The following is a 72,089-nucleotide window of genomic DNA, read 5'->3' on the forward strand; positions in this document are numbered from 1 at the left end:
TCAGGCCGGGCCTACCAAAGCCCGATGAAAAAATCCAGGCCCAAGCCCAGCCCATCAAGCCAAAAGCCCGCTGGACCTCAGGCCGGGCCTCTTTCTTAAATGATGAATACGACGGGCCCGGACCTGGCATGGCCCGGCCATCAGGCTCAAAATCTAGGCCCAGGCTCGGCCCATGGGCAAGGTCGGGCCGGGCTTTTTCGGGCCCATGGCCGAGACTACTTGTAGGTGAGGCAGCGGTGTGACTCGCAGTAAGCGGCATATAGGAATCACGCCTCCACCGCCCAGACTTGTGCGACAGTCTGGTGCAGTGACCGTTAAACAGGAGTCACGCCTCCACCACCTAGGCTAGGCAATGCAAACTAATAAAACCAAAGCTAATCCACGCGAATGTCAGCAAGGGGGACCCAATGGCTATAGATTTTGAGAATGAGCACATATGCTGTTTTTTTTTACAAACAAAGTAAAAACATATATGCTCACATACACGCACATATTCATTTCTATAAATGCACCTACACCCTATCTCTATGAACGCGACCGAGCTGATCGATTTTGGGATTGGCGAAGTCATTACACATGCCTCGTAGCATACCATATCACTTAAAGAGTAGCTCCAAAATTTCTGAAATAAATACAAGACAATCCGACCGCTTGTGCTAAATCTAGAAGTTAAACCCAGATGAACATATTTCACAAGGACTCTAGTCATCTGAGTAGTTTGCAGCACATATGCTATTTGAAACCTCATGCTCGGAATTCAACCGAGCAGGCTGCGCACAAAAAACATGTGGTTCTTAATCACGTGGTTCTTTTTTTTTACAAATAAAAAACACATGTGGTTCCTTTCTCACTTTGTGTCTCTTCTCTCTTCAGATAGCTCCTGTGTGGAGGTGGATTAACGACTAAAGATACTAGAATCATTCAACAAGCGGTGACACTAGCTGTTACCTGAAAGCAATGTCATTCCGATGGACACTTTCTAGTCAAACGTTACGTGAAGTAAAAGAAACAAAAATCAGATATTACGCAGGGTCACTTTCACAAGTCACAGCCTCATCGAAAGCGATGAACGAGCAGAATCTGTGGAAATCTCCCCCGCTAAATCTTTGGAGACGTGATATTTTTTATTTTTAAATAGTTGAATTACTTTCCGTATGTGTTTTGAAGACGTGATTGGCACCGAGACTCAACGTCTCGAGGCGTGATTGGGATCGAGGGTTCATAGCTCATCGCCTCATCCTGGTTGGAAGATCTCGCCGAGCTTTCCTTCAAGCCTGGTAAAAGACACTCGCTCCGTGTGTGAAAAAAGGATTTATACATTTTGTCTCGAGTCAAATCGTAAAAGTTTTTACTTCTATTTTTGCGGGGGTAAAAGTTCTTATTTTTATTCTGGCGAGGAGGTCCAGATCCATCGCCGGAGGAGGGGACGGGTGGCGGCAGCCAGAGATCGAGCGGCTGGAGGCGAGGGAAGCGAGCGTGTTCTAACAGGGTGAGGGAGGAGCAAGAACACCAACAAAGCATTGCATGGCAATTTTATTGTATTATGGAAATTGGTGGGAGGGTAAAACTGTAAAAGGTCAATTTGGATCTGGCTGCGGCTGCGAGAAGCCCGAATTGGCAGCTCCCAGCCCGGCGTGCAATTATTTGGAGCTCTCCTGTGAAGCCGCTGCGTGGAGCCGGTCTAAAATCAGGTGTTTGTTTTAGCTCCAGCTTCTACGGGGCAGAAGCCGGTGAAGCCATTTTTTAGAGCTGAAACAAACACACCCTTATTTCATAGATGCAGAGTTATAGCCAGCTGGCAAAAGCTCAGCGATACAAGGTGGGCAATTCTGTAGACAAAAGCCGTGCTACACTCTACTCTCCCATGGTTCGCCAGGTGATCTGCTACTCTATTTTGATCTCTAGAAACTTTTGTAGGAAAAAACTCTCTACTAGCTAAGAGGTGCTTAATCTCCGTGACTAAATGACCATAAGCTGACTGATCAAGAATATTTGAGGGCAATGAAGAAAGTGTCGTCGAAGAGTTAGATTGGATTACCACGGGAAGGTCTGATCACTCCAAAGCTAGCACTAGACCCTCCCTAATTACATGTAGTTTCGCTTCGAGGGCATTGTTGTAGAAAAAGAGGTGTCGATAAGAAGCGAAGATCAAGTTTCCATCCGGATTCCTGAGGACCATCCCTAAACCCGCAGTCCCGTCTGAGGAGAACGAACTGTCAACCGAAAGGGTGACCCATCCCGCAGCAGGAGCGGGCCATGGTCTGGCCAACACAGTTTCCTTGTTCTTGGGTTCTGACCACCCCTCTCCCTCTACCATTTTACCTTTGATCATCTTCTCCGTGTTGTACTTTTTTGCATGCCATAAAGAGTTCAGATAGCTATTCAAAAGTTCGACTGAGATTTTTACCGGAACTTGGTCATTTCCATGCAACAAATCGGTCCGCAAATTCCATACTCTCCATATTAAAATCAGCACCATGTCACGTACCCTCTTAGTGCAGTTTGCTAGCACATTGAGCAGCCATTCCTCCCCAATATTTACTAGACATTCATTGCTTGGGATTGGTCATATCCTCATTCCTTCCCAGAGCTGCACTACTTCCTTACATGCCTCCAAAGTGTGGAAGGAGCTCTCATCTTAGACACCACACAACGGGCAAGTTGCACACGTTCGAAGGTGTCTATATTGCATGCACTTAAATGTAGCAAGGGCCAAATTGATGGGGTAGTAAGTCATCTAGTTGATGATGGTCTCTCTATACTTCAATATGCCAATGATACAATTCTCTTCATGGATCATGACCTCGAGAAAGCGAGAAATCTGAAATTAATTTTATCATCTTCGAGCAACTCTCGGGTCTTAAGATCAACTTTCATAAAAGTGAATTGTTTTTTTTGGCGAGGCTCAAGATGAGGCCCACTTGTATGCTAAACAGTTCGGATGCGGATTGGACCAGTTTTCAATCACATATTTGGGGATACCGATACATTATCTGAGACTCACAAATGCTGAATGAAAACACGTCGAGGAGAGACTGCAAAAAGGACTTAGCGGTTGGAAAGGTAAACTGTTGTCTCTGGGTGGAAGATTGGTCCTCATGAATTCAGTACTAAGTAACATGGTACTATATTTGATGTCCTTCTTCCAGTTGCTGAAAGGAGTTTTACATAGATTGGATTATTTCCGATTAAGATTCTTTTGGCAAGAAGATAATGAGAGAAATAAATATTGATTGGCTAAATAGAGTGTGGTTTTCCGTCCCAAAGACCAAGGCGGGTTGGGCATTCATGACCTTGAGGTTAAGAATAGGGCCCTCCTCGGCAAATGGTTGTTTAAATTACTGACAGAAGATGGTGTATGGCAAACCCTTTTGAGGAGGAAATATGTGGGTTCCAAGGCGGTATCCCAAGTATACTGGAAGCCTTGGGATTCTCACTTTTGGGCGGATCTAATGGCTATGAAGAAATATGTCTTCTCCTATGGATCCTTCTTGATTAAGGACGACTCGAAAATTAGATTCTGGGAGGACAAGTAGCTAGGAAATGCCACACTCCGGGAACAATATCTGGCTCTATACAACATTGTGTGTCACAAGGGTGATACTATCACCATGGTAATGGAATCATTTCCACCAAATGTGACATTCAGAAGAGATTTAATTGGACCCAGACTCCAATCGTGGTACATCCTGCTCTAGCGGTTGTCCACGGTGCAGTTGTCACATGGGTCTGACGTATTCTGATGGAACCTACTTGAGAATGAACAACTCTCAGTGGAGTCTATGTATAGAGCTTAATCTAGTCTGAGGTGCGAGTTGATAATAACACGAAGATCTGGAAGATGAAGATACCTCTTAAGAATAAAATCTTTGCATGGTATCTTCGTTGCATAGTCATTCTTACTAAAGATAACCTTATTAAGAGGAATTGGCATGGAAGCCCACAATGTGTTTTTGTCACCATGATGAGATAATAAAACATTTATTCTTCCAATGCAAGTTGGCTCATTCTATATGGTCAGTCATCCAGATAGCTTCTGGCTTGTATCCTCCTTGTAGTGTTGCTAATGTATTTGGCAACTGGTTATATGGGACAGATCACAGGTTCATAACTCTTCTTAGGGTGGGAGCGTTTGCCGTTATTTGGCCGCTTTTGCTACGTAGAAATGATAAGATTTTTAACGGTAAAAGTACTTCTCTGATGTAGGTTATCTACAGATGTACCAGAACTCTTCGTTTATAGTCCTCTCTACAACGCGTAAAGAATCAAGACCTGTTTACGGAGGTGTGTACATGACTGGAGGATATGGGAGGGATACTTTTACCCAACATGGGTGGATGCATGATCTTAGGATTGGCCCACCTTCGCTTTAGGCATTATACGGACTCTACGTGTTTCTTTGTATTTCGCTTTTTTAGTTTTTTGTTTGTGCGAGAGGACTTTGTTTAGCCGTGTGCATCTTAATTATGTAGAGGGCAGGTGTAATTCCTAAACCTTTTAATTAATAAAGCACCCCTTTTCAAAGTAAAAAAATGTAGCAAGGGCACCAGTCGCTGCCTCCCATGCCATCGCTTTCATCTTTTCCGGGACAGTGGCTTGCCAGATAAGGTTCCAAATCAGTCGTGTACCGTCAGGTTGAGCACTAGAAGCGCCATTAGAATAGGTTTCATCATAGTTTTCATAGCTAGATGATAGGCACTCCTAACTGCAAAGCATCCACTTCTCTCCGGATGCCAAGCGAGAAAATCATCTTGCTATCTTGGAGACATACGAATCTTATGAATTTGCATCACATCCATAGGCGAGAAGTGATCATTAAGGAGCTAATTATTCCAAATACCATTCTCATCCACGATGTCAGAAACTCGGTTCAAACGATTATTCCTCTTTGGAGTGATCGGTTTGAAGGAAGGACCACAAGGGATCCATGGGTCTCGCCAAGTATGAATCTGAGTACCATGACCCACCCTCCAAATAATCCCTTTTTAAAGCAATTCAAGACCATGCTCGATACCACGCCACACCGCAGAGATGTTGACAACAAAAATCGTGTCCATCAAATTCCCATTGGGATAGTATTTTGCACGTAGAAGTCATGCACACAAACTGTCCGGCGACTCCAGAAGGCGCCAAGCCTGCTTGGCTAGAAAAGCTTTATTAAACGCATGCGTATCACGAAAGCCCATGCCTCCTTTATATTTTGGCATGATCATTTTATCCCAACTTAGCCATGACATTTTCCTTTTACCTCTTTCAACACCCCATCAATATTGCCTCATTAAGCGAGTCATCTCATGACAAACAGAGGCCGGTAACCGAAATACACTCATAACATATGTCGGAATTGCTTGGGCAACAGACTTAATTAGAATCTCTTTGCTTCCAGATGACATATATTGTTCACATCAATCCACCAGTGTTCTACTAAGTCTCTCCAGAATAGATTCAAAATGACCCTTGTGCATTCTTCCATTCGAAATGGGAGGCCCTAGATACTTTGGATCAAACACTTCCTCAGAAACTTGCAAAATTGTTTTCACCTCATTAATAACCGCCATCGAGCATTTCTGAGGGAAACGGATGGAACACTTAGAAGGGTTAATAAGTTGCCCCATCGATGTCGCATATGTTTCAGTCGACTCAATTCCATGCTTCTGAGGCATTCTAACGGAGTCTGGTAATCATGCTGAGGCTTCAACCTTGTTTTAGTCGCCTTGATCAATTCATAGGTCGTCGAGTGAATTATGCTGATAATCTTCGAGTGTTGTTCTGGCACGAAATCTTTGGCGTGATTGGTTGCTCTGCGGTTCCCGGAACTCATGGGATTCGAAATTTTGGAGAAGCACGCGAGACGGAGCTTGCCGCATTAATCAAAGCGGGTGGACAAGGGTGCCTCGATCCCCGCGCCGCCTTTTTCGCCACGTATCGGGTGAGCGACTGTTGTGGATACGACATGATTTCTTGGGCCCACGGGTCAGCCACTCGGAAGCAGGCCCATAAAAGGCGTCGAGGCCGATGTGATGCACAGTGCGCCTCCTTCAATCTTCTTCTGCTGCTTCTCTACCGCGTCCTCTCCTCTCTCTACACCTTCGCTCAGCCTATCCGGATTCCGCCTCCATGGGGAAGGACAAGACGGCGACCTTGGAACGCACAAAGAAGGCGACAGCGATGGCGAAAGGCAAGAAGACGGCTCGGGGGACAACGTCGCGGTCCGGTCTGCCGCCGGGTTGGATCCAGGGGGACTGGATCTGCTCCACAATTGAGCGGAATGACCCAGAGGGGCTCGTTGAGGACGGCATGATCGACGTTGGATCTTGGAGGCTGCCGGGGGAGAAAACTAAGCCCCAGCCGCGCGAGGGTGAGCGTGTCCTCCACACCACTCATGTCGACTGAGGTCTTTCTCTTCCTTCGCATTCGTTCCTTAGGGGTTTCCTGAACTTTTTCGGTGCTCAGATTCATCATTTACCTCTAAACACAATTATGTATCTTGCTGCTTTAATCTCGTTGTGTGAAAATTTCTTGGGCTGTCAACCACACTGGGGTCTGTTCAAACACATATTCAGTTGCCGCTCTTAGTCGGTGAAGAAGGCACATTCGACTGATGGGAAGACGCATGTGATCCAGATGTGTGGGGGTTTAGGAATCCAAACTAGGGGTAGGAGCACTTTTCCTTCCATGACCCTTCCCGAGTCAGTTCGGGGATGGCAGTCAACCTGGTTCTACTACAAAGATGTCCCGACTCCTGGTCAGTCGATCGGTCTCCCCCCTTTCACTATGGAGAGACTCCGTCAACCTTCTTCATTGACTGTGACCCCAGAGGAGAAAGGCGAGGTGTCTCTTTTAGTCTACCGGGTTGTTAACTTAGTCCGGGAGGGTGTGACTGGCATGGACCCGTTGAAGGTGTTCCTCAGTCGACGCATCCAGCCTCTCCAAGCCCGAGACCACCCGATGTGGATGTACTCAGGCCCTGGAGACACCGCTGGGGTCCACCTAGAGGAGGTCGCCAAGGATACGGTGGCTCAGTGGCTGCGAAGCATCACCGGAAACAAGGATAACCCCAGGGGGTCCAGGAGAGTTCGGCCATTCGATACCAACCACGAGCTGGAAGAGGTCAGGCTCAAAATGCCGAGTATTTTCTTATTTCAATCTGCAATTGCTCTTGAATCTGATTAACTCTTGTTGACTTGTGCCTTGCAGATTTACACCAAGATGTACTCGATGCCGCACGAGGAACAACTCCAAGAGGGAGAGTGAAGGAAATATGCCCTAGAGGCAATAATAAAGTTGTTATTTATATTTCCTTATATCAAGATACATGTTTATTATTCATGCTAGAATTGTGTTAATCGAAACATAGTACATGTGTGAATACATAGACAAAACTGAGTGTCCCTAGTATGCCTCTACTTGACTAGCTCGTTAATCAAAGATGGTTAAGTTTCCTAACCATAGACATGTGTTGTCATTTGATGAACGGGATCACATCATTAGAGAATGATGTGATGGACAAGACCCATCTGTTAGCTTAGCATAATGATCATTCAGTTTTATTGCTATTGCTTTCTTCATGACTTATACATGTTCCTATGACTATGAGATTATGCAAGTCCTGAATACCAGAGGAACACCTTGTGTGCTATCAAATGTCACAACGTAACTGGGTGATTATAAAGATGCTCTACAGGTGTCTCCGATGGTGTTTGTTGAGTTGGCATAAATTGGGATTAGGATTTGTCACTCCGTATATCGGAGAGGTATCTCTGGGCCCTCTCGGTAATACACATCACTATGAGCCTTGCAAGCAATGTGACCAATGAATTAGTCACGGGATGATGTATTATGGAATGAGTAAAGAGACTTGCTGGTAATGAGATTGAGCTAGGTATGATGATACCGATGATCGAATCTCGGGCAAGTAACATACCGATGATAAAGGGAACACCGTATGTTGTTATGCGGTTTGACCGATAAAAGATCTTCGAAGAATATGTAGGAGGCAATATGAGCATCCAGTTTCCACTATTGGTTATTGACCGGAGATGTGCCTCGGTCATGTCTACATAGTTCTCAAACCCGTAGGGTCCGCACGCTTAACGCTCGATGATGATTTGTATTATGAGTTATGTGATTTGATGACCGAAGTTTGTTTGGAGTCCCGGATGAGATCAAGGATATGACGAGGAGTCTCAAAATGGTCGAGAGGTAAAGATTCATATATTAGAAGGTTACATTCGGACACCGGAATGGTTCGGGTTGATTCAGATGAGTTTCGGAGTACTGAGGGTTGCCGAACCCCCTGGGAGGTTAATGGGCCACCATGGGCCTTAGTGGAGAAGAGAGAGGGCCGGCCAGGAGGTGGCACGCGCCCCCTTGCCAATCCGAATTGGGCAAGGGGTGGGGGCGGTGCCCCCCTTTCCCTCTCCTCCTCCTCCTCTCCCCCCCTTTTTGCTACTCCAGAAAAGGAAAAAGGAGAGGGGAATCCTACTAGGACTAGGAAGTCCTAGTAGGACTCCCCACACTTGGCGCGCCCCAAGGGGGCCGGCCTCCTCCCCTCCCACCTTTATATACGGAGGTGGGGGGCACCCCAAAGACACACCAAGTCTTCTCTTAGCCATGTGCAGTGCCCCCCTCCACAGTTACACAGCTCGGTCATATCGTCGTAGTGCTTAGGCGAAGCCCTGTGCTGGTAACTTCATCATCACCATCGCCACACCGTCGTGCTGACGAAACTCTCCCTCGTCCTCAACTAGATCAAGAGCTCGAGGGACATCATTGTGCTAAAGGTGTGCTGAACACGGAGGTGCCGTACGTTCGGTGCTTGGATAGATTGGATCGCGAAGACGTTTGACTACATCAACCGCGTTACTAAACGCTTCCGCTTTTGGTCTACGAGGGTACGTAGACACATTATCGCCTCTCGTTGTTATGCATCTCCTAGATAGATCTTGCGTGATCGTAGGAATTTTTTTGAAATACTGCGTTCCCCTACAGTGGCATCCGAGCCAGCTCTATGCGTAGATGTTATATGCACGAGTAGAACACAAAGTGTTGTGGGCGATAATAGTCATACTGCTTACCAGAAACGTCTTACTTTGATTCGGCGGTATTGTTGGATGAAGCGGCCCGGACCGACATTACGTGATCGCATTCATGAGACTGGTTCTACTGCACACATGTGGCTGGCGGGTGTCTGTTTCTCCAACTTTAGTTGAATCGAGTTTGACTACGCCCGGTCCTTGTTGAAGGGTAAAACAACACACTTGACGAAAAATCGTTGTGGTTTTGATGCGTAGGTAAGAACGGTTCTTGCTAGAAGCCCGTAGGAGCCACGTAAAACTTGCAACAACAAAGTAGAGGCCGTCTAACTTGTTTTGGCATGGCATGTTGTGATGTGATATGGTCAAGACGTGATGAGATATAAATTGTTGTATGAGATGATCATGTTTTGTAAAATTTATCGGCAACTGGCAGGAGCTGTATGGTTGTCGCTTTATTGTATGAAATGCAATCGCCATGCAATTGCTTTACTTTATCACTAAGCGGTAGCAATAGTGGTAGAAGCAATAGTTGGCGAGACGACAACGATGCTACGATGGAGATCAAGGTGTCAAGGCGGTCACGATGGTGATCATGATGGTGCTTTGAAGATGGAGATCAAAGGCATAAGATGATGATGGCCATATCGTATCACTTATTTTGATTGCATGTGATGTTTATACCTTATGCATCTTATTTTGCTTAGTACGGCGGTAGCATTATAAGATGATCCCTCACTAAATTTCAAGGTATAAGTGTTCTCCCTGAGTATGCACCGTTGCTATAGTTCGTCGTGCCGAGAAAAGACGTGATGAACGGGTGTGATAAGCTCTACGTTCACATACAACGGGTGCAAGCCAGTTTTGCACATGCAGAATACTCAGGTTAAACTTGACGAGCCTAGCATATGCAGATATGGCCTCGGAACACTGAGACCAAAAGGTCGAACATGAATCATATAGTAGATATGATCAACATAGTGATGTTTACCATTGAAAGCTACTCCATCTCACGTGATGATCGGACATGGTTTAGTTGATATGGATCACGTGATCATTTAGATGACTAGAGGGATGTCTATCTAAGTGGGAGTTCTTAAGTAATTTGATTAATTGAACTTTAATGTATCATGAACTTAGTACCAGATAGTATTTTGCATGTCTATGTTGTTGTAGATCAATGGTCCATGCTACCGTTCCCTTGAATTTTAATGCGTTCCTAGAGAAAGCTAAGTTGAAAGATGATGGTAGCAACTACACGGACTGGGTCCGTAACTTGAGGATTATCCTCATTGCTGCACACAAGAATTACGTGTTGGAAGCACCGCTAGGTGCAAAACCGCTGGAGGAGCAACTCCAAACATTATGAACGTCTGGCAGAGCAAAGCCGATGACTACTCGATAGTTCAGTGTGCCATGCTTTACGGCTTAGAATCGGGACTTCAAAGACGTTTTGAACATCAAGGAGCATATGAGATGTTCCAAGAGTTGAAGTTAATATTTCAAGGAAATGCCCGAATTGAGAGATATGAAGTCTCCAATCAGTTCTTTAGCTGCAAGACGGAGGAGAATAGTTCTGTCAGTGAACATATACTAAGAATGTCTGGGTACCACAACTACTTGACTCAATTGGTAGTTAATCTTCCTGATGGTAGTGTCATTTATAGAGTTCTTCAATCACTGCCACCAAGCTACAAAAGATTCGTGATGAACTATAGTATGCAAGGGATGGATAAGACAATTTCTGAGCTCTTCGCGATGCGAAAGGCTATGGAGGTAGAAATCAAGAAGGAGCATCAAGTGTTGATGGTTAACAAGACCACTAGTTTCAAGAAAAAGGGCAAAGGGAAGAAGGGGAACTTCAAGAAGAACGTCAAGCAAGTTTCTGCTCAAGTGAATTGTATTAATCAGAAACTTAGTACATGTGTGAATACATACATAGACAAAATGAGTGTCCCTAGTATGCCTCTACTTGACTAGCTCGTTAATCAAAGATGGTTAAGTTTTCTAACCATAGACATGTGTTGTCATTTGATGAACATGATCACATCATTAGAGAATGATGTGCTGGACAAGACCCATCTGTTAGCTTAGCATAATGATCGTTTAGTTTTATTGCTATTGCTTTCTTCATGACTTATACATGTTCCTATGACTATGAGATTATGCAACCCCCGAATACCGGAGGAACACCTTGTGTGCTATCAAACGTCACAACGTAATTGGGTGATTACAAAGATGCTCTACAGATGTCTCTGATGTTGTTTGTTGAGTTGGCATAAATCAAGATTAGGATTTGTTACTCCGTATATCGGAGAGGTATCTCTGGGCCCTCTCGGTAATATACATCACTATGAGCCTTGCAAGCAATGTGACTAATGAGTTAGTCACAGGATGATATATTACATAACGAGTAAAGAGACTTGCCGGCAACGAGATTGAGCTAGGTATCATGATATCGACGATCGAATCTCGGGCAAGTAACATACCGATGACAAAGGGAACAACGTATGTTGTTATGCGGTTTGACCGATAAAAGATCTACGAAGAATATGTAGGAGCCAATATGAGCATCCAGGTTCCGCTATTGGTTATTGACTGGAGATGTGTCTCGTTCATGTCTACATAGTTCTCGAACCCGCAGGGTCAGCACACTGAACGTTCGATGACGATTTGTATTATGAGTTATGTGATTTGATGATCGAAGTTTGTTCGGAGTCCCGGATGAGATCACAGACATGACGAGGAGTCTAGAAATGGTCGAGATGTAAAGATTAATATATTGGAAGGTTATATTCATACACCAGAATGGTTCAGGTTGATTCAGATGAGTTTCGGAGTACCGGGGGTTACCGGACCCCCGGGAGGTTAATGGGCCACCATGGGCCTTAGTGGAGAAGAGAGAGGGCCGTCCGAATTGGACAAGGGGTGGGGGCGGCGCCCCCCCTTTCCCTCTCCTACCCCTCCTCTCTCTCCCCCTTTTTTCTATTCCGGAAAAGGAAAAAGGAGAGGGGAATCCTACTAGGACTTGGGAGTCCTAGTATGACTCCCCACACTTGGCGCGCCCCAAGGGGGCCGGCCTCCTCTCCTCCCCTCTTTATACACAGGGGCGGGGGGCACCCCAAAGACACACCAAGTCTTCTCTTAGCCGTGTGCGGTGCCCCCATCCACAGTTACACACCTCGGTCATATCGTCGTAGTGCTTAGGCGAAGCCCTGCGTCGGCAACTTCATCATCATTGTCACCATGCCGTCATGCTGACGGAACTCTCCCTCGTCCTCAACTGGATCAAGAGCTCGAGGGACGTCATCGTGCTGAACGTGTGCTAAACACGGAGGTACCGTACGTTCGGTGCTTGAATCGGTTGGATCGCGAATACGTTCGACTACATCAACCGCGTTACTAAATGCTTCCGCTTTCGGTCTACGAGGGTACGTAGACACACTCTCCTCTCTCGTTGCTATGCATCTCCTAGATAGATCTTGCATGATAGTAGGAATTTTTTTGAAATACTGCGTTCCCCTACAGAGAGAAGAGCGCAGACAAAAGCACCAACTGGCAATCCAGAGATGATAGTGAAGATGCCAATGACGACTCGGGCAGTAGCTAGGAGGTCGACTCACCGCCCCGTTCAGAGCATCGTTCCAAACAATCCCAAGACCCTGCGGGTGGACGTAGCAAAGCAGCTCCACCAAGCATGCAAGTGTCAAAGCGCACTCAGACTTCGACTCCAGATCCATCGAAGAAGGCTGCTAAGCAGCCCAAGGTTGTCCAAACAAAGCCTCGGAAGGCCCTGCCCAAGATCAAGGTGGATGTCCCTGTTGCTTCCGCGTAAGTGTTTGTTTCTTCTCTTTGTCTTCTATGTTATTGTCGACTCATCAGCGTGCTTGACCGAGTGAGTTTTGGAACTTTCAGTGTTGCTACTTTTGGGATGTCCATGGATATCGACAAGGAGCAAGATGACGAGGAGACTGCAGATGCGGCCACTTCTCGAGTAGGTACAACTCCACAGCCATGCTCTTACTTTGCCAATTGTCCTGTCGGTCGACTGGATTCTTATGGTCGAATGTTTTGTAGAGCCACCAAATGTTATTGAACTTCCATATGACGATGACCATGAAGACGTGCCACGAAAGAACACAGGGAGAAGGGGTAGGACTTCGAGCAAGAAGGTGTCTGCCAGCAAAGTGTCTCACTCAACCTCAGCGCTAGAACCAGTAGTTCAGCAATCCAGAGATCCAATTCAGACTTCTGTTTCTTTTGCTGATCCCGTGTCGACTGATCAACCTTCGGCGTCGACTGCTCAAGCCCTTGCTTCGACTGTGCAACTCGATGCTTCAGATCCCCTGGCTGCCTCGTCTGTTCCACCAACTCCACTCTTTGTTACCCATCATGTCCTGGAGGACCAGGTAGACGCTGCTAAGGAAGCCATCGCATGCCTCACCCACCGAATGAAGGTGGTGTACGAGGCCAGCAAGGATGCCTATGATGCTAGCTCTGCCCTTCAAACTAACGTCCAGGTAAGTGGGATTGTAAGTTGATTTCCGACTAGCTTTCAGTTTGATCTTTGCTCTGTTAGGATATGGTACTTGAAAGCTGTTGTTTTACTATTTGTAAGATATTCGTGGATGAGCGTTTTCAAACCTTATATGCATCTATCATGAATTTGCACTTTGCATTTGTTCACCCGCTGGGTGCCTTCTTTTGCTTCATAGATTTTTCAGTTGAATCGACCAGGTTGTGTCGAGTGAACTCTTGAACCGGCGGGGGCATGCTAAGTGCACCCAGTGGGTGTAGTCCCCGAGACCGCTGTCGAATGTTTGATTTGGCGGGGGTCTTTTCCAAAGTGTTATTTCACCACGGGAGCCTTAGAACTTGTTTGTTTGTAGTACATTCACTCGGTCTTAGACGGATCGTGTCGAGTGAACTTTGAGCCAGTGGGGGCATGCTAAGTGCACCCACTGGGTGTAGTCCCCGAGACAGTGGTCGACTGCGGGCAGTCGGCGATGGTCTTAGAACAAATGTTGCTGTTGTTTTACTCCTTCCACTCGGGCTGGACGGGCCATGGCGAGTGGGAAATCAAACCAGTGGGGGCACGGAAAGTGCACCCACTAGGTGTAGTCCCTGAGACTGATGTTGAATGTTTGATTCGGCAGTAGTCTTAGAACTCTTTTTGTCGTAATAACTTGAACTTGTATCTTATCACTCGGAAGCAACCGATCTTTGTTTCTGTCGACTGACGTGTCTTGTTCATTGGCTGTAGAAATTTTGTGAGCTTGGGGCCCAGTTTGTTGAATTGTAGAGGAAACAAATTCAACTCAACCTCGATCTGGAGCTGGCCAAGGAGAACTTAAAGAAGGCCGAAGACGAAGCAGCCATTATGGGAGCTCATATTGGCTCTCACACATTCTACGAAGATCTTTATCGGTCAGACCGCATAACAACATGCGTTGTTCCCTTTGTCATCGGTATGTTACTTGCCCGAGATTCGATCGTCGGTATCTCAATACCTAGTTCAATCTCATTACCTGCAAGTCTCTTTACTCGTTTCGTAATACATCATCCTGCAACTAACTCATTAGTTGCAATGCTTGCAAGGCTTAAGTGATGTGCATTACCGAGAGGGCCCAGAGATACCTCTCCGACAATCGGAGTGACAAATCCTAATCTCGAAATACGCCAACCCAACAAGTACCTTCGGAGATGCCTGTAGAGCACCTTTATAATCACCCAGTTACGTTGTGACGTTTTGTAGCACATAAAGTGTTCCTCCGGTAAACGGGAGTTGTGTAATCTCATAGTCATAGGAACATGTATAAGTCATGAAGAAAGCAATAGCAACAAACTAAACGATCAAGTGCTATGCTAACGGAATGGGTCAAGTCAATCACATCATTCTCCTAATGATGTGATCCCGTTAATCAAATGACAACTCATGTCTATGGTTAGGAAACATAACCATCTTTGATCAACGAGCTAGTCAAGTAGAGGTACTAGTGACACTGTTTGTTTATGTATTCACACATGTATTATGTTTCCGGTAAATACAATTCTAGCATGAATAATAAACATTTATCATGATATAAGGAAATAAATAATAACTTTATTATTGCCTCTAGGGCATATTTCCTTCAGTCTCCCACTTGCACTAGAGTCAATAATCTAGTTCACATCGCCATGTAATTTAATATCAATAGTTCACATCACCATGTGATTAACACCCATAGTTCACATCGACATGTGACCAACACCCAAAGGGTTTACTAGAGTCAATAATCTAGTTCACATCGCTATGTGATTAACACCCAAAGAGTACTAAGGTGTGATCATGTTTTGCTTGTGAGAGAAGTTTAGTCAACGGGTCTGCCACATTCAGATCCATACGTATTTTGCAAATTTCTATGTCAACAATGCTCTGCACGGAGCTACTCTAGCTAATTGCTCCCACTTTCAATATGTATCTAGATTGAGACTTAGAGTCATCTGGATCAGTGTCAAAACTTGTATCGACGTAACCCTTTACGACGAACCTTTTGTCACCTCCATAATCTAGAAACATATCCTTATTCCATTAAGGATAATTTTGACCAATGTCCAGTGATCTACTCCTAGATCACTATTGTACTCCCTTGCCAAACTCAGGGCAGGGTATACAATAGGTCTGGTACACAGCATGGCATACTTTATAGAACCTATGGCTAAGGCATAGGGAATGACTTTCATTCTCTCTCCATCTTCTGTCGTGGTCGGATTTCGAGTCTTACTCAACTTCACACCTTGTAACACAGGCACGAACTCCTTCTTTGACTGTTCCATTTTGAACTACTTCAAAATCTTGTCAAGGTATGTACTCATTGAAAAACTTATCAAGCATCTTGATCTATCTCTATAGATCTTGATGCTCAATATGTAAGCAACTTCACCGAGATCTTTCTTTGAAAAACTCCTTTCAAACATTCCTTTATGCTTTGCAGAATAATTCTACATTATCCCCGATCAACAATATGTCATTCGCATATACTTATCAGAAATGCTGTAGTGCTCCCACTCACTTTCTTGTAAATACAGGCTTCACCGCAAGTCTGTATAAAACTATATGCTTTGATCAACTTATCAAAGCGTATATTCCAACTCAGAGATGCTTGCACCAGTCCATAGATGGATCGCTGGAGCTTGCATATTTTGTTAGTACCTTTAGGATCGACAAAACCTTCTGGTTGCATCATATACAACTCTTCTTTAATAAATCATATTAAGGAATGCAGTTTTGTTTATCCATTTGCCAGATTTCATAAAATGCGGCAATAGCCAACATGATTCGGACAGATTTAAGCATAGATACAAGTGAGAAATTCTCATCATGGTCAACACCTTGAACTTGTCAAAAACCTTTTTGCGACAATTCTAGATTTGTAGATAGTAACACTACTATCAGCGTCCGTCTTCCTCTTGAAGATCCATATAATCTCAATGGCTCTCCGATCTTTGGGAAAGTCAATCAAAGTTCATACTTTGTTCTTATACATGGATCTCATCTCAGATTTCATGGCCTCAAGCCATTTCGCGGAATTTGGGCTCATCATCACTTCCTCATAGTTTGTAGGTTCGTCATGGTCAAGTAACATGACCTCCAAAATAGGATTACCGTACCACTCTGGTGCGGATCTCACTCTGGTTTACCTACGAGGTTCGGTAGCAACTTGATCTGAAGATACATGATCATCATCATTAGCTTCCTCACTAATTGGTGTAGTAGTCACAGGAACATATTTCTGTGATGAACTACTTCCCAATAAGGGAGCAGGTACAGTTACCTCATCAAGTTCTACTTTCCTCCCACTAACTTCTTTCGAGAGAAACTCCTTCTCTAGAAAGGATCCATTCTCAGCAACGAATATCTTGCCTTCGGATTTGTGATAGAAGGTGTACCCAAAATTTTCTTTTGGGTATTCTATGAAGATTTACTTCTCCGATTTGGGTTCGAGTTTATCATGTTGAAACTTTTTCACATAAGCATCGCAGTCCCAAACTTTAAGAAACGACAGCTTAGGTTTCTCGCCAAACCACAGTTCACACGGTGTCGTCTCAACGGATTTAGATGGTGCCCTATTTAACGTGAATGTAGTTGTCTCTAATGCATAACCCCAAAACGATAGCGGTAAATCGGTAAGAGACGTCATAGATCGCACCATATCTAATAAAGCACGGTTACAACATTCGGACACACCATTACACTGTGGTGTTCCAGGTGGCGTGAGTAGTGAAACTATTTCACATTGTTTTAACTGAAGGCCAAACTCGTAACTCAAATATTTTACTTTTGCGATCATATCGTAGAAACTTTTAATTTTGTTACGATGATTCTCCACTTTACTCTGAAATTCTTTGAACTTTTCAAAAATGTTTCAGACTTGTGTTTCATCAAGTAGATATACTCATATCTGCTTAAATCATCTATGAAGATCAGAAAAATAATGATACCTGCCGCGAGCCTCAATATTCATCAGACCACATACATCAGTATGTATGATTTCCAACAAATCTGTTGCTCGCTCCATTGTTCCAGAGAACGGAGTCTTAGTCATCTTGCCCATGAGGCATGGTTCGCAAGCATCAACTAATTCATAATCAAATGATTCCAAAAGCCCATCAGCATGGATTTTCTTCATGCGCTTTACACCAATATGACCTAAACGGCAGTGCCACAAATAAGTTGCACTATCATTATTAACTTTGCATCTTTTGGTTTCAATATTATGAATATGTGTATCACTATGATCGAGATCCAACGAACCATTTTCATTGGGTGTGTAACCATATAAGGTTTTATTCATGTAATCAGAACATCAATTTATTCTCTTACTTAAATGAATAACCGTATTGCAATAAACATGATCAAATCATATTCATGCTCAACGCAAACACCAAATAACACTTATTTAGGTTCAACACTAATCCCGAAAGTATAGGGAGTGTGCGATGATGATCATATCAATCTTGGAACCACTTCCAACACACATCGTCACTTCACCCTTAACTAGTCTCTCTTCATTCTGCAACTCCCGTTTCGAGTTACTACTCTTAGCAACTGAACCAGTATCAAATACTGAGGGGTTGCTACAAACACTAGTAAAATACACATCAATAATCTGTATATCAAATATACCTTTGTTCACTTTGCCATCCTTCTTATCTGCCAAATACTTGGGGCAGTTCCGCTTCCAATGACCAGTCCCTTTGCAGTAGAAGCACTTAGTCTCAGACTTAGGACCAGACTTAGGCTTCTTCACTTGAGCAGCAACTTGCTTGTCGTTCTTCTTGAAGTTCCCCTTCTTCCCTTTGCCCTTTCTCTTGAAACTAGTGGTCTTGTTAACCATCAACACTTGATGCTTTTCTTGATTTCTACCTTCGTCGATTTCAGCACCACGAAGAGCTTGGGAATCATTTCTGTTATCCCTTGCATATTATAGTTCATCACGAAGTTCTAGCAACTTGGTGATAGTGACTAGAGAACTCTGTCAATCACTATCTTATCTGGAAGATTAACTCCCACTTGATTCAAGTGATTGTAGTACTCAGACATTTTGAGCACATGCTCACTAGCTGAGCAATTCTCCTCCATCTTGTAGGCAAAGTACTGTCAGAGGTCTCATACCTCTTGACACAGGCATGAGTATGAAATACCAATTTCAACTCTTAGAACATCTTATATGCTCTGTGGCGTTCAAATTTTTTTGAAGTCCCGGTTCTAAGCCGTAAAGCATGGTGCACTAAACTATCAAGTAGTCATCATACCGAGCTAGCCAAACGTTCATAACGTCTGCATCTACTCCTGCAATAGGTCTGTTACCTAGCGGTGCATCAAAGACATAATTCTTCTGTGCAGCAATGAGGATAATCCTCAGATCACGGATCCAATCCGCATCATTGCTACTAACATTTTTCAACATAATTTTTCTCTAGGAACATAATAAAATGGGAGCAACATCGCGAGCTATTGATCTACAACATAGATATGCTAATACTATCAGGACTAAGTTCATGATAAATTTAAGTTCAATTAATCATATTACTTAAGAACTCCCACTTAGAAAGATATCCCTCTAATCCTCTAAGTGATCACGTGATCCAAATCAACTAAACCATGTCCGATCATCACGTGAGATGGAGTAGTATCAATGGTGAACATCAATATGTTGATCATATCTACTATATGATTCATGCTCGACCTTTCGGTCTCTGTGTTCCGAGGCCATATCTGTTATATGCTAGGCTCGTCAAGTTTAACCTGAGTATTCCGCGTGTGCAACTGTTTTGCACCCGTTGTATTTGAACGTAGAGCCTATCGCACCCGATCATCACGTGGTGTCTCAGCACGAAGAACTTTTGCAATGGTGCATACTCAGGGAGAACACTTATACTTTGATAATTTAGTGAGGGATCATCTTATAATGCTACCATTAATCAAAGCAAGATAAGATGCATAAACGATAAACATCACATGCAATCAATATAAGTGATATGATATGGCCATCATCATCTTGTACTTGTGATCTCCATCTCCGAAGTACCGTCATGATCACCATCGTCACCAGCGCGACACCTTGATCTCCATCGTAGCATTGTTGTCGTCTCGCCAATCTTATGCTTCCACGACTATCGCTACTGCTTAGTGATAAAGTAAAGCATTACAGCACGATTGCATTGCATACAATAAAGCGACAACCATATGGCTCCTGCCAGTTGCCGATAACTTGGTTACAAAACATGATCATCTCATACAATAAAATTTAGCATCATGTCTTGACCATATCACATCACAACATGCCCTGCAAAAACAAGTTAGACGTCCTCTACTTTGTTGTTGCAAGTTTTGCGTGGCTGCTACGGGCTTAGCAAGAACCGTTCTTACCTACGCATAAAAACCACAACGATAGTTTGTCAAGTTGGTGCTGTTTTAACCTTCGCAAGGACCGGGCGTAGCCACACTTGGTTCAACTAAAGTTGGAGAAACTGACACCCGCCAACCACCTGTGTGCAAAGCACGTCGGTAGAACCAGTCTCGCGTAAGCGTACGCGTAATGACGGTCCGTGCCGCTTCATCCAACAATACCGCCGAACTAAAGTATGACATGCTGGTAAGCAGTATGACTTATATCGCCCACAACTCACTTGTGTTCTACTCGTGCACAACATCAACGCATAAAACCTAGGCTCGGATGCTACTGTTGGGCAACGTAGTAATTTCAAAAATTTCCTACGCACACGCAAGATCATGGTGATGCATAGCAACGAGAGAGGAGAGTGTTGTCTATGTACCCTCGTAGACCGAAAGTGGAAGCGTTAGCACAATGCGGTTGATGTAGTCGTACGTCTTCATGGCCCGACCGATCAAGCACCGAAACTATGACACCTCCGAGTTCTAGCACATGTTCAGCTCGATGACGATTCCCGGACTCCGATCCAGCAGAATGTCGGGGAAGAGTTCCGTCAGCACGACGGCGTGGTGACGATCTTGATGTTCTACCGTCGCAGGGCTTCGCCTAAGCACCACTACAATATTATCGAGGATTATGGTGGAGGGGGGCACCGCACACGGCTAAGAGATCAATGATCAATTGTTGTCACTATGGGGTGCCCCCTACCCCCGTATATAAAGGAGCAAGGGAGGAAGGCAGCCGACCTAGGAGGAGGGCGCGCCAAGGGGGGAGTCCTACTCCCACCGGGAGTAGGACTCCTCCTTCCCTTGTTGGAGTAGGAGAGAAGGAAAGAGGGGGGAGAGGAACAAGGAAAAGTGGGCTGCACCCCTTGTCCAATTCGGACCAGAGGGGGGGCGCGCGCCTCCTTCCTTTTGGCTCTCTCCTCTATTCCTGTATGGCCCAATAAGGCCCATATACTCCCCGACGAATTCCCGTAACTCTCCGGTACTCCGAAAAATACCCGAATCACTTGGAACCTTTCCGATGTCCGAATATAGTCATCCAATATATCGATTTTTACATCTCAACCATTTCGAGACTCCTCGTCATGTCCCCGATCTCATCCGGGACTCCGAACTCCTTCGGTACATCAAAACTCATAAACTCATAATATAACTATCATCGAAACCTTAAGCGTGCGGACCCTACGGGTTCGAGAACAATGTAGACATGACCGAGACACGTCTCCGGTCAATAACCAATAGCGGAACCTGGATGCTCATATTGGCTCCCACATATTCTACGAAGATCTTTATCGGTCAGACCGCATAACAACATACGTTGTTCCCTTTGTCATCGGTATGTTACTTGCCCGAGATTCGATCATCGGTATCTCAATACCTAGTTCAATCTCGTTACCTACAAGTCTCTTTACTCATTCCGTAATACATCATCCTGCAACTAACTCATTAGTTGCAATGCTTGCAAGGCTTAAGTGATGTGCATTACCGAGAGGGCCCAGAGATACCTCTCCGACAATCGGAGTGACAAATCCTAATCTCGAAATACGCCAACCCAACAAGTACCTTCGGAGATGCCTATAGAGCACCTTTATAATCACCCAGTTACGTTGTGACGTTTTGTAGCACACAAAGTGTTCCTTCGGTAAACGGGAGTTGCATAATCTCATAGTCATAGGAACATGTATAAGTCATGAAGAAAGCAATAGCAACAAACTAAATGATCAAGTGCTATGCTAACGGAATGGGCCAAGTCAATCACATCATTCTCCTAATGATGTGATCCCATTAATCAAATGACAACTCATGTCTATGGTTAGGAAACATAACCATCTTTGATCAACGAGCTAGTCAAGTAGAGGCATACTAGTGACACTCTGTTTGTTTATGTATTCACACATGTATTATGTTTCCGGTTAATACAATTCTAGCATGAATAATAAACATTTATCATGATATAAGGAAATAAATAATAACTTTATTATTGCCTCTAGGGCATATTTCATTCATGTACTACGACTGGAATCTCGTCTCGCTAGTGTTTTGGACTACCTTGGCCGACTGAAAGTAACGGTGTCGCAAATCGACACGGAGCTCTGGCCTGGTGCGACATTCTAGAATGACCTCGAGTCACTGATGACTCGACTCAATGGCATCCCTGAACGAGTGCATACGTGGAAGAAGTCATCTGCTCACTGCGGTGCTGACGTGGCTCTGTCGCTGGTCCAGGTCCATTGCAAGGAAGTTAAAGAAGAGAAGCTGGCGGCTCTCAAGGTTGCCAACACCAAGAAGCTTCAATTCCAATCTTTCATGGAGACCTTCTTCGATGCTGCAACTCGTATTGTAGATGGCATCGACCTTGACATTTTCGTCGAGCCAGCAAGTCCTACTCCTGCCAAGTGAAAACTTGATAACTTGATTTTATTTGACTCGGAATGCCGAGTGATCCTATAATCGTTAAAACTCTTTCAGGCTTGACGCTCGAGTACTTCTGCCGGTGGTTCTGAACCTTCATGGATTAATTCGAACTTGGTTTTTCTTTTGAATGCGGTTGCTTTGTCTTTATCACCTTCAGATTTCTTGACTCGAGCGAATTGGGAATCATAACTGAATCTTTGAGTCAAAGGGTCGTTCCCCACTCAGAGTTGACATTGTACTTGTGGCGCAGCTCCGAGTGCAACCATATGTTGTACTTGTGGTGCAGCTCCGAGTGCAACCAGACGTTGTACTTGTGGCGCAGCTCCGAGTGCAGTCGAATGTTGTACTTGTGGTGCAGTTCCAAGAGCAGCCAGACATTGTACTTGTGGCGCAGCTGCGAGTGCGACCAGACATTGTACTTGTGGCACAGCTCTGAGTGTAGCTAGACATTGTACTTGTGGCGTAGCTCAAGGTGCGCGGTCGAGTTTCTGAGTGAGAAGGTTGTTCTTTACCCAAAGTATATTTTGAAACTTAGGCGAGTACGGGGTCGCAGGTAAGCTCGCGAGTGGGAGGATTACTCTCCACTCGAAGTACTTTTGTAACTTAGGCGAGTACGCGATTGCAGCTAAGCCCCCGAGTGGGAGGATTGCTCTCCACTCGGAGTAGTTTTGTAACTTAGGTGAATACGGGATCGCGGCTAAGCCCCCGAGTGGGAGGATTGCTCTCCACCCGTAGTAGTTTTGTAACTTAGCGAATACGGGACGCGGCTAAGCCCTCGAATGGGAGGATTGCTCTCCACTCGGAGTAGTTTTGTAAGTTAGGCGAATACGGGATCGCAGCTAAGCCCCCGAGTGGGAGGATTGCTCTTCACTCAGAGTAGTTTTGTAACTTAGGCGAATACGAGATCGCAGCTAAGCCCCTGAGTGGGAGGATTGCTCTCCACTCGGAGTAGTTTTGTAACTTAGGCGAATACGGGATTGCGGCTAAGCCCCCGAGTGGGAGGATTGCTCTCCACTCGGAGTAGTTTTGTAACTTAGGCGAATACGGGATCGCGGCTAAGCCCCCGAGTGGGAGGATTGCTCTCCACTCGGAGTAGTTTTGTAACTTAGGCGAATACGGGATCGCAGCTAAGCCCCGGAGTGAGAGGATTGCTCTCCACTCGGAGTAGTTTTGTAACTTAGGAGAAGACGAGATCGCAACTGATAACCCACAAGTATAGGGGGTCGCAACAGTTTTAGAGGGTAGAATATTCAACCCAAATTTATTGATTCGACACAAGGGGAGCCAAAGAATATTCTCAAGTATTAGCAGCTGAGTTGTCAATTCAACCACACATGGAAACTTAATATCTGCAGCAAAGTATTTAGTAGCAAAGTAATATGATAGTAGCAGTAACGGCAGCGAAAGTAATAGTTTTGGTTTTATAGTGATTATAATAGTAGCAACAGAAAAAGTAAATAAGCGAAGAACAATATGTGAAAATCTCATAGGCAATGGATCAGTGATGGATAATTATGTCGGATGCGATTCCTCATGCAATAGTTATAACATAGGGTGACACAGGACTAGCTCCAGTTCATCAATGTAATGTAGGCATGTGTTCCGAATAGTCATACGTGCTTATGGAAAAAAAACTTGCATGACATCTTTTGTCCAACCCTCCTGTGGCAGTGGGGTCCTATTGGGAAACTAGGGGATATTAAGGCCTCCTTTTAATAGAGTACCGGACCAAAGCATTAACACCTAATGAATACATGAACTCCTCAAACTACGATCATCACCGGTAAGTATCCCGATCATTGTCACTTCGGGGGTAACGGATCATAACACATAATAGGTGACTATAGACTTGTAAGATAGGATCAAGAACTCACATATATTCATGAAAACATAATAGGTTCAGATATGAAATCATGGCACTCGGGCCCTAGTGACAAGCATTAAGCATAGCAAAGTCATAGCAACATCAATCTCAGAACATAATGGATAGTAGGGATCAAACCCTAACAAAACTAACTCGATTACATGATAAATCTCATCCAACCCATCACCGTCTAGCAAGCCTATGATGGAATTACTCATGCATGGCGGTGAGCATCATGAAATTGGTGATGGAGGAAGGTTGATGATGACGATGGCGATGGATTCCCCTCTCCGGAGCCCCAAATGGACTCCAGATCAGCCCTCTTGAGAGAGATTAGGGCTTGGCGGCGGCTTCGTATAGTCAAACGCGATGAATCCTTCTCCCTGATTTTTTCTCCCCGAACGTGAATATATAGAGTTGGATTTGAGGTCGGTGGAGCACCAGGGGGCCCATGAGGCAGGGGGGCGCGCCTAGGGGGGTAGGCACGCCCCCACCCTCGTGGACAGGGTGTGGGACCCATGGCCTCGATTCTTTCACCAATATTTTTTATATATTTCAAAAATATTCTTCGTTGATTTTCAGGTCATTCCAAGCACTTTTATTTTTGCACAAAAATAACACCCTGACAATTCTGCTGAAAACAGCGTCAGTCCGGGTTAGTTCCGTTCAAATCATGCAAGTTAGAGTCCAAAACAAGGGCAAAAGTGTTTGAAAAAGTAGATACGATGGAGACGTATCAACTCCCCCAAGGTTAAACCTTTGCTTGTCCTCAAGCAATTTAGTTGATAAACTGAAAGTGATAAAGAAAAACTTTTACAAACTCTGTTTGCTCTTATAGTTGTAAATATGTAAAGCCAGCATTCAAGTTTTCAGCAAAGATTATGAACTAACCATATTCACAATAACATTTAGGTCTCATGTTTACTCTTATCAATGGCATAATCAACTAGCGAGCAATAATAGTAAATCTCGGATGACAACACTTTCTCAAAACAATCATAATATGATATAACAAGATGGTATCTCGCTAGCCCTTTCTGAGACTGCAAAACATAAATGCAGAGCACCCCTGAAGATCAAGGGCTGACTAGAAATTGTAATTCATGGTAAAGGAGATCTAGTTAAGTCATACTCAATGTAAACTAACAATAATACATGCAAATGACAGCGGTGCTCTCCAACTGGTGCTTTTTAATAAGAGGATGATAACTCAACATAAAAGTAAATAGATAGGCCCTTCGCAGAGGGAAGCAGGGATTTGTAGAGGTGCCAGAGCTCGGTTTTGAAATAGAGATGAATAATATTTTGAGCGGTATACGTTCGTTGTCAACGTAACAACCGAGAGATCTCGATCTCTTCCATGCCACACACATTATAGGTAGTTCCCAAGCAGAATGGTAAAGTTTATACTCCCCCACCACCAACAAGAATCAATCCATGGCTTGCCCAAAACAACGGGTGCCTCCAACTAACAACAATCCCAGGGGAGTTTTGTTTGCAATTATTTTGATTTGATTTGAGCATGGGACTGGGCATCCCGGTGACCAGTTATTTTCTCGTGAGTGAGGAGCGGAGTCCACTCCTCTTGAGAATAACCCGCCTAGCATGGAAGATATAGACAACCCTAGTTGATACATGAGCTATTCGATTACACAAAACAGAATTTCATTTCAAGGTTCAGAGTTTGGCACATACAAATTTACTTGGAACGGCAGGTAGATACCGCATATAGGAAGGTATGGTGGACTCATATGGAATAACTTTTGGGGTTTATGGAGTGGGTGCACAAGCAGTATTCCCACTGTAGCAACCAAACCTCAAACGGTCCAATCTCTGTGCTTAGGTGTCATCCCTGGATCATTAATGCTAACACCACATAGTACTTGAAGGATTTATAACAAAGTAGCAATCACACACTTATTACATCGAAAGTCTCAAAAGAGAACTTATTACAATAAATATGGCTTAAGGCCATCTAATAACAATAACAGCGGAAGGCTTGGAAGATAAGTAAGTCCATCAACTCCAACGGCATCACTGAGTATAGAACCACGACCTAAAAACTCCTTAATCGTCGTCTAAAAAGTCTGCAACATTAACGTTGTAGCCCGAAACGGGTCAGCACATGGAATATGCTGGCAAAGTAACACATAGAGAGTAATGGAATGAAACAGGCTATTCTACATGCATATTTGGCTGGTGGAAAGCTCTATGGTTATAGTTTTGCGTAAAGCCAATTTTTCCCTACTGCAAAGGAATAAATTTTATTTAACTATCATGGTAATTGTTAAACATTGAGAATGGTTGACAGCATTATCAATCCCAATTAAGCATCATCATTAATCAAAACCCAACAAAATTAATTTTAGAGTAACATGTTGAGATTCACATGATAATCCAGGTACTAGATACTCAAGTTGTCCATAACCGAGGACACAGTAATCATGATTAGTTTATACACTCTGCAGAGGTTTGAGCACTTTTCCCCACAAGACTCGATCGCCTCCGTTTGGTTTCTCGCACTGCATGGTGTTTGAGAAGAAGGATGACTGAGACATAGTCTTTCAGAAGCGCTAGCACCTTACGATCGGGTAGAGCGTTACACCTACTTTCCCCTACATCTGCTAGTCTACCACTGTAAGAGTTCGCACAACTTAATCAACGATGCTAGAGCCCATAATAGCTTGTGGCTGCACACAGAAGTTTCTAGCATGAATAGTCTCATGATCCCTTTGAGCCTGGGTGGCGGTCCAAAAGAAAAACATGCAATCGCTGGAATACCCAGGTGCTTCAATCCACACAGATGTGTGTTTAAATTGCCACCTTAAATAAACCATTAATTAACAATCTCACATCTGTCATGGATACACTCACCCAATCCACGTCTACTTGCATAGCATGGCATAATAAGCAAACGTAGAAGTAACTCCCAAAGGTTTGATAATAAACAGGTAATAGGTTCTACCTCATCTACTTCCCAAACCCACAATTTAATTAGATCCTAATCATGCAATGTGTGAGGATTGATCTAATGCAATAAAACTGGGTAGTGGGAAAGCATGATCAAAGTGTTACTTGCCTTGCTGATGATCCGAGAAACCTAGCGATTCGAAGTAGCAAGCGGCGCACTCCGGGTACTCTATCGCAAACAAACAAGCATACAATAAGTACTCAACTAATGCACAGGTAAAACTCAAATAAGAGGTCTAACCAGAAAGTTCAACTTAAGAATTCCGGTTGGCAAAAAGAATCAAACCGAACGAAGCAACGAAAGACAAACGACAAAAGAAACATGCTTCATTTACTATTCTGGATCTAGGGCAATTTTTACAGTGGCAAAAACTTGTTTGAGTTGGTTAAACTAAAAGAGGGTTTCGAGACGAAACTCCAGGCGCTTGAATCGCCTGATTCCGATAAACGAGCGAAAAGTTAGACTAAAACGAAAATCGGATCAGAAATTGCGATCAGAAAAATCGTGGATTTAATCTGAGAAAAAGAAAAATGACGAACATTTGTTAAAATGAACGAACGGACGAATGCTTGCTAATTAAATAAACCGGAAAAACCGATCTATTTCAAAAAACTGAAACTAAAAATAAACGAACAAAACCGTCAGAAAAACCGAACGGTTTTTCAGGAAAAACCGGCGGCGGCGAGGTCTACCTCCGGCGACGAATCCGGCGGGCGGCGGAGGGCGGCGGCGGCGCGGGCGCGGTGGCGGCGGCGGCAAAGGCGGGGGCGGCGCGGGGCTAGGACGGCTAGGGTTTGAGGGGGGGGGGGGGTCCGGCTGGGCCTCCCCGGCTTATAAAGCCGGACGGGCCTAGTGTCCGGGTCGGACACGGCCCGTTAGGTCGGTTGCGTTTTTTAAATAGTTACGCTCAGGAAAAAACAAAAGGAATACTAAACGGACTCCAAAAATCCCAAAATAAATTTTCCCCGGCTTCTAAAATCAAGCCGCACAGGATGAACATTTATTTGGGGCCTAAATGCAATTTTGAAAAACGCGCATTTTTCATAAATTCAAATAAAATAGCAAATAAAACCAAAATAAAATCTTAATTGATTTTTTTATTAAATCCTCAATATTTCTTTATTTTGGGAAAGTCATTTTATTCCCTCTCTCATATTTTTGTAATAGAAATAATCAAAGATAAATTAAATAAAATCAAATGATCCTATTTTCATAATTTGAGACAACTCAATTATGAAAATAACGAAATCCCCAACTCTCTCTGAGGGTCCTTGAGTTGCATAAAATTTCTAGGATCAACCAAAATGCAATAAATATGATATGCAATGATGATCTAGTGTATAACATTCCAAATTGAAAATTTGGGATGTTACAAACCTACCCCCTTAAGATGAATCTCGCCCTCGAGATTCGGGTTGGCTAGAAAATAGGTGAGGGTGGTCCTTCAGCAAATCTTCCTCTCGTTCTCAGGTGGCTTCATCCTCCGTGTGGTGGCTCCACTGAACCTTGCAAAACTTGATAACCTTGCTGCGGGTGACTCGACTAGCATACTCTAAAATCTTGACTGGTTTCTCCTCATAGGTCAAATCACTGTCCAACTGAATTGCTTCCAGTGGTACCGTATCTCTCAGTGGTATATCAGTCATCTCTGCGTGGCACTTCTTCAACTGGGAAACGTGGCACACGTCGTGAACTCCTGACAATCCTTCGGGCAATTCCAATTTATAGGCAACTTCTCCCATACGCTCCAAAACCCTGTATGGGCCTACAAAACGTGGCGCTAATTTTCCCTTAACTCCAAAGCGCTTAACTCCTCGAAGTGGTGATACTCGAAGATAAACTCTGTCTCCAACTTCATAAACTGTCTCCTTGCATTTAGAATCTGCATAGCTCTTCTGCCTGGACTGGGCTACCTTGAGCCTATCGCGAATCAATTTCAGTTTTTGTTCCGACTCCTTAATCAGATCCGGTCCAAACAACTGGCGGTCTCCAACTTCATCCCACGACAATGGGGTCCTACACCTCCTTCCATACAAGGCTTCGAAAGGGGCCATCTTCAAACTGGACTGATAGCTGTTGTTGTAAGAGAACTCTGCATACGGCAAATTCTCGTCCCAACTAGATCCATAATCTAGCGCACAAGCTCTTAGCATATCCTCCAAAATCTAATTGACTCTCTCAGTCTGTCCATCAGTCTGTGAGTGGAAAGTTGTGCTAAACTCCAGTCTGGTTCCCAAAGTTTCATGCAATTGATTCCAGAACTTTGGGGTAAATTGGGTTCCTCTATCTGATACTATGCTCCTTGGGACTCCATGCAGACAAACGATTCTAGTCATGTATATCTTTGCCAACTTTGCACTGGTATAGGTAGTTTTCACTGGAATGAAATGAGCTACCTTTGTCAAACGATCGACTACAACCCATATCGAGTCATAGCCTGAACGTGTTCTGGGCAATCCTGTAATAAAATCCATGCCTAACTTATCCCACTTCCATTCGGGTATCGACAATGGTTGTAGCAATCCTGCTGGCTTCTGATGCTCTGCCTTTACTCTCTGACATACATCACAAACCGCTACATATTCTGCAATATCCTTCTTCATTCCGGTCCACCAGAAAATATCCTTCAAATCCAAATACATCTTGGTATTTCCTGGGTGAATCGAATATGGTGAGTCATGGGCCTCTTATAAAATTAACTTCCTGATCTCCGAATCATTTGGTACATAGACACGGTCTTCAAACCATAAGGTATCATGCTCATCCTCACGAAATCCCTTAGCTTTTCCTTTGCTCATTTTTTCCTTAATAGAAGCAATCTCCTTGTCAGTCTTTTGAGATTCTCTGATCTTATCCATCAAGGTAGACTGAATCTCCAATGCGGCTACATGGCCTCTTGGAACTATTTCCAAACATAGCTCTCGAAGATTTTTGGCTAACTCCCTTGGTAAATCTCCCATCATTAGGGTGTTGACATGGCTCTTACGGCTTCACGCGTTAGCTACTACATTAGCCTTTCCGGGGTGATAATGCAATTTCATATCATAATCCTTGATGAGCTCCAACCATCTCCTTTGTCTGAGGTTCAACTCCTTCTGTGTGAAAATATACTTCAAACTCTTATGATCCGTGTACACCTCGCAATGGTTTCCAATCAGAAAATGTCTCCAAGTCTTCAATGCATGCACTACGTCTGCTAACTCCAAATCATGCGTAGCATAATTCAACTCATGAGGCTTAAGCTCTCGTGAGGCGTAGGAAACAACTCTTCCTTCCTGCATAAGCACTACTCCAAGTCCTCGACGTGAAGCGTCACAATACACCTCATAATCCTTGGTCTGCCGGTAAAATCAACACTGGTGAGGTAACCAAACGTTTCTTCAACTCCTGGAAACTAGCCTCACATTCCTCAGTCCATATGAACTTGGTATCCTTCTTCAATAACTCCGTCATAGGCTTCGCAATCTTTGAGAAATTCTCAATAAACCTTCGGTAGTATCCTGCGAGTCCAAGAAAACTCCGGATCTCTCCAACTGTTGTTGGTGCTTCCCACTTGGTCACAGTATCAACTTTAGTGGGATCTACTGCTATACCTTCTCCGGATATAACGTGTCCGAGAAATCCAACTTCTTTCAACCAAAACTCACATTTGCTAAATTTGGCATATAGATGTTCTCTGAGCTTACCAAGTACCAAACGCAAATGCTCCTTATGCTCCTCTTCATTCTTTGAGTAAACCGGGATATCATCAATGAACACTATGACGAATTTATCCAAAAACTCCATAAATACTTTGTTCATCATGTTCATAAAATATGCAGGTGCGTTAGTCAGACCAAATGACATAATAGTATACTCATACAGCCCATACCTGGTGGTAAAAGCTGTCTTAGGTATATCCTATTCTCGAATCTTCAACTGGTGGTATCTTGATCGTAGATCGATCTTGGAAAATACCTTAGCTCCTTGTAATCGATCAAACAGATCATTGATCATGGGTAGAGGGTACTTGTTCTTGATGTTACTTCATTCAAACATCGATAATCAACAACCATCCTTAACGATCCATCCTTCTTCTCCACTAGAAGTACTGGTGATCCCTAAGGCGATGAACTTGGGCGAATATATCCTTTATCCAGTAACTCCTTAATCTGCTTCATGATTTCCACAAAATCCTTTGCGGGCATCCTATATGGTCTCTTTGATATTGGCCCTGTGCCTGGCAAAAGCTCAATCAAAAACTCAATATCTCTATCCGGTGGCATGCCTGGCAACTCTTCCGGAAATACATCAGGGAAATCCTTCACTACTGGTACTTCCTCCTGCACAACTCCTGTTAGACAATTTACTTGAGTCCTCTTCGGCACATGCCGGGATAGATACTTGATCCATCTTCCTTCTGGGGTGGTAAGCAAGATCGACTTACTGGCGCAATCGATGTTTCCTCCATACATCGACAACCAATCCATACCCAGAATTACATCCAAACCTTGTGATTCCAATATTATCAAATCCGAGGGAAATACATGCCTACCTATACTTAATGGCACTTGAAAACATCCTTGGCTAGCCATATACTCCGCTCCTGGTGAGCTTACTAACATAGGTGTTCTAAGAACTTTGGTGGGCAGGTTATACTTATCCACAAACCCCCTTGATATGTATGAATGCGATGCACCGGTATCGAAAAGAATGAGTGCAGTAAATGACTTAACCAAAAACTTACCGATTACTGCATCCGGCTGCTCTTCAACCTCCTCCACGTTAACGTGGTTCACTTGTCCCCTGTTGAAAGGGTTCGGCTTCTTCCCAGAGCTTCCATTGCCATTTTCATTCTGGGATTTAGGACATTCATTGGCATAATGTCCGGTCTTTTGGCACTTAAAACAAGTGACTTGGCTCAGGTCTCTCTTGGCTGGGGTCAATGGGTTGGTGCGGTTTTGGCCGTTGCTTCCTCCATTCCCATTACCATTCTTGGTGCCATTGTGATTGTGCGAGCTACCTCCTCCATGGGTATGCTGAAAATGTCCTCCTGGTCTAGGGGTAAAACGTGGCTCCTGAATTGTGCTTCCCTTGTCCATACTTTCTCTTGCGATTCTCAATCTGTTGTTGCTTCCCTTCAATCATGAGAGCACGATCTACCAACTCCTGGTAGTTGTTGAAGGTTGCTACCATCAACTGAATGCTCAACTCATCATTCAGTCCTTCCAGAAACTTCTCCTGCTTGGCTGCATCCATACCAACGTCATCTGGGGCATAACGTGCTAGTTTACTAAAGTCCTCCACATACTGGCCAACTGTCCGTCCTCCTTGGTGCAAATTGCGAAACTCTCGCTTCTTCATGGCCATAGCTCCTGCTAAAACATGGGCAGTTCGAAAAGCCTGCTGAAACTGGTCCCATGTGACAGTGTCGACAGGGAAAGTGGCTATGAAATTCTCCCACCATGATGCTGCAGGTCCTTCAAGCTGATGTGCGGCAAACTTCACCTTTTCCGCATCGGTGCATCCTATTGTGGTCAACTCCCTTGCTGTCTTGCGGAGCCAATCATCTGCTACTATCGGCTCGGTGCTACTGGAAAACACCGGCGGATTCAGCCTAAGAAAACGAGCTAAGTGATCAACATGTGGTGGTGGTGGTGGTGGTGGGTTGTTGTTGTTGTTCCCCTGATTCTGATTCTGGACTAACAACTGCATCAATGTGTTATGCTGCTGGATCAACTGGGTGAGCTCCGGTGGAAAGGTAAATCCGGGGTCACGTCTCGGAGGCATCTGAGGGTTTAGAAAAGATGAGATTTAAGAATAGAGGGGGGTCTAAAGAGAAAACACTACCCATATGCACATGAGGCAAAAGCAAACAATTCACTTCATTCAATCAATCAAACAAGGGCATACAAACGATCTAACTATCGCAAAAGTGATCGGACTACTATATTTACATGGTGGACTACTACTACTGATGAGGTGGTCTACTAGAAATATTCCTCGGTTGCAGACTCCATGATATCTGCTCCAGCTTCATCAACATAGTCATCATCGCTATCATCTGGATCTGAGTCGGTGTCGTCGATGATGATGTAGTCTTCCGGACGAATCTCCTTGGGTTCTTCGTCTTCTTCTACCGGTGTAGGGCCTCCCATGAATATTCCGATCTTCATTGTTAGGTCGGCATTCCTGTCCACTAGTACTTCGCTTTCCTCTTCATAATCTTCACGAGTAGCCTTGAGTTCTTCCTCCAGTTCTTTGATTTTTTTCTTTGCCTTCTTCAGATCTATCATGTCGGTGCACATATGGTTCTCCTGATGTCGAATGTGCTGGTTTAACTCCTGGATAAAAGCCGCAATGGATCTATCCTTCCTGGTACTGATCATCTCCCAGTGTTCATCTCGGCGCCCATAAATCTGGTAGATAGTATCCTTGAGATCATTGCGGTAGACTTCTCCAATGCGTCCCATGGCGATGTGAGCTGCCATGCTCTTTCCTATACTCCAAGTTGGTGCATCAAAAAAAAACTCTAAGGGCTCAGTGACCGGCATGAATGTCCTTCCTAGAACTTGAACTTGAATCATCCAACGCTCTTCTTCAGGTAAAGTGGCGTTGTAGGTTCCGGTGAAGCTTGGTACTCCTATGTTCAGATATCTAGTGACTTCCTTCAAGTGACGTCCAAAGGGTGTATCTTCATCCGGTTGTGTGAACTTGTTCATTGCATCTGCCATCCTAAAAGAGTAGAAATGATAAGAAGTCAGAAGGACAAGAGAGTGAGTAGTGATCTAGGTCTTTAGCTTAGTGGTCGTGTCCTACAGTCAGCGTAGCCTCTGATACCATCTTGTAGCGACCAGACCTCAAACGGTCCAATCTCTATGCTCAAGTGTCATCCCTAGATCAGTAATGCTGACACCACACAATACTTGAAGGATTTATAACAGAGTAGCAATCACACACTTATTACATCGAAAGTCTCAAAAGAGAACTTATTACAATAAATATGGCTTAAGGCCATCTAATAACGATAACAACGGAAGGCTTGGAAGATAAGTGAGTCCATCAACTCCAACGGCATCACTGAGTATAGAACCACGACCTAAAAACTCCTTAATTGTCATCTGAAAAGTCTGCAACATTAACCTTGCAGCCCGAAATGGGTTAGCACATGGAATATGCTAGCAAAGTAACACATAGAGAGTAATGGAATGAAACAAGCTATTCTACATGCATATTTGGCTGGTGGAAAGCTCTATGGTTACAGTTTTGTGTAAAGCCAATTTTTCCCTACTGCAAAGGAATAAATTTTATTTAACTATCATGGTAGTTGTTAAACATTGAGAATGGTTGAGAGCATTCTCAATCCCAATTAAGCATCATCATTAATCAAAACCCAACAAAATTAATTTTAGAGTAACATGTTGAGATTCACATGAAATCCAGGTACTAGATACTCAAGTTGTCCATAACCAGGGACACGACTAATCATGATTAGTTTATACACTCTGCAGAGGTTTGCGCACTTTTCCCCATAAGACTCGATCGCCCCTGTTTGGTTTCTCGCACTGCATGGTGTTTGAGAAGACGGATGACCGAGACATAGTCTTTCAGAAGCGCTAGCACCTTACGATCGGGTAGACCGTTACACCTAGTTTCCCTTACATCTGCTAGTCTACCACTGTAAGAGTTCGCACAACTTAATCAACGATGCTAGAGCCCATAATAGCTTGTGGCTGCACACGGAAGTTTCTAGCATGAATAATCTCATGATCCCTTTGATCCTGGGTGGCGGTCCAAAAGAAAAACAGGCAATTGCTGGAATACCCAGGTGCTTCAATCCACACAGATGTGTGTTTAAGTTGCCACCTTAAATAAACCATTAATTAACAATCTCACATCTGTCATGGAGACACTCACCCAATCCACGTCTACTTGCATAGCATGGCATACTAAGCAAACGTAGAAGTAACTCCCAAAGGTTTGATAATAAACAGGTAATAGGTTCTACCTCATCTACTTCCCAAACCCATAATTTAATTAGATCCTAATCATGCAATGTGTGAGGATTGATCTAATCCAATAAAACTGGGTAGTGGGAAAGCATGATCAAAGTATTACTTGCCTTGCTGATGATCCGGGAAACCTAGCGATTCGAAGTAGCAAGCAACGCACTCCGGGTACTCTATCACAAACTAACAAGCATAGAATAAGTACTCAACTAATGCACAGGTAAAACTCAAATAAGAGGTCTAACCAGAAAGTTCAACTTAAGAACTCCGGTTGGCAAAAAGAATCAAACCAAACGAAGCAACGAAAGACAAACGGCAAAAGAAACAGGCTTCATTTACTATTCTGGATCTAGGGCAATTACTACAGTGGCAAAAACTTGTTTGAGTTGGTTAAATGGAAAGAGGGTTTCGAGACGAAACTCCAGGCGCTTGAATCGCCTGATTCCGATAAACGAGCGAAAAGTTAGACTAAAATGAAAATTGGATCAGAAATCGCGATCAGAAAAATCGCAGATTTAATCCGAGAAAAAGAAAAACGACAAACGTTTGTTAAATCGAACGAACGGATGAACGCTCGCTAATTAAATAAACCGGAAAATCCGATCCATCTAAAAAAACCGAAACTAAAAAAAACGAACAAAACCGTCGAAAAAACCGAATGGTTTTTCGGGAAAAACTGGCTGCGGCGAGGTCTACCTCCAGCGACGAATCCGGCGGCGGCGGGGCGCAGCGGCGAGGGGCGGCGGCGCAGCGCGGCGGCGGCGGCAAAGGCGGCGGCGGCGCGGGGCTAGGGCGGCTAGGGTTTGAGGGGGGGGGTCCGGCTGGGCCTCCCTGGCTTATAAAGCCGGACGGGCCTAGTGTCCGGGTCGGACACGGCCCGTTAGGTCGGTTGCGTTTTTTAAATAGTTACGCTCAGAAAAAAAACAAAAGGAATACTAAACGGACTCCAAAAATCCCGAAATAAAATTTCCCCGGCTTCTAAAATCAAGCCGCACAGGATGAACATTTATTTGGGGCCTAAATACAATTTTGAAAAACACGCATTTTTCCTAAATTCAAATAAAATAGCAAATAAAACCAAAATAAAATCTTAATTGATTTTTTTATTAAATCCTCAATATTTCTTTATTTTGGGAAAGTCATTTTATTCCCGCTCTCATATTTTTGTAATAGAAATAATCGAAGATAAAATAAATAAAATCAAATGATCCTATTTTCAAAATTTGAGACAACTCAATTATGAAAATAACGAAATCCCCAACTCTCTCCGAGGGTCCTTGAGTTGTGTAAAATTTCTAGGATCAACCAAATGCAATAAATATGATATGCAATGATGATCTAGTGTATAACATTCCAAATTGAAAATTTGGGATGTTACACCCGCTTAGTACAAGTGAAGGCTAGAAAGAGACTGGGAAGCGACCAGCTAGAGAGCGACAATAGTCATGAACATGCATTAAAATTAATCAACACTAAGTGCAAGCATGAGTAGGATATAATTCAACATGAACATAAATATCATGGAGGCTATGCTGATTTTGTTTCAACTACATGCGTGAACATGTGCCAAGTCAAGCCACTCGGATCGTTCAAAGTAGAGGATACCACCCTATCATACCACATCACAACCATTTTAGCATGTTGGCACGCAAGGTGAACCATTATAAACTCCTAGCTAATTAAGCATGAGATGAGCAACTATAATCTCTAATTGTCATTGCAAAAATGTTTCATTCATAATAGGCTGAATGAGGAACGGTGAACTAATCATATTTACAAAAACAAAATAGGTCAAGTTCATGCCAGCTTCTCTCATCTCAATCAGTCCATCATATATCGTCATTATTGCCTTTTACTTGCACGATCGAACGGTGTGGATAATAATAACAGTGCACGTGCATTGGACTAAGCTGGAATATACAAGCATTCAATTCAAGGGAGAAGACAAGGTAATATGGGCTCTTTGGTAGATCAACAATAATGCATATGAGAGCCACTCAACATTTTCATTGTGGTCTTCTCCTCTCGACCCCCAAAGAAAAGAAAGGAAATAAAACTATTTACACGAGAAAGGTCCCAACAAGCAAAAGAAGAACGAGAAATCTTTTTGGGTTTTCTTTTAATTATTACTACTACAAGCATGTAAAGTAAACTAGCTAAAAGCTACAACTAATTTTTTTTGTTTTTCTTAAGGTTTTTCAAACACACAAGAAGAAAGCTTAAAACAGAAAATAAACTAGCATGGATGACATAATGAAAAAGTATGAGCACCGACAACTGGCATGAGCGTGTGAACATGAATGTAATGTCGGTGAGAGATACGCACTCCCCCAAGCTTAGGCTTTTGGCCTAAGTTGGTCTATGCCCATGGATCGAAGCTGCCCTCTCTGGTGTACTGAGGAGGGTCCTCGGGTTGCCACTAGTTGGCGATCTCCTCCGGGTCCCATTGATAAACAGACTGGCGGTGGGGATCAGATAGTGGCTCCGGCTCTGGAGCTAATGTCAGGCTCTGGTATGCCTGAATGGCCTCCGACAAAACAAGGTATGTGCCTGAAAATATGTTGAACAAGGAGGGAGCAGACAAGGTAATAGTCTCAAAGTAATTCTTATCAAATATTAGTCTATAGTTAAGCAGCTTCTTCTTATTCTTAACAATAAAATCATGTGCTACCATACTCTTATAATCTAGAAAAATACGAGGCATCAACTTTTCCTCTTTCTCATAATGCCTAATAGGTATGTTAAAGTGTGCAGCAAGGCGCGAGGCGAAGATGCCTCCCAAGACAGGACCCTTTGTACGGTTCAGATTTAACCGTTTAGCAACAATAGCACCTAAACTAAAAGTGGTATCACGAAACAAAGCATGGCGCAAAATAACAATATCAGGGGCACTAAGATTTCCACAGTTCCCGCGACCAATTAAGCATCTACTAGCAAATATTGCAAAGTAACGTAGAACAGGAAAATGTATGCTAGTGATTCTTGCATCGGAAACTTTCCTCGTTTCCCCTACAACAATCATATCAATAAATCCCTCCACATCATTACGATGTGGTTCCTCTATGCTGCCCTCAAAGGGTATCCTACAAACCCGGCAAAAATCATAAAGTGACATCTCCTTATGCTCATCATATAAATAAAATTCCATCGAAGGTGGCGATCTCCTAGTATGGAAATGAAAATTTTACACAAAAATACTGGTGAGTAAGAGATACTGTTCACGCTGGTCGTGGAGGAAGTCAGTGAGGCCTGAATTCTCAGCCAAATAATAAAAATATTCATAAATCCCGGCTTCTCTCAAGAACTCATCACAAGGCCATTCACATGGCCGAACCTTCGCAGTACGAGGGAGATTATACTTGGGCTTCTTATTCTCTTCACTTTTCTTATCCTTCGAGCTTCGGCTCAATGAGCCCCTCAAAAATCTCTTCGTCTTTTTCTGAAAATTTCTGAAATTTTTAGTAACTTAAAATAAAAGTGAACCAAACTCAACAAAATTACTAACAACTACTCCTTCAAGTGCCTAGAGGCTATATCATGCATTAAAACTACTTTTGACCACATAAATTTGACATGCAAGCTCAAGAACAGGGTCACCTAAGCAGTAAATTTTTTACAATAAATAAAGCACTAGAACAAAAACTAATTGGACCATTGGAGGAGTCACATACCAAACAACAATCCCCCAAAGCAGTTTTGTGAATGGAGCTTTGAGCAAGGAGATCGAAAATGACAGCAAGATGAGCTAGAACACGGGTTTGAGCTCGTGGATGATTTTTTTGGAGGAAGACGAAGTGTGTGGGTGCAAGAATAAGTGGAGGAGACCCACGTGGGGTCCACGAGGCAGGGGGCGCGCCCAGGGGGTGGGCGCGCCCTCCACCCTCGTGGGGACATGGTGGGCCCCCCTGGTGTGTTCTCGGTGCCAATAATTCTCAAATATTCTAAAAAATCATATTAAATTTTCAGGGCATTTGGAGAACTTTCATTTTCAGGGTATTTTTTTATTGCAAGGGTAATTCAGAAAACAGATAGAAAATACTATTTTTACTTTATTTAATATAAATAGCAGAAAGTAAAAAGAGGGTACAGAAGGTTGTGCTTTCTCACTTCATCCATCTCATGTTCATCAAAAGGAATTCACTAACAAGGTTGATCAAGTCTTGTTAACAAACTCATTCCGAATTGCATGAAACAGGAGAAATTTCGAATAACACTAGGTTACCTCAATTGGGATATGCACATCCCCAACAATAAGAATATCATATTTATTCTTGGTAGTAGGAAGAGGAAATTCAAAACCTCCAATAGTAATCATTGAAATTTTTCCAATAGAATTGATACTATGGACTTGAGGTTGTTTCCTCGGAAAGTGTACCGTATGCTCATTACCATTAACATGAAAAGTGACATTGCCTTTGTTGCAATCAATAACAGCCCCTGCAGTATTCAGAAAGGGTCGACATACTATCGTCCTCGGGAATATCAAGAATAACAAAGTCCGTTAAAATAGTAACGTTTGCAACCATAACATGCACATCCTCATAAATACCGATAAGTATAGCAGTTGATTTATCAGCCATTTGCAAAGTTATTTCAGTAGGTGTCAACTTATTCAAATTAAGTCTACGATATAAAGAGAGAGGCATAACACTAACACCGGCTCCAAGATCACATAAAGCAGTTTTAACATAGTTTCTTTTAGTGGAGCATGGTATAGTTGGTACTCCTGGATCTCCAAGTTTCTTTGGTATTCCACCCTTAAAAGTATAATTAGCAAGCATGGTGAAAATTTCAGCTTCCGGTATCTTTCTTTTATTAGTAACAATATCTTTCATGTACTTAGCATAAGGATTCATTTTAAGCATATCAGTCAAACGCATACGAAAAAGGATAGGTCTAATCATTTCAGCAAAGCGCTCAAAATCCTCATCATCCTTTTTCTTGGATGGTTTAGGAGGCAAAGGCATGGGTTTCTAACCCCTCGAACTTCTTCTCTAGTTTCCTTACTGCATTGCAGTAACCAGTCATAGATGGGCTCCCGATATCCCACTCCTTTATCACTTGATTGTCCACCAAGTCTGAGTCGCCGTAGACCATCAGGCGACGAACATCGAGTGAGATGGCCATACGCAACCCACACAGAAGTGCCTCATACTTAGCTTCATTGTTTGAAGAATCGAAGCGAATCTGGAGGACATAACTGAGATTGTCACCTCTTGGGGATACCAGCACCAGAGCCATTCAACATTTTGGATCCATCAAAGAACATAGTCCAATGTTCCGAGTGAATCTGAGTCAGTTGCTGCTGTTCGATCCACTCGACCAGGAAATCTGCTATTGCCTGAGACTTGATCGCCTTTTTTGCCTCGAACTTGATATCCAAAGGGAGGAATTCAATCGCCCACTTGGCCACTCAACCGGTTGCATCTCGATTGTTCAGGATTTTCGATAACGGAGCATCGCTGACGACTAAAATTGAGTGGTATGTGAAGTAATGTGCAACTTTCTTCATGGTCAGACAAATCCCATAGACAAGCTTCTGATAATGCAGATACCTTTGCTTGGACGGGGTCAAGACTTCAGAGATATAGTACACTGGGCGCTGAAATTTATACGCTTTGCCTTCTTCCTCCCACTCGACTATGAGCACTGTGCTGGCAACTTGTCCTATGGCTGCAATATACATCAGTAGAGGCTCTTTGCCGACCGGAGCAGCAAGCACCGGCTAGGTGGAAAGCATGGCTTGGAGATCTACAAACGCTGCTTCGGCTTCAGGAGTCCACTCGAATTTGTCAGATTTCTTCATCAGTCGGTAAAGAGGCAATGCATTTTCACCAAGACACGAGATGAATCGACTCAGTGCAGCCAAACAACCAGTAAGCTTCTGAACATCATGCACACGCACAAGGCGTTTCATTCAGAGAATTGCTCCAATCTTCTCTGGGTTTGTGTCGATTCCTTGTTCGGAAACGAGAAAACCAAGTAACTTTCCACCTGGGACTCCGAAAGTGCATTTTGACGGATTGAGCTCGATGTCATATCTTCTTAAGTCAGCAAATGTTTCGGTGAGGTCAGTCAGCAGGTCGAAACCTTTGCGTGACTTGACCATGATATCATCCATGTATGCTTCCACATTCCGATTGATTTGAGTGAGCAAGCACTTCTGAATCATGCGCGTGAATGTGGCACCAGCATTCTTAAGACCAAAGGACATGGTGACATAGCAAAAGCACCCGAATGGGGTGATGAAGGCTGTTTTTATTTCATCGGGTCCATACAGTCAGATCTGATGGTACCCGGAATACGCATCCAAAAAGGACAAACGCTCACACCCCGTAGTTGAGTCGATGATCTGGTCGATGCGGGGGAGAGGGAAATGATCTTTCGGGCAGGCCCGATTGATGTGTTTGAAATCGGTACACATACAAAGTGAATCATCTTTCTTGGGGACCATAACAACATTGGTGAGCCACTCGAAGTGGTATATCTCACGGATGAACTTAGCTGCCAAAACCCGAGCCACCTCTTCGCCAATTGCCTTTCTCTTCTTCACGGCGGACTGATGGAGATGTTCTTTTACATGTTTTACTTTTGGGTCGACTCGCTAACGGTGCTCAACCAGTTCCCTGGTACACCCGGCATGTCAGATGGTTTCCATGCGAAGATGTCCCAGTTCTTACGGAGGAACTGAATGAGCGCTTCTTCCTATTTGCTATCGAGTGTTATTGAGATGTGGGTCGGAGCAGCATTGGGGTCAGTCGAGTGAATATGAACAGGCTTTGTCTCACTGACCGACTGAAATGCGGACTCTGAAGCAGGCTTTTTGGCTCACAACAAATCACTCGGATCTGCACTTTTGCTGTATTCTTCCATCTCAACTGCTGCCATCTGTTCATCAGCAATTTTTGAACCCTTCTTGAGGCACTCTTCCGCTCTTTGCCGATTCCCTGTGACTATGATCACACCTCTGGGACCAGGCATCTTCAACTTGAGGTATACATAACACGATTGAGCCATGAAACGAGCATATGCGGGTCTGCCTAGAATTGCATGGTAGGCACTGTGAAAATCCACCACCTCAAACGTCAACTTTTCCTTGCGGTAATTCTTTGAATCACTGAAAACCACTTCAAGAGTGATCTGACCAAGTGAATCTGCTTTATTTCCTGGGATGACTCCGTGAAACCGCATATTACTCTCACTAAGCTTGGACATCGGAATGCCCATCCCTCGGAGGGTCTCAGCATATAGAATGTTCAAACAACTACTGCCATCCATCAGAACCTTGGTCAGTCGGGTGCCCCCAACGACTGGGTCGACCACCAACGCTTGCCTCCCAGGGGTAGCAACGTGTGCTAGGTGATCATACTGGTCGAATGTAATGGGTGTTTTTGACCACTTCAAATACGTTGTAGTTGCCGGAGCAACATGTTCACTTCTCTATTGATAATTTTCAGTCCACTGTTGCTCTCGATGTCAGAAAAAATCACCAAAGTAGCATTGACATTGGGGTAACCCTCATCTTCCTCTTTATCCTCGTCCTTATCAAACTCTTTTTCCTTCTCACTGGGCTAGAGACATGTCACCCAACCGACCGAATTTCAGGTTTAGCTCTCTGTATCAAATGCTCTCTTTGAAGGCGCAAACTGCTTGGTGCTCTGATACATTTTCCACAGTATGATGAAAAGTAGTCCATCTCTGGATGAAGTCTCTCAAAGTCTCGTTCTGCTTCTGAACACGGTGCTGCAATTCAGTTAGTCCAGGAGGTCACTTATAGGTGCCCTCAAATGTTTTAATAAACACTCGGGCAAATTCTTCCCAACCGAAAATACTTCCAGGGGCCAACTGATTTAACCAAGCTCTTGCTGAACCCTCGAGCATCAGGGGGAGGTGCTTCATGGCCACATCATCGTTGCCTCCACCAATCTACACTGCCACTCAGTAATCTTCCAGCCAAGTGTCGGGCTTCGACTCACTAGTGAACTTACTCACACCCTTGCCAATCTGAAGTTTGGAGGGATCTCTGCAGCACAGATGGCTCTACTGAAACATTCTGGTCCAGAAACATGTACTCTGCTTCCACTCGGATGGTTTCTGTCTTGTCCTTCTTTGTGTGCCCAGCCCCTGTCGACCAGGCCTTGTACAAGAAGACATCTCACATCAAAACCAGGCTCTTTGGGGTGGACTGGAACTCTCCGCTTATCACCATACGGTCGCATGTCATCATACCGCCGGGGCGCGTACGACCTGCCCCTCGGAGGGGGCATATGCACTCGACGGTGGTCATCGCGGGTGAACCAGTGGCCTCGATCCAGGTATTGATCCTGGTGATGCCCACGATTGTCACGCCGCGGGGGTGATCTTGGGCTGTGTGCCGACTGCACTGTGTCCGCGATCATAGATCTACTATGGATCATGTTGCGCGACTGAGAAACAACTAAGTTTTGTTCACCCGCCGCTCGAAGCAGCGCGCGGATCTGCAGCAACCCTCTACCAGCTTCTGAACGAGACAGCTGAGTTGACTCTACTATTTGTGTTGCGGCTGCAAGATTCTGGACTGGAGTACGGTATACCTGAGGTTCAGGCGGAAACAATTGCCGAGGCCGTCGACTGGATTCGGGGATCTGCCGACGGGCGCGCTCATCGAGTGAATGTTGGAGATTCTCCAGTCATGCACGCTCAGCTAAGGTGGCCAGACGCACAGCCTCCAAGGCCCGTGCCTCGGAGGTCTCCCCATGATGGGGGTGTGGAGTGCCTCCATGTTGCGATGATGCAGCTCGTCCCTCTGCTCCGAAGTGAGGGCTTCAGGATGATATTCGTCGTGACCATGCGATGGGCCGCCGCCGCTATCGCCACCGCCACTACGATGGAACCCAGGTGGGCTATGCGGCGTGTTGACCATGAGGACTTCCGCCGCAGGGTCGCTACTTCCGCACTCGGAAAGAGTCTCCGCGGAACCAGTCGAACGATTCGTAGAGAGATTCGTCAGGCTCGATTGCCGCGAGTTGAGGGGTGGCTGCCTGTTGAGCCACAGCATGCCTCACCCACCGCTGAAGCCGCGACTGACTGGATCGCTTGCGGTGGCGTACAACGGGGAGAGTGGATGACGCGGGAGCCGACTGATACTGGGTCGACGACTGCCGCAAGAGGACGCCGCATGCACTCGCTTGGAAATGCGCCGCCCCGCGGATTGGAAGGGCCTCGACGTCAAGGGGGGCCTCTTGGAGCCAGGCGGAGTCGTTGGCAATGAAAATGAGCGCGCCGAGATGGATCTCGCGGCCTAAAGTCAAACCACTGTCGGAAACCATGTTGATGAAGATCGGAAAAAAACTGCAACCTCACCGGAAGTCGCTAAGACGCCGGCCCCAAGATGGGCGCCAACTATCGTGGGAGCAAGTCTGACAATAAGAATAGGGGCTACGTAGGAGGAGGCAAGGTCCTAACTACGGCGAGGTTGTGCATGCAAGATTTATGAGTTCAGGCCCTTCTCGAAAGAAGTAATAGTCCTACGTCTCGGTGCCCAGAGGCTTGGTCGATTGGAATATGCGTGAAAGTTACAGGGGGTTGTGAACCCTTGTGCCAGAGGGGAGGGGTGGCTTATATAGAGTGCGCCACCTCTCCACAAGACTCAATTACACAAGGTTTAATGTAGGTTAAGACAGAGACGTTACTGGAAATGCCTGCTATAATGACTATTAATGACCTTTAAGGCTACGGAGTGAACGCCTGACCGCTGCCATCCAGAGGTGGCTTTAGATCTTCTGTGCTCTGAGTGATTCTCCGTATGATCGAGTGACTCTATCTTGGTTGAATGAAATTGGGGTATCCGAGTGGGATAGCTGGTCGAGTGGATTGTATTCTAAGGTGATTTCAGTCGGTATCTTCTGTTGTCCTTTGAATGTTCTTGACTCTAGGGCAGTGTCCTCGGGTAGGATGTCTAGGACAGGCCTATGACCCTACCCTAGGTACATATCATCGTCAAATCATCCGTGAAAGGCAGATGGGATATAGGTGGTGCCCGCCGGCAAATTTTCATCGGTTCTAATCCATCCTCGACTATTGCCCTATTCACCAAGGCAAACAAGGCATCATCAACAAACAAAAATAGGAATGGGCATAATGGATCACCATGTTTAAGACCTCTGGATGGAGATAAGGATCCCAATAACTTGCCATTGAACTTAACAGAAAATTTAACCAAGCGCACGCAAGCAATCACATGAGAAAGTCACTGCTGAGAGAAGCCCCATTTGAGGAGGGCCTTCTCTTAGAAATTCCAATCAACTCGGTCATAAGCTTTAGATAGGTCCAACTTGTAAAAATCATGGTCCCCCTCCTTCAGTGACTAAATATAATGAATGCACTCGAAAGCTATAATTGAGTTGTCAGAAATAAGTCGCCCGGGAACGAAAGCACTTTGATTTTCAGAAATGAGATCGCACAAAAAAGGCCGCATCCTATTAACCATACACTTTGACACGACTTTGTAAATCACATTGCACAGGCTGATTGGTCGAAAATCGTTTAGGCAAACTGGGTGTTGCACCTTTGGAATTAACACAATAGCCGTATCATAAACTCCAGCCGGCATAGATCCTATTTGAAAGAAATTTAGTACTGCAACAATGGCGTCTTCCTTTAAGACTACCCAGTTTCGCTGAATAAATCGCGTCGGAAACCCATCGGGGCCCAAGTGCTTTCAACGGTCCTATTTAAAACAAAGCATCATAAACTTCCTTCTCAATAAAAGGAGCCCCAAGTTTAATGCTCATCTGCTCAGTAACCTAGGGCACAATACAACCTAGAACAGCCTCAGGCTGTAGGGTGGGATCCTTGGTATATACCTCCTTGAAATAGGATGAGGCCATCCGTTCCATGTCAGAGGGGGCAGAACACTAGGACCCGTCTTCTTTCTTCAGGCGTTGGATATAATTCTTCGAGCCCGCCAGACTGCTCAACGGTGAAGGTACTTTGTGTTCCTCTCACCCTCTTTCAACCAAGTCACACGGGAACATTGAAGCTACATCATCTCCTCTCGATAAAGGAGCTCATCAAGTTGAAACATTTTATTACGGATAGTTGCATGGTCAGCACTCCCCTGTTGGAGCACGTCCAACTCACCCTTTAATTTCTTGATCTCTTTCAACACATTACCAAATTTGTTCCTACTCCATTCTTTCGGATCATACATCAACTCCTTTAAGGACGACGCAACAGTACCCATGTCACCATGTGGATGTTTAGTTGCCCACACATGTGCTACCACCTCCGGGAGTGAGGGATCCCTCTCCCACATTATTTCGTACCGAGGGCAAGCCCGACGTCGCTGGTTATTTACTTCAGGAACCAATTGCACTACAACGGGTAAGTGATTTGAGCATGGAGATGCAAGAAGCAAACACTCGAGCAAAAGGAAACAACTCCTTCCATGCCTCGTCCGCACAAGCACGATCGAGTCTCACGCGAACATTTGCATTACCTCATCCGTAGAAGTATATTGAAGAAAACTATCAACATCTCCAATACAAAATTAGTACTATTTAGATTTGTTTTGAAATTAGACGCAAACACAGTTGGATGGCTGACTTCCGCATCAGCTATCGTGCCGCTTTGGGGTCCGCGTTGGAGTTGTATTAGCTAGCTTCATAGCAGATCTGAATCTGAAAATATAAGTCATGTTGACTGCTTACACATTAGGCCTAGAAATGGTAGGGGCGCTTAGCTGCTTACCTACCTCGACATCAAATCTGAATCTGAAAATACTTAAGAAGGCGTTGGGTACTGAACTAGATGAATTATTGAGAAAATGAGGGAGGGGTGAAAATCAAGCCCATATTAAAGCTGGGCCACACGCCCCACGGGTGCGCACGCTATAAACATGCCTGCCACCCCGGGTCCCGGCTGGAACACAGCCAAACAAAACAATGGAGTCCGCCTTTCCAACAGCTGCACGGCTCGGGCTCCATGTCCTCCTCTACTCATCGCTGCTCCTCAACGCCCTCTTCCTCGTGCACCACTTCCTCTCCGCCCCGCCGGCGCCGTCCCCGCTTCTCAGCGAGGCCAACAACGGCGGTGCGCTGAGCTGGACGCTAAGGGCGGCCAGGGATGCCGAGTCCGTGGCCGCGGCGGGATGCTCTGGCCACGGCCGCGTGTTCCTGGATGGCATCGTCGGCGAGGACGGGCGGCCCGGGTGCGAGTGCAACACCTGCTTCGAAGGGCCGGACTGCTCCGCCCGGACGCCCGACTGCACCGTCGACGCCGACAGGTGACCCACTCCTCGCTCTTGATATGCATGCTTCGATTTCTCCCTCGCGCCTCAGCTCGCCTTCCTTCGTTGTCATGCATGATGGGCGCGCGTTGCTCACCTTGTTGCGAAGTTCTTGGAAGGACACCGTTAGATGCACAGTAATTATCTCCGGTTAATGCTGATGTTGCACTGTTCTGTTCAGTCTCCATAAGTCACAAGCACGCCGTTAAACGCATGGTTCTAATTAGATACCAACACGCAACAATTGATCGGGTATCAGTGGCCAAGTTGGGAAGAATCGTCAAAAAATAATGCGTTAGGTACCTTAGCTTTTAGTTGACGCGACTGGGGGGGGGGGGGGGGGGGGGCGGGTCAACTTCCATGTCGCATTCAGGCAAGGAAAAAAAATCCATGTTATATCCGTGGGGGCGGATATTTCAAATGAGTTTCACGTCACGTCTAGTAATTATTATCTGACAGGTACGTTCCCCCCTCTGATACTGAGAAAAAATTATCAACCACTAACTTATTCACAAAATTATAAACTAGTCCCTCCTTTTCAAAATACACAATTATTTTGAAATAGAGGGAGTACAATGAAGCATCAAAGTGATACTATAAATTTGTAATAGTTTATGTAACAACATGAGACACACATGCACGACTGATACAATCAAAATATAAGAAGGGAAAATCATTTTTTAAGAAACACAAGCAAATCAAGATGCTCGTATACAATACATGCGCACACCCTATCTCAACGAGCACTCTCGAGAGACTGAGCCGACACATTTTAAGATTTACGAATTCACCATAGATGCCTCGTAGTTGACATGAATGTTGTTTCTCACCGGACAAACATCACCCCTCTCTTTATGTTGTTAACCAAAAATAAAAAGCTGGACACCAGTTTGTTTTATGAAATTTAGAATGTTATCGAATGAAATTTACGGGAATATTAGGAATCAAACAAAAACAAACATCTAACACGGACCATTTTGAATTATTATCAAAATATATGTTTTCCTGTTATATATTTTTGAATTCTATGCATTTTCCTAAAACTTTAGTAATTTTCATGGATTTTTTTGCTTTTCATATAATTTCTGATTTTTCTCTGAAATGTCATGGACTAAAATGGTTTAGCAAGGCAAAGGACGACCAAATCTACACAGATTTTGGAAATATGGTAAACAAAATATCAAATATAGGTTTGAGAACGAATCTTAGAATTTCAGAATACTTGGGGGAGCAAAATGTTTTTATTCTCATAATAGTAAATATAATGCACAAGAATGTTGTCCCATGGCCTGCTAGCTTGCTATTTGGACCATGCATAATATATTCCGTTCAACGAATTAATGTAGAGGGTGTGTTTAACATTGGCGAAACATTTTTTTAGTAAATATTCCCTCCGTTCCTAAATATAAGTTTTTTAGAGATTCTAATATGGACTACATACGAAGCAAAATGAGTGAATCTACATTCCAAAATATGCCTATATACATCCATATGTAGTTCGTATTAGAATATCTAAAAAGACTTATATTTAAGAACGGAGGGAATAGTTGTTGCTTCTTTTATTTTGCGGGGAACAAATGGTTATTGCTTGTTGAAATAGAACACATCAGAACAAAGACATTGAAATAAACATATATACAACAAAAGTTGTTGATAAAACTAAAAAATACAACATTGATAAAATACATCATTATTTTTCCCTGGAAAAAGATGCTTTAAAGTGTTCGTCTCTAGCTTCAATTTTTTCTCTGGACTTTCCTCCATTATTGCAGCATTTTTTTATGTTTATCACTTCAAAAGTAAACACATGTGGCCAGTGGCCGCACAGCTATACCATCCAGTTTGAATATTCTGCGGTTAGTTTGATATAATAATGTAGTTTACCTAGGGCTCAATCCAACCTAACCAGCATACACACACGTTGTTTTATTCTCAGCACTTTCACGTGTTCCTTAAAAAACTCTAGCGACAGAGCCTAACCATTACCATCTCAATTAATTTGGCCCCGCTCGTGGGTCCTGGTCTCAATGCAGACCACAATGCATGTAGTGTCCAGAGTGGCCCAGTGTTACAGCGATTTTGCATGGTCGTGTCGTCCATTCATAGTGTTTGCCGCATCCGATGGGATCAGAGCAACTCGAACGCAGCGATTCATTTCGTCTGTCGCCGACCGTTTGGGTTGTTGTGAACAAAAATGATGGCTCAAGGCGCTGATCATTTTTAAAACGTGTCCGCTTCACATGTAGACCCATTTTCGGAACAAATTTAAGCCCGGAATGCGTTGGCGCGAACGCGCCGCGTGTCCTCTCGGTGTCCGCCATGTCCCAACATGGCGGCTAGTCAACTACCTCTGGCGTCTTTATTAACACCGACCGTCGACCGGGGGCCACACGTCCGCAACAACGGGCAACCTTTTTTAATCCGGGCATGCGGGGGAGGAGGACGTCCTCATCCTCTTCCAGACGCCCGTCCACATCTAGCCACGCCGCTGCCCCCATCGGCGACAACCCTAGCCACCATAGGCTTCCTCTCCGACAAGAACAAGGGCAAGGCTCCGACGGCCCTTCGCGCACGCACCCCCGCCCCGTCGGTCTCAGCAGTGGGTTAGCGTCCCAGTGCACCAGGCGAAGTGGCACTGGGAGCACCGCATCCCCCTACCCCGACGTCACGCTGCCACATGACTGGCACTTGGATCCGAAGAGGATCCTAGTGCCGGAGGATCCCAGTGCCGGTGGTGCCGCGGTCGGCCTTTGTGGCCGGCATTAATGTTTAATTAACTTTTTTATTTTCAAGATATTTGCGGTATTTTTTTCACGCGATCTCAAAAATGGGTCTTGAGAGTGTCGTCGTAGCATGAAGAGTCTTCAAAACCCGTCTGAGTCGCCAAAGGGGATAACGAAGAGATAGCACATAAGAGAAAGACACCGCATCAATAGAAGATACAAGAGAAGTATCAAAAGAAGATGGGTTGTCGAAAGAAGATGGCACATCAAGAGAAGAAACATTGCTTAAAGAATCATGGCCCATGAAAACCGACAGCGAAAGAAGCTCGGGGGTAAGAGAATGAGTTTAGATCAACAATGCAAAAAGAGACCATAGAAATCCTGTAAAGAGGACAATGACCAGAAAAAGGCTGACGGATAAAATTTTAATGGACTCGCATGACATGAGAAGCACAAAATATCAACGAATTTGATGGACGCAACAGAAATTATAGAAAACTAGGAAGCTAAAAAGCACACATGAACTAGATGCGATAGGAGCAAAAGAAAATCATGGAGACAAGGCCAAAAGCAGCAGAATAGCAGCAAAGTAGCAAGCGAGCAGAGAGGTAGGAGTAGCACGCTAGCAGTAGAAAGTAGCTAGCTAGCACCCAATAACAACAGGAAGCAGCTAGCATGTAGGCAAGCACGTGGGTCTAGAGGAGCATACGCGGGCAGAGAGCAGAGCTGAACTAGGCGACTGCAATTTGACCTGCAACGCGGTTACCGATCAGGCGCACTGGTGTGAACGTGGTATGTCATATCTAAGTTGACGTCTACTCTATTTTTGTCTATTTTTTCTTATTTTTTTTTCTTGTTGCTACATTGTATACTTGTGGGAGCTTAAATGTGACATCTTTAAAAAAATCTAGATGTGAATTGGACAATTCTTTTAAAAAATCTAGTGGATTGTAAGGACGAGTTGCGGTGTCCGGAGACCCAAATCTAGACTCTAATGCCATGCTAGGAAAACAATTTAATTTTATTGAAGGCCCAAGAGAGACATATATATATATATATATATATATGTATGTATGTATATATATATATATATATATATATATATATATATATATATATATATATATATATACTACCTCCGTTTCAGTTTACAAGTCCTACGCGTATATCTAGATTGTCAATTTTATCACCTTAATATAAACTATATAACACAAAAATTATACGGTTTAAAAATAGAACATCTGAAGTTTATATTGATATATTTTTTGTAATATATGACTTGTGTTAGGTTGGTCAAATTGACGATCTAGGGACACGCGCACGCCCTGTAAACTGGAGAGAGGTAGTATTACACATGACTTGAGGTGCAAGAAAATAAACATAAACTAATAAAAACTCCTAAACTAATACTAATACTCCTTAACACTTCTAGGCCGAGCTCGCAACTCAGGTGCGGGCGGCTAGTGGCCATGGCCAAGTGGGTGGTATGGTGGCTACCGTCTCGACGTTCTACGCCGGTGGGCTGTTGTATTCTTGCCTGACCCACCAAGTCAAAGGCGGAGTTTGCGTGCCGGGGTGAAAATCCTATCTGGTTTGGCCAGACACAGGTGCCCCCATCTTCCTGAAGTTCTCCGTTGTGATTGCTCTGTCCCTTTATTGCGCTCCGGATGAAAATCTGATATTTCAATCGAATAATAATGACGCTGTTGTGTTGTGTCCTTTCCGAAGGCGCCGTCTTAAAACTTCATCTCTTCGCGATATTTTCATAGCAAGGGCGCCGTCGGCTGTGTAGTGATGCTTTTCTCTCAACGTGCTAATGTCAGGGTACTGGTTTTCTTAATAATTTGCGCAGCGGGGACCCGATGTTCCTGGAGCCACACTGGATGCGGCACGCGGAGGCCAGCGCCGTGGTGGTCTCCGGGTGGCACCGCATGAGCTACAGAGCCACCGACGGTCTCTTCCAGTCCGTCGAGCTCGAGCGCTGCATCAGGCGGCTGCACAGGGCCGTCGGCAACGCCGTCGCCGACGACAAGCAAATCGTCTTCGCCACCGGCTCCATGCAGCTGATCAACGCGCTGGTGTACGCCCTGTCCCCAGACAGCAACTCCGGCTCGACGGCCAACGTGGTCGCCACCACGCCGTACTACCCGGTCAGTGCTGTTATTTTATGTGTGCCTTTTTCTAGATTATTAGCCACGGATCGATCTAATCTACTCTGTTTGTTGATTTGATACATCATGCAGGCTTACAGAACGCAGATCGTGTTGTTCGACAGCCGGGAGTACAAATGGGCCGGGAACACCTCCATGTGGGCGAAAGCGTCGGGGAACTCCACCACCAAGGAGGACGTCATCGAGTTCGTGACGTCGCCGAACAACCCCGACGCCCTGCTCCACCAGCCCGTCGTCGTCGGCTCGTCGGCGATCCTCGACCACGCCTACTTCTGGCCGCACTTCACGCACATCCCCGCGCCCTCCGACGCGGACGTCATGCTCTTCACCACCTCCAAGCTCTCCGGCCATGCCAGCAGTCGATTCGGGTACGCACACGCACCCACGCGGAAAACAATAGACATACTGCACACACATATAATGTGTTGCACTGCGCAGGTGGGCGCTGATAAGGGACGAGAAGGTGGCCAAGAGGGTCAATGACTACATTATGCAGAACACCATGGGCGCGTCCCGCGACACCCAGCTCCGGATGCTTGCCATCTTCAAGACCATACTGGCCAACCTGCACGGCAAGGAGGACATCTTCGCCTTCGGGCACGACGTGATGACGGCCAAATGGCGCAAGCTTAGCGCCGTCGTGTCGCACTCCCGCCGGATCTCGCTGCAGAACATCCCTCCCCAGTACTGAACCTACTTCGACAAGATCAGGGAGCCATCCCCAGGTGACGCATCGACTTGCTGAAACACGTTCAGATTTTGAAACTATGGTTGATGTTTGATTCGGTTGGCATGCAGCTTATGCGTGGGTCAAGTGTGAGAGGGAGGAAGACAGTGACTGCTCCGACGTGCTGCTCAAGGCCAAGATAATCACACGGTCCGGCGTCTGGAACGATGCCAGCAGCCGGTACACGAGGATAAGCCTCATCAAGTCCCAGGACGACTTCGACCTGCTCCTCGACAGGATCACAGAATTTGTCGATGCCGAGCTCACCGCTGCTGGTTCCAACTCCATGTGATGTCCCGTGTTAATATACAGAAACGGGTCAAGGAAATGTGAGCATACAGAAGGTATGTATTTGGTTAGGACGGGTACCAAAAGTGCGACGTCCAGAGGTCAGCTACGTGTTGGTTGTGTCCCAGACTCCCAGGCTAGGTGATGATCGAGGAGCACGCGTTGTGACTGGACACTGAACATTACTCGAATGATCAGCTATGCGTTGATTGTTCTCACCGTGTGTTACTTATTAGACAAGAAAAATGTTTCCATGCTGTATTGAGTGGAGGATTAAGGAGCACATGCAAAGCTCAGAAACTGGTACATTAATGCTAGTTTGTCCGAGTCATAATTTTCTTTTCTTTTTTTTGTGTTTATTCAGGGAGTTTTTATTGAATAGTGATGCTCAGATAGTGATGATGAAAAAACCTCTAGTGTTTATGATACCCTGGAAAGAGCTAAGTTATACTTTCTCCGTCCATAATATAATAGTGTTTTTTTTACACGGGAGTAGCATTCAGTCGGTAAAATCCTCAAAGTTGTGTTCAGGTTTGAGCTAGCTAAAAAAGGGGAGGACAAAGGGTCAGTTATGTCAGGAATCTTCTGGAATTGCATGAGTTTGGGGCGTCCTGAAGCTGGTTGTAATGGGGAGTATCATATACTAGTATCATGCATATGCGAAATTGCTGAGAGCACACGGCGACCACCTTCATCGGAATCTGCCCCACTCATTTTGCATCGGGATTCCAACCACTATATTAGTCAAGATGTATTTCATGATTCACACATCATGTATGCCCCTCTAAATATTTTCGTATAAATCTCAACAGCTATAGTGACCTGACTAGTGGCAGAGAAGCAGACCCATCATCTCCAATGGTCACTCCCCAACCATCAAAGAACATAGTCCAATGTTCTGAGTGAATCTGAGTCGGTTGCTGCTGTTCGATTCACTCGACCAGAAAATCTGCTATTGCTTGAGACTTGATCGCCTTTTTTGCCTCGAACTTGATATCCAAAGGGAGGAATTCAATCGCCCACTTGGCCACTCGACCGGTTGCATCTCAATTGTTTAGGATTTTTGATAACGGAGCATCGCTGACGACTGAAATCGAGTGGTCTGCGAAGTAAAGTGCAACTTTCTTAGTGGTCAGATAAATCCCGTAGACAAGCTTCTGATAATGCGTATACCTTTGCTTGGACGGGGTCAAGACTTTAGAGGTATAGTACACTAGGCGCTGAACTTTATACGCTTTGCCTTCTTCCTCCCACTCAACTATGAGTACTGTCCGGACAATTTGTCCTATGGATGCAATATACAACAGTAGAGGCTCTTTGCTGACCGAAGCAGCAAGCACCATCTGGGTGGAAAGCAGGGCTTTGAGCTCTACAAACGCTGCTTCGGCTTCAGGAGTCCACTCGAACTTGTCAGATTTCTTCATCAGTCGGTAAAGAGGCAAAACCTTTTCACCAAGACGCGAGATGAATCGACTCAGTGCAGCCAAACAACCAGTAAGCTTCTGAACATCATGCACACGCACAAGACGTTTCATTCAGAGAATTGCTCCAATCTTCTCTGGGTTTGTGTCGATTCCTCGTTCGAAAACGAGAAAACCAAGTAACTTTCCGCCTGGGACTCCGAATGTGCATTTTGCCAGATTGAGCTTGATGTCATATCTTCTTAAGCTGGTAAATGTTTCGGTGAGGTCAGTCAGCAGGTCGGAACCTCTGCGTGACTTGACCACGATATCATCCATGTATGCTTCCACATTCCGACTGATTTGAGTGAGCAAGCACTTTTGAATCATGCGCATGAATGTGGCACCAACATTCTTAAGACCAAAGGGCATGGTGACATAGCAAAAGCACCCGAATGGGGTGACAAAGGCTGTTTTTATTTCATCGGGTCCATACAGTCAGATCTGATGGTACCCGGAATACACATCCAAAAAGGACAAATGCTCACACCCTGTAGTTGATTCGATGATCTGGTCGATGCGGGGGAGAGGGAAATGATCTTTCGGGCAGACCCGATTGATGTGTTTGAAATCGATACACATACGAAGTGAATCATCTTTCTTGGGGACCATGACAACATTGGCGAGCCACTCGGAGTGGTATATCTCGCGGATGAACTTAGCTGCCAAAAGCCGAGCCACCTCTTCGCCAATTGCCTTTCTCTTCTCCACGGCGGACTGATGGAGATGTTCTTTGACAAGTTTTACTTTTGGGTCGACTCGCAAACGGTGCTCAGCCAGTTCCCTGGTACACCCGGCATGTCAGATGGTTTCCATGCAAAGATGTCCCAGTTCTTACGGAGGAACTGTATGAGCGCTTCTTCCTATTTGCTATCGAGTGTTGTTGAGATGTGGGTCGGAGCAACATTGGGGTCAGTCGAGTGAATATGAACAGGCTTTGTCTCACCGACCGATTGAAATGTGGACTCTGAAGCACGCTTCTTGGCTCACAACAAATCACTCGGATCTGCATTTTTGATGTATTCTTCCATCTCAACAGTTGCCATCTGTTTATCAGCAATTTTTGAATCCTTCTGGAGGCACTCTTCCGCTCTTTGCCGATTCCCTGTTGAAGGAAATATGCCCTAGAGGCAATAATAAAGTTATTATTTATTTCCTTATATCATGATAAATGTTTATTATTCATGCTAGAATTGTATTAACCGGAAACATAATACATGTGTGAATACATAGACAAACAGAGTGTCACTAGTATGCCTCTACTTGACTAGCTCGTTGATCAAAGATGGTTATGTTTCCTAACCATAGACATGAGTTGCCATTTGATTAATGGGATCACATTATTAGGAGAATTATGTGATTGACTTGACCCATTTCGTTAGCTTAGCACTTGATCGTTTAGTTTGTTGCTATTGCTTTCTTCATGACTTATACATGTTCCTATAACTATGAGATTATGCAACTCCCGTTTACCGGAGGAACACTTTGTGTGCTATCAAACTTCACAACGTAACTGGGTGATTATAAAGGTGCTCTACAGGTGTCTCCGAAGGTACTTGTTTGGTTGGCGTACTTCGAGGTTAGGATTTGTCACTCCGATTGTCAGAGAGGTATCTCTGGGCCCTCTCGGTAATGCACATCACTTAAGCCTTGCAAGCATTGCAATTAATGAGCTAGTTGCAGGATGATGTATTACGGAATGAGTAAATAGACTTGCCGGTAACGAGATTGAACTAGGTATTGAGATACCGACGATCGAATCTCGGGCAAGTAACATACCGATGACAAAGGGAACAACATATGTTGTTATGCGGTCTGACCGATAAAGATCTTCGTGGAATATGTAGGAGCCAATATAAGCATCCAGGTTCCACTATTGGTTATTGACTGGAGACGTGTCTCGGTCATGTCTACATAGTTTTCGAACCCGTAGGGTCCGCACACTTACGCTACGATGACAGTTATATTATGAGTTTTATGTTTTAATGTACCAAAGGTTGTTCGGAGTCCCGGATGTGATCACGGACATGACGAGGAGTCTCGAAATGGTCAAGACATGAAGTTTGGTATATTGGAAGCCTATGTTTGGATATCGGAAGTGTTCCGGGTGAAATCGGGATTTTACCAGAGTACCGGGGGGGTTACCGGAACCCCCCGGGGGCTTAATGGGCCTACATGGGCCTTAGTGGAAAAGGAGGGAAGCAAGGGAAGTGTGGGGCGCGCCCCCTAGGCCCAAACTGAATTGGTTTAGGGCAAAGGGGCCGCCCCCCCTCTTTGCTTCTTCCGCCCTCCCAAGTCCTAATCCAACTAGGAAAAGGGGGGAATCCTACTCCCGGTGGGAGTAGGACTCCTCCGGCGCGCCTCTCCACTTGGCCGGCCACACCCCCCTTGCTCCTTTATATACAGGGGCAGGGGGGCACCTCTAGACACACAAGTTGATCAAGTTGATCGTCTCTTAGCCGTGTGCGGTGCCCCCCTCCACCATAGTCCACCTCGATAATACTGTAGCAGTGCTTAGGCGAAGCCCTGCGTCGGTAGAACATCAACATCGTCACCACGCCGTCGTGCTGACGAAACTCTCCCTCAACACTCAGTTGGATCGGAGTTAGAGGGACGTCATCGGGCTGAACGTGTGCTGAACTCGGAGGTGCCGTGTGTTCGGTACTTGATCGGTCGGATCGTGAAGACGTACGACTACATCAACCGCATTGTGCTAACGCTTCCGCTTTCGGTCTACGAGGGTACGTGGACAACACTCTTCCCTCTCGTTGCTGTGCATCACCATGATCTTGCGTGTGCGTAGGAATTTTTTTGAAATTACTACGTTCCCCAACACCTGTGACTGTGATCACACCTTTGGGACCAGGCATCTTCAACTTGAGGTATACATAACACGGTCGAGCCATGAAACGAGCATATGCGGGTCTGCCCAGAATTGCATGGTAGGCACTGTGAAAATCCACCACCTCAAACGTCAACTTTTCCTTGCGGTAATTCTTTGAATCACTAAAAACCACGCCAAGAGTGATCTGACCAAGTGAATCTGCTTTCTTTCCTGGGATGACTCCGTGAAACCGCATATTACTCTCACTGAGCTTGGACATTGGGATGTCCATCCCTCGGAGGGTCTCAACATACAGAATGTTCAAACCACTACCGCCATCCATCAGAACCTTGGTCAGTCGGGTGCTCCCAACGACTGGGTCGACCACCAATGCTTGCCTCCTAGGGGTAGCAACGTGTGCTGGGTGATCAGACTAGTCAAATGTAATGGGTGTTTTTGACCACTTCAAATACGTTGTAGTTGCCGGAGCAACCATGTTCACTTCTTTATTGATAACTTTCAGTCGACTGTTGCTCTCGATGTCAGCAAAAATCACCAAAGTAGCATTGACATTGGGGTAACCCTCATCTTCCTCTTTATCCTCGTCCTTATCAAACTCTTTTTCCTTCTCACTAGGCTGACCTTCTCGAAAACTCTAAATTAGTAGCCGACACTGTCGAGTGGTATGCTTGGGCAGAATCACTACAAAAAAAAGACACATTCATGACATTTTGGGCCGAACACATTTTTTCTGTCATACATATGACACTTCTATGATGATAATTGTGACAAAACCCGGTATCATCATAGATGTGGTGGGCTCCTACTTCTATGACAAAAAATCATGACAGAAAATGGGCTTTTCGTCTTGGGCGGGCCGGAGACGCAGCTGCATGACATTCTTTGGGCCGTCCATGACGGAAAAAACCATGGTAGAAGCGAGGGAGAGGAAAATTTCGGGGAGTTCCCCGTTACGGTGGGAGGTCGGGGGCCGAGCGATGCACGTTTCTCTTGTACACGTATGCGCGTGTGTGCGAAGCGTTGGCTCTAACTGAACCCGAGCGAGGCGTTGGGCTCTAACTGAACCCGAGCGATTGCACTGCAGGCTACGCGTTACCGAACCCAAGCAATCGATCGATGGCTGTTAACTGAACCCGATCGAGGGATTCCTTCGCTACTGCTGCTAACTGAAGCCGACCGATGCTGCCTCTGGATGAACAGTGAGCGTTGCGAGGGGGGGGGGTTGGATGAACAGTTCCTGGTGGGGGTGGATGAACAGGACCCCGTGGTGTTGCCTCTGGATGAACAGGACCCCGATCAATTGAGCCAGTTGGGGCTGGATGAACAGGACCCCGTGGAGGGCTGGATGAACAGGACCACCCCGTGGAGGGCAGGATGAACAGTAGACGATGGAGGGCAGGATGAACAGTAGTCCATGGAGGGGTGGTTGAACAGGAGCCCGTGGAGAGGGATGGTTGAACAGTAGCCGATGGAGTAGCGCACGGTGGAGGCTGGATGAACAGGAGCTCGTGGATGAACAGTCGCAGGTGGAGGCTGGAGGAGGTCGACGGTGGATGAACAGTAGCTCGTGGAGGCTGGAGGGGGTCGACGGTGGACATGAACAGTATCCCGTGGAGTCCCGTTTTGCGGTACGCTACACCCCTCCCGATGAACAGGACCCCCGTTTCGACCGTAGTGCTCCAACACAAGTCCGTTTCGTCCATTTTGCGGTACGCCATACCCCTCCCGATCAACAGGACCCCCGTTTCGACTGCAGGAGGTCCGTTTCCTCCGTTTTGCGGTACGCCAGACCCCTCCCGATCAACAGGATCCCGTTTCGAACGTGGCCGGTCGAACACAAGGCCGTTTCCTCCGTTCCGTGGTACGCCAGGCCTCGTTTCCATCGCCTGTTCCGTCCAAGCCCTCCCGATGAACACGACGCATTCCGTTGCCTCCCCATGAACATGAGGCATTTCGTTGCCTCCCCATGAACAAGACGACGACGCTGTTTCTCCGTTCCGACCCAGCCATGTACACGAGCCCTGGCCGTACGTATGCGCGAGTAGGCGTTCGAGACCCCGCCTGTATGTACACATATGTTGCCGTATTTTCTTTCTTGCACCCTGGCCGCTGTACGTACGTGTACATGCTACGTGCGCGCCTCTACTACGACACGTGCGCGCCTCTACATCGACCAGTATATATGTACGTACACGTTCGCGACCAGAATGACAACGCTACGTATGCTTCGACCAGGTGGGTCCCGACTGTCAGGCACTTCCTTGCATGCGAAGATGTAGCTGGTGGGTCCCAACAGTCAGGGGGGCGAATCGTTTTTTTTGCCCGGACGCACTTCCTTGCGTGCGAAGGTGTAGCTGGTGGGTCCCAGCAGTCAGGGGGGGAACGTTTTTTTCGCGAAATATGGTGGCCCGTCCGGTGGGTCCCCGCTGTCAGGTGGAGGAATAATTATTTTGCACGTAATAAGGAGGCATTTCCTTGCTGCGGCCGTGGACCTAGCTGTCAGCCTCTCCATGTACAGTCCATGTCTGATGGAAGTCGTTCCTTGACCATGTTGACCACGCCACGCCAAGAGCACCAGGGCGGTGGACGACGGCGAGGCCTAGGAAGGGGACGACAGGGAGCCGGGGAAGATGCGGCAGTGGAAGCCCGCGCGGAGAGGAGTACGAGGGTTCACTGGTTCGGCTGTGGTGTGAGGCTGCCGTCGCCGCAGGGCCTGGCCAGCGGTTGGAATAGTAGGGGGCGATGAGGCCTCCGCGGCAGCACAGCCGACCACGGGAGGCAGGAGCATGCGGCACGACCGGTGCTGCTTTGGGAGGCTGGAGCAAGAAGACCAGAGGTTGAAGAAGCACTACGACTGTTGGATGGACATCGTACGGTCACTGGAGCTAGAATCGTTCATATTGACTAAAGTTGACAAAGGCCCCCATCCCAGTCAACTTAGTAGGCCCACAAGTTAGCCTCCCACCATGGTGGGTCCCAGCTAGCAGGGGGAGTATTCATTTTTTGTGCGTAATAAGGAGGCACTTCCGGTGGGTCCGGGCTGACAGCGAGGGAACGTTTTTTTCGCGAAATACGCTGGCCCGTCCGGTGGGTCCGAGCAGTCAGGGGGGAAACATTTTTTTTGCGAAATAAGGTGGCCTGTCCGGTGGGTCCCTGCTGTAAGGTGGAGGAATAATTATTTTGCACGTAACAAGGAGGCACTTCCTTGCGGCCGCCTGGACCCAGCTGTCAGCCTCTCCACGTACAGTACTCTTCCGATGGAAGTCGGTCGTTGACCACGTTGACCACGACACGCCAAGAGCACCAGGGCGGTGGTCTGGACGACGACAAGGCCTAGGAAGGGGATGATGCGGAGCCAGGGAAGACGCAGCAGTGGAAGCCCGCACGGAAAGGAGTACGAGGGTTCACTGGTTCGGCTGCGGTGTGAGGCTGCCGTTGCCGCAGAATAACTGGGGTGTGGGTGAGTGGAGGGATGGCCTGGCCAGCGGTGGGAGTAGTATGGGGGCGGTGAGGCCTCCGCGGCAGCACAACCGGCCACGGGAGGCAGGAGAAGGCGGCACGACCGGCGCTGCTTTGGGCGGCTGGACCAAGAAGACCAGAGGTTGAAGAAGCACTACGGCCGTTGGATGGACATCTACAGTCACTGAAGCTAGAAACGTTTATTATTAACTAAGTTGACAAAGCCTTTGGTACGCTCCAACTTAGTAGGCCCACAGGTCAGCCTCCGAAACGGTGTGCCCCAGATGTCAGGGGGAGGAATCATTTTTTGGGCGGCCGAAGCTAAGAATATCCGAGATTGAAGAAGAAGCACGACATCCGTTGGATAGACATCCAATGGCCACTACTGCTAGAACCGTGTGTTGACTATAATAAGTTGTCAAAGCCTTGCATACGCGTCAACTTATTTTTTAGGGGACACGTCACTTAATAGGCCCACAAGTGTGTGGCAGAGAACTTATATCCCATTTGCATTTTGTAAGAATGTACAACCCATTTTGGAATTCTAATGGAATTTACAACAACCCATTTACAGTTTGTTAAAAGTACAACCCATTTTCTAGCTAGGACAATGATTAATAATTTCAACCAACCATTGAAGACAGAATTCAATAAAATTTCCCACATTTTGATGGGCTCCGAAATATTTTTATCCCGAAATTTCTAGTCAGATTAAATATAAATTTGTATTACGTAAAAATCCAACAAAACATTGCGCGTGCAACAATGAAAATTTAATATTTTCAAAATCCATAAATAATATTTTATAAACTAATTTCGTGTTTGGTGCATTTTTTTATAGTTACTGCCCAGTTTTTATAATTACATCCCATTTATTATTTTTTAAAGCCCATTTTCCTGTTAAGCCTAATGCATCCCTCCTAGGAAAGATTTGCAGCCCAGCGGGGCCGAGAATAACAAGTTGACCTTGCCTGGGTATTCCTCAAAAAGACGTATAGCTGGGCTAGCCATTTTCATCTTGAAAAAATTAGTATCTGGACTGGATATCTGGCCTGGGCTAGACGGGCCACAGCCCGCCCAGTTAATACCCTGCTCTCCTCTGAACAACAACGAAATCACCGCCAAGAAAAACTCTGCAGTGCTCACGCCTCAAAAACACAAATACTGCTCGAGCTGCTTGGTCCCAGCTGTCGGTCGCACCTTGTGCAATTCTCTCGTTTATATTGACCACACAGGTTGACAATGGTGTGGGACCGTGATGTCACGAAACCAGGAGAAAGCAAAAAAATATATATAGTTGTACATAATAAGGAGGCACTTGCGTACGTACGACTATGGCCCTAGTGGGTCCCTAGTGTCATGCAGTCAAAATAAAGTCATCTCCTGAATCCTCATGTTCGTTGACGATGTTAAAAATGCTCGGCGCCACGGATGGTCTGATACAGCGCCCGCTACTCATTCAGGAAGCCAGGATCATCGGACACCTATGAGCACCTTCGAGAAACTGAGACGGCATGAAACGGTAAGGCCGCACTTGGGAGCTCTGGTTTATTTCAAACCTGTATTAACATACAAGTGTAATTTACTCGTCATCGAAAACAACGCGTAAAATACAGGCGTAATGAAACCGAGGGCCCGAGGTCTGTAAGTAAAACCGGCGGGTTACGCGTGTAGTTTGAGAGACCAGTGTATATTTTATGAGCACTGTTATATGGACGACATTACCAGACGATACATGCACGACATGCGTATCATGCCATCCATGGGCAAGGCTAAAATAGTAGCCAACGGCTGGATTAGCAATCGTCCGAGTGTCGTTCAACGTTTTTATCGTGTGTCAAGTACTTCCGATATTTTACTAGTCAAAATCGACCAACCAAGCGCCTTCGCCCGAGACCATCTGCTTTAATTTACAAGCGTCAGTTTTACAAGTGGTTTTGGTTGGAAAACGATGATCCAATCACGGCCTAATATCATGAGTTGGTCGGAGGATCATATGGTTTCATGTCTAACCTACCCAACTTGTTGTATAGGCTATGAATGAAACATCAGACGATGAACTTCTTAAGCATGGAAACAATAGAAGAGGATGATCTTCTTAACAAGCAAATCACTGGCATTAGATCGACATGCAAAACAATACGTAGCACTATTCTTAGGAGGCACGGTGAACAGCTCGTGATGCCGCATGCCACAACATTCCAAGATCAACTTTGCAATCAAACACAAGGCCTGGCATTACATAGACAATATTCAGAACAAACTCTTAACACAGGAATATCTCAGCAGAGTAACTATTTACTTCTAAACTGAACACAGGAATTGGAAAAAACACTCGATGCTGCTCACAGCAAGGGCGTCCCACTCAAAAATATCGAATGCATGTCTTCTGGCTAACATCACTGAGCAAATTTGGACAAGGTTTTCCAATTCCAATATATTAAACTAACATCTTCTTGCTAACATCAATGATTAAACTTTGACAAGCTTTTCCCATTCAAAATATGTAATGCCTATGATCGTGGAGTCCTGTCGTAGCTTTTATACTTGTTTGGGCACTTTTTGCTCAGGGCACTCCACGTATTGTTAAATTGCCAATGGTCTCTGCAGACTAGTCATGTCACCAGTGTCTAATAATACTCTGTAAAGCTTCTCGGTCATTCCTTCTGTAATGTAGTGCAAACAGTGACTGCTTCTTTCTGCAAAGTGGAACGACCAACTAGACCCAGTAATGCAGCAGTTTGCCTTACACATTGGCTCCTTTTGTGCAGTTCAACTAAAATCGAAGTCGGAATAAAACCAAGCTTTAATTTTGATATCCCTGTAAGCAACAATAGGTATAAGGGAAACAATTACTAAGAAATAACGGTTGATGACTTGTACTCCCAGAAGAAAAGCATCTACTGATCTACTTTATCTTAATGGGAAACAAAGTAGGAGAGTAGCAATTCTCCATCAGTGTGATTCATTCATATTGACTGAGACATTATCTTAACAATGCCCTATTTCAACATGTATAAAGAATGACAAAGTTTATAAAGGGGGTGATGCTGAATTTGTTGTAACAAAGCAACAAGCATCATGTCTGGGTTGGTCCCATTTTTGTTCACTACTTAATGGGAAAAGACAGCAATACAATAGCATCGATTCATCATTTATTTAAAATAGTACCAATACAAGTAGCACAGCATCTCAAAACACACTTCACGAGCATGTGGATGAAGGCAAGTACCAACCTGTCATGACGCACACAAGATCACGTATGAATCTGCCAACACGAATAGGAAATCCAATCTCGTTTTGTGCATTTGCACTGAAATCAAGCAAAGTGTTTCGCGTAGCGAAGCAAAATGTCACAATAGCAACAAGTTGAATAGATATCCCTGTATAAACAGAGGCAAAAAAGGAATCAATTACTGGCTAATAAAGGAGGATGAAACATGCGGCCACAAAAATGGTAATCCCGCCAATCCCTAACAAGTCTTGCAGTTTTGAAATAAGATTCAGTAGTTAATTCTGAGAGTGGCATCAATTACTGGGTTGGTCCTATTTTTGTTCACTACTTAATGGGAAAAGACAGCAATACAATAGGTTCAATTCATCATTTATTTAAAACAGTACCAATACAAGTAGCACAACATCTCAAAGCACACTGCACAATCATGTGGATGAAGGCCTGTACCGACCTTTCATGAGATGACCAACATAAAATACGAATCTACCAACACGAATAGGAAATCCAATCAAGTTTTGTGCAGTTGCACTGAAATCAAGCAAAGTTGCCGGTGTGACATTTAAGTTTTCTATAGCAACAAGTTGAATAGATATACCTGTTTTAAGAGGCAAAAAAGAAAACAATTACTGGCCAATAAAGGAGGATGAAACATGCGACCACAAAAAGAAGCATCTACCTTATCTTGATGGAAAACAAAGTAGAGGACAGTGGCATTTCTAAAACGGTTGCATTGATTCACATTAACAGAGAAATTCTTTTAAAACAGATTAGTAGTTAATTCTGAGATTAACAACAGCAAAATAGCTGTATGGGACATGCCAGCACCATGTGCGTCCACACGTATAAATGGGTGATGCAGAGTATGTAGCCAAGCAGCATATATGCGCTGGTCCCATATTTGTTCTCTTTGAACCTTCTTCCTATGTGAGGGCAGCAAATCTAGTCGTGCACAAACTACCCGACCCCCCAGTTTCTTTCCCTTTTTAACAAAGAGATCGGTTCCTTACAGATGTGTGTATTGGGTTACCCCCCTTTTCCCTTTTCGACCTACAAAGTGGCTGGATAGCCACTCTATACTACTTTCTGCCCCTCCTTTCCTCATTGAACCACGTCCTAGATTCTTGCTCCAGCCCACCGCACACTTCATTCCTCTTTGAACCAAGACCTAGATTCGACTACAGATTGAAAAAGATCCACATGCAGCTAGAGCAACGAAGGTTTCAAAGAAACTTATACCTTAGGGTCGTCGGGATGTGGCAAGGCATGCGGCGGGAAGCCGGATCTGCCCACACTAAGTACGGAAGCGAGGAAGAAGGGGTCGGTGGCCTTCCCGCACAAGAGACTGTGAATATAGCAAACCCTAGCAAATGTATCTAGACTCATTTCAGTGCTAGATACCTCCGTATCTAGACAAATCTAAGACAAGTAATTCAGAACGGAGGGAGTAACATATATGTAGTGCGGTGAGCGTGTGGAGAGTGCAAACCCTAGCGAACAAAAGCTAAGGCTCCCGCTTATATATATACTACTGTAGTATGGACTGAGCTCCGGTGCCTTCACTGCACCTGCTTTTGGCTGTATGACAGGTGAGCCAGCCACATTTTGGGCCCACCTGTCGTAAAACCCTAGTGAAAATTGCACCAATGTGAAAGACAACTGCGTCTCCAACGCAACCAAGGTGAACTGACGAAGGATATCATCTTTGTGCATAACAAGCAAAGAGCACTGATGGAAGACAGCTTGTTTTTCGTCGAAAATCGATCAGCTTCACCAGCCAACGCAACCATGAGGCGCAACCATGAGCATCGATAGGTCATCATGGTGATGCATCATCCATTTGGCATCAAGTTTGGGTGAGGCACCTAAGAAGTTCGACAAATCCTCACTGTGGTCTGTTTCTTATCAGTAATCAAGCTCGAGGAAGGAAGAACCACGTGGCAGAGGACAGTGAGGCGAAACAACAATGGCCATCCAATTTTGTGTAGTTCCACTAAAATTGAGGAAGACATGCCCGGGTATGGAGACACGCATCACTGTTTCCAAAAATATAAAAAAGGGTTAGCAACGACATCTCAATTGTCAATACGAATTAATGAAAAGTACACCAACAAACAAAAGCATCATAATTATCTTGATGGGAACTAAGCCAGGATACCCGAGAAAAAAAGCATTTCTTCATTTAACCAGTGATAGTACTACCACTATATGGACAATGACCGCACAACCACCATGTACTTTTTGTCGAAACAACATGTATACCTCCACCGAGGCATAAATCAGGACAACTTTTTGAGTGGCATTTCCTCTATAATAGTACTAGTAGGTGATGTTGGACCAGCCGACGAACCCTAGCTACTATGCATGGGGAGCTGGGGAGTAGTCACATAGAAGAAAACCCGCACGCAGCGACCTGGGGAGCTGGACCAGTACAAGAAGTTATACCTCAGGTGGGCGAGATGTCGTTTAGGCGGGCGGGCGGGATCTGCCCACACGACGGCAGCGAACAAGGGCGCGGAGGATCTTCGTCCGCGCCAGCGCCGGCTCCGAGAGGACGGTGCGCATCGGCTTCCTCCGTCGCCGACGGCGACAACGTCAATGCTGCACCTCCTCACCTCCCGCAGCGGACGGGATTCGGCCGGATCTGTGACCACCGGTGAGGAGAGAGATAGAGTGGACACTGTCATCTTGTTTTGATATGGAGAGGGTGAGAGAGCGAGACGCGAGAAACTCTATCAAACAAGAGGCTATAATGGAGTAAAAAGATCTCTCCATAGCAGTGGTTTTAAATAGAATATGCGCGTTCCCGGAAAAAAGAAACGAAAATTGGCAGACAATTTTTTAAGGGTCTGTCTAGGACACATCTAGATGTGACATAGTTATGTCACATATAAGTTGATGTCCACTCTGTTTGTGGTCTTTTCCTAGTTTTTTTGTTTCTTGTTGCTACATTATATACTTGTGGGAGCTTAGATGTGATATCTTTAAATAACATCTAGATGTGAAATAGACAAACTGATTTTCTAACGTACCAAGAAAGAAAACTCGATCAAAAACACGCCCCCGCTTCCAGGTCGCGAGAGTCGTCGCGCACACACACATAGACATAGACATGCATATCCATGTTTACGTAAAATTCCATTTCCATCTCCATCTCCAATCATATTTGTCCAACTGGCACATTATTTACGTTATTAATTATATACGCAGCAATATTAACGTACAACATCTCTTGTTTGCACACGTGCGGACCGCTGCCACGGTCGGTCCTGACCAACCCAAACCCTCTTCATCACCCGCGCGTGCTTCCCGCCCGAAACGGTCAGTGCCGCATTCATGCCCGGTCAGAGCGGATGCGACCTCTCACTGGCGCCGACATTGATTACGGCGCGCCGGCCGAGAGAGCATCGCCCGCGCCGCTTCCGGGTGCACGCGGCTGCTCCGCGTTCAAAGGTCGCAATAGCCGGCTACAACATGCGCGATCTCTTCCACTAGTAAGTTCTTGGGAGTCCATGCTACAGCTAGCTGTCCTCCCCCAACTCGTCAATCTCTTCCAGTAGTGCTAGTACTCCATGGCGTGATCCATCGACAAGCGGGCGGGAAAGTTATGGTATACTACTCGGTTTGCAGTGAGTGGCATGCCGAGCGATCGTGTGGGGTCGAGCCGTGGAGGAGGGTGAGACACGAACACGACTGACGTGATTTAAACGTTGGTTTTGCTCGATGGCGTGATCCAACGAAATGTTGGTTTCTCCCTGTTTCCATTTTTTCTCCGGAAAAACGGAAACTTTTCCACTCCATTTTCATTCCTATTCCAAGGTTGCCCCGTTACAACATTCCATCAAATACAAAGGAAAACTAACACACATGCTGATGCATCTCAATGATTCATAGATCATAGCCAATATTTACTTCACAACTAAAGAAAAAGTTGTGAGAGCGTGTATGATAGAAAAACTACTGATGGGGTCACTACGAATTAAACCCTAAACCCTAAACATGATTTAATTTCCTGGCCAGGTAGAACCTGTCGAAGGAAAGACGGCTGGCACCCTCAGATCATACGATGCTTTTGTGTAGTTCCACTAAAATCGACCTGAGCATCCCTGATGGCAAAGATATTGAAGAAGTGTGATTAGAATAATAGTACTGGCACTAGTTCATGAGACATAAACTCATCACAAGTAGAAGCCGGTAGAAGTAGAGAAAGATCGACATGGAGATGGAGCTACGGCAGTGGAGCAAGCCGGCTCCAAAAGGAAGATGGACTACCTGGGACGTCGGGCTGTAGCTAGAAGGGCGGTTGGGACGCGGCATCGGCCCATACCGCGGTGACCCCCGATTGGGACGCACCGACTGTGGGTTTTCTCCCTCGCCGATGTCGACCGCGTCTACGCAGAACATTGTTCCCTTCCCCCAGCTGCGGGATCAGGCCCGTCGTTCTATGCTTGTGAAGAGAGCAACCTAAGCAAGCAGGCTTGTAGCTTAGGCTCCTGCTAGTGTATATATAGTGGTTTTCTTTTTCTCTCCATATCAACCATTTTATATTGCGTACGTGTCATTCAAGAGTGAAATGATGGTTGCTTCTTCCGACTAACTTACTGTGTGATTTGACTGCTCCTTAGTGGCCCCTACACGTACTCCCCCTACGTGTATGCAACAGTCACACGTACACATGGACGCAAAAACGCGCGACGCCCTAATGCATGCATGTCCGAGCACACGACGGAACACACACGGTCACGCTCAAGTGCTCAACCTACACGTGCATGCACACACATACTCAGTCAGGGTGAGCTAGTGACCGTATGAACACCGGAAAATATATATATTGAGCGCAATGAGCGTATTATGAAGTCCACTGACCGTATTTTTACAAATATACAGTGACAGACAGTGTATTTATCTCGTTTGAAATTAAGCCATATTAACCGGAGAGGAGGCAGCATGGACTAGCATTACTTTGCTGTGTCCCGTCAACTTGCCGAACGAGGAGAAGGTTGCAGGGCGGGAGAAGCTTGCGCGCGGTGGCTCGCAGGACAAGGAGAAACTTTTGACTAATGCAAGCTCTCCCTCGCTCAGGCGGTGGACGTGCAACAGTTAATTCGGTGTCAGATTGCCAGAAGCATACACTATACTACTAGTGCTATTATTGTTCGACTTCCCGAACAGCCAAGCGCAAAGTTTACTAGTACTACTACTATAGTCCATAAAGGTACGTACTATACTAGTACTAGGAACCGGATGGAGGAGCGTCTGCACTCTTATTATAATTTTAAAATGTGATAAAGCAATCTTCAACACATTTGGTTCTCTTCGAGGGTTCTCGCATGTGATAATGGAAGTTGATTGCATGGAACACTCGCCACAATTCTCGCTTAATTCTGGCTCATATCCTGTTACAAATAGTAGCGCTCAGTAATATTTCCTCTTTTTTGTTATTCAGCATGTAAACAGGTCAGCAAACCTTGCGGCGCATCTTCGTGCGAACCGTGCTTGCTGCACTTTGAATGTGGCCGAGAGCTGGCTTGATGAAACACCTCGCTTCCTACTTCTTTTTTTGCGGGGTACCTCGCTTCCTAGTGACCAGTGTCTTGGCTGATCGTCCTAAGAATGCTTATATATGAATAAAGCTCTCTCATTTACCCGCAAAAAGATTAAGCCATATTAACCGGAAAGGAGGGAGTATGGACTAGCACTACTTTTTGGTGTGTCCCGTCAACTCGCAGAACGAGGAGAAGCTTGCAGGACAAGGTGAAGCTCGCTTACGCCTTTTGACTAATGCAACCTACCCTCGGTGGACATGCATCAGTCCATTCGGTGTCAGATTGTCAGAGGCATACACTGTAGTACCCAACATGCGGAGTACCATCATTGTTCGACTTCACGAAGGGGCGAAGAGCCAAGCGCAGTAGTACGCGTACTTGGTTTTGCACCTTCATACTACTCCACCCTCCGTCACAGTTTACAGGGCGCGCTTCATTATGATGCATTTCTCTCAATGCATTTCCACCACCAGAGAGACTTTAGACGCGTTTGGTATAATGCTCAATTAATTAGGGCGTGGTAACCGCAATCAAGTCCACAATTTTCTCTCCATGTACTGTACTACTACGGAGTGCATGCATGTGTGTACCCGGGGTGGAAGCACTGCATGCATGTGTGTACGCATTATTCCCTCTAGTAATAGACGCCGTGCTATAACTACCAATGCTATTTTTCAGGCCGATCGCTAGTCGCCTTGGTCCCACAGATTTTTTTCTTTTTTCTGAAGCGCGCTGTATAAACAGTGACGGATGGAGTAGTATGAGCGGATTCAAAGAAGAGCGTATTGATGGTTGCTTCTTCAGAGCAACTTACAGTGGGAAAGGTGGGGCTTATGATTTGACTGCTCATTACTCACTATTAATGCGGCGCAACGACCGGGCTGAGTCTCCCATGCGGTTGTGCACTACCCCCTCGGTTCTTAAATATACTCCGGAGTATTTGTCTTTCTAGAGATTTCAACGAGTGACTACTCTCTCTCTCAAATATTTGTCTTTTTAGAGATTTCAAATGGACTGGCACATACGGATGTATATAGACATATTTTAGAGTGTAGATTCACTCATTTTGCTCCGTATGTAGTCACTTGTTGAAATCTCTGTTAAGACGAATAGAATATTTAGGAACGGAGGGAGTACACATACGAAGCAAAATGAGTGAATCTACACTCTAAAATATGCCCGTTTGAAATTTGTAAAAAGACAAATATTTAGGAACGAAGGAGTATAATTTTGTGCATGGCACATGGACCCGGATGATGAAGAGGCTTCTGGCAATGCTATCAAGCTTCCATCATTTGTTTACATAATTGACGTACTATACAAATAATTTTCCAGCGACATGAAATTGTACAATGGTGTGAGCTTTCAGCTTTTGTTTCGCGTGTCTTGCCATCGATGCTCTTTCGGAAACAATAAAAAACTAACTTCCTTGCTAATGCATGTCAATTATTAGCAGATCAGAGCTAATAATTACATCACAACTGAAGACAAAGTTGTGAGAAGGTGTTAAATTAAAATTGATCCATGCTTTCATTGGCAGCAACGTCCCCCCAGCTCTGTCTAAATCAACAAGGCATGTTGGGAAAAAAGTAGCTGTCTGGAGCATGCAACATTCCGATCATTTTGTGCAGTTCCACTAAAATAGAGCTGAGCGTCCCTGTTCCAAAGATATCAAGTGTGATTACGATAATAGAGGACTGCTGATGAAACAATAAACACACAAATAGAAGCCGGTCACCTTTGCAGTCTCTCTTAAGACTAACTAGTTGGAGAAGATTAGGCTCGGAGTTGGATGAGGAGGATAGAGCAAAACCAATCTCCCTTTGTGCAGTCGCACTGAAATGTAGAGACGTTGCCCGTGTGACATTTTAGTACAACTGCACAAAACACTCTTAAGAAAAAAGTGATTTGTGCAGTTCACCAAAAGGTCGCAATAGCAACGACGTGAAATGGATAGCCCTGTTTGCAAAAAAGAGGTAGAAAGGAAACAATTACTGGCCAATAACAGTTGATGACACATGCGACGACAAAAAAGAAGCATATTCCTTGTCCTAAGGGAAGATAACAACACTGTTGTGTTTGTCTAAAACGGTGTGAGGACGAGAATGCAATATGGAAAGTACGCCGGACGAGCGACGTTTTGGGCAAAGAACTA

General features: G+C 45.1%; 1 protein-coding gene across 1 annotated transcript; it reads left to right on the top strand.

Moving 5' to 3' along the window:
* The first annotated feature begins 47,104 nt into the window (after positions 1-47,104).
* LOC123061697 (tryptophan aminotransferase-related protein 4) lies at positions 47,105-53,734 on the top strand. The gene is made up of 5 exons (XM_044484905.1): positions 47,105-47,480; positions 52,059-52,356; positions 52,450-52,745; positions 52,816-53,102; positions 53,176-53,734. The coding sequence occupies exons 1-4, from the start codon at positions 47,140-47,142 to the stop codon at positions 53,066-53,068; spliced, it is 1,188 nt and encodes a 395-aa protein (XP_044340840.1). The 5' UTR covers positions 47,105-47,139; the 3' UTR covers positions 53,069-53,102; positions 53,176-53,734.
* The last annotated feature ends 18,355 nt before the right edge of the window (positions 53,735-72,089 follow it).

Source organism: Triticum aestivum, chromosome 3A, assembly GCF_018294505.1.
Source record: "Triticum aestivum cultivar Chinese Spring chromosome 3A, IWGSC CS RefSeq v2.1, whole genome shotgun sequence".
In the NCBI taxonomy this organism is placed as follows: domain Eukaryota; kingdom Viridiplantae; phylum Streptophyta; class Magnoliopsida; order Poales; family Poaceae; genus Triticum; species Triticum aestivum.

What these genes read in the sequence shown, in the direction of transcription:
- LOC123061697 (XM_044484905.1), top strand. Translation starts at nt 47,140, where the DNA reads ATGGAGTCCGCCTTTCCAACAGCTGCACGGCTCGGGCTCCATGTCCTC. An exon ending in TGCACCGTCGACGCCGACAG is followed by an intron (nt 47,481 to 52,058) that starts GTGACCCACTCC and finishes TAATTTGCGCAG; the next exon opens with CGGGGACCCGATGTTCCTGG. An exon ending in CATGCCAGCAGTCGATTCGG is followed by an intron (nt 52,746 to 52,815) that starts GTACGCACACGC and finishes TGCACTGCGCAG; the next exon opens with GTGGGCGCTGATAAGGGACG.